The sequence below is a fragment of the Calidris pugnax genome, unplaced genomic scaffold (genome assembly GCF_001431845.1).
Source record: "Calidris pugnax isolate Ruff unplaced genomic scaffold, ASM143184v1 scaffold111, whole genome shotgun sequence".
Taxonomy (NCBI): Eukaryota; Metazoa; Chordata; class Aves; order Charadriiformes; family Scolopacidae; genus Calidris; species Calidris pugnax.
The window spans coordinates 5027496-5097144 of record NW_015090872.1 but is presented as its reverse complement, the minus strand read 5'-3'; the positions used below and the strand labels follow the sequence as shown (position 1 = coordinate 5097144).

General features: G+C 43.5%; 4 protein-coding genes across 20 annotated transcripts in view; 3 read left to right on the top strand and 1 right to left on the bottom strand.

Moving 5' to 3' along the window:
* LRCH3 (leucine-rich repeats and calponin homology (CH) domain containing 3) overlaps window positions 1-32104 on the top strand; it is a 69150-nt gene extending 37046 nt beyond the window's left edge. The window contains exons 8-23 of one of the 15 annotated variants that reach the window (XM_014945957.1): window positions 261-381; window positions 2922-3070; window positions 5822-5898; window positions 8599-8694; window positions 9130-9181; window positions 9841-9981; window positions 11243-11290; window positions 12410-12463; window positions 15853-15933; window positions 17250-17321; window positions 18205-18253; window positions 18752-18865; window positions 19508-19626; window positions 20424-20561; window positions 22817-22894; window positions 28437-32104. In XM_014945957.1, the coding sequence (XP_014801443.1) occupies window positions 261-381; window positions 2922-3070; window positions 5822-5898; window positions 8599-8694; window positions 9130-9181; window positions 9841-9981; window positions 11243-11290; window positions 12410-12463; window positions 15853-15933; window positions 17250-17321; window positions 18205-18253; window positions 18752-18865; window positions 19508-19626; window positions 20424-20561; window positions 22817-22894; window positions 28437-28565 (1518 nt within the window). In that variant the 3' untranslated portion in view covers window positions 28566-32104. Of the gene's footprint in view, window positions 1-260; window positions 382-2921; window positions 3071-5821; window positions 5899-8598; window positions 8695-9129; window positions 9182-9840; window positions 9982-11242; window positions 11291-12409; window positions 12464-15852; window positions 15934-17249; window positions 17322-18204; window positions 18254-18751; window positions 18866-19507; window positions 19627-20423; window positions 20562-22816; window positions 22895-25135; window positions 27485-28436 lie in introns of those variants that run through there. The other 14 variants (XM_014945959.1, XM_014945955.1, XM_014945966.1 and 11 more) reach the window with 14 other exon arrangements.
* Window positions 32105-33813: 1709 nt separating this feature from the next.
* Window positions 33814-57485, bottom strand: IQCG (IQ motif containing G). Its single transcript, XM_014945971.1, has 10 exons — window positions 57374-57485; window positions 52374-52521; window positions 48687-48922; window positions 47369-47497; window positions 45165-45246; window positions 38462-38623; window positions 37790-37864; window positions 36015-36146; window positions 34750-34851; window positions 33814-34248 (listed from the first exon to the last, which is right to left on the bottom strand). Exons 1-10 carry the CDS (start codon window positions 57415-57417, stop codon window positions 34105-34107), a joined length of 1254 nt encoding a protein of 417 aa, XP_014801457.1. The 5' UTR covers window positions 57418-57485; the 3' UTR covers window positions 33814-34104.
* A 304-nt stretch (window positions 57486-57789) lies between these two features.
* On the top strand, window positions 57790-61397 carry LOC106890184 (60S ribosomal protein L35a-like). 2 transcript variants are annotated; one of them, XM_014945813.1, is made up of 5 exons: window positions 57790-57949; window positions 58365-58407; window positions 59546-59698; window positions 60328-60472; window positions 61331-61397. In XM_014945813.1, exons 1-5 carry the CDS (start codon window positions 57805-57807, stop codon window positions 61352-61354), a joined length of 510 nt encoding a protein of 169 aa, XP_014801299.1. In that variant the 5' UTR covers window positions 57790-57804; the 3' UTR covers window positions 61355-61397. The 2 variants fall into 2 exon arrangements, with proteins under 2 accessions (XP_014801299.1, XP_014801298.1); XM_014945812.1 differs by lacking the exon at window positions 61331-61397 and having other exon boundaries at window positions 60328-60556.
* Window positions 61398-67999: 6602 nt separating this feature from the next.
* The window catches only part of RPL35A (ribosomal protein L35a), a 3551-nt gene continuing 1901 nt past the window's right edge, over window positions 68000-69649 (top strand). For both annotated transcript variants that reach the window (XM_014946043.1, XM_014946042.1), the window contains exons 1-2: window positions 68000-68102; window positions 68518-68560. In XM_014946043.1, the coding sequence (XP_014801529.1) occupies window positions 68550-68560 (11 nt within the window). In that variant the 5' untranslated portion in view covers window positions 68000-68102; window positions 68518-68549. The remainder of the gene's footprint in view (window positions 68103-68517; window positions 68561-69649) is intronic.

Here is a 69649-nt window from a genome sequence, read left to right as displayed (position 1 = left end):
TTCAGGAGTTTTCCATCCTAGGAAGTTTTCAGGCACTTGTATATACTGCAGGCAAAACTGTAGGCAAGCTGGTTTTTTTAGGAAAGCTTAAATAGATGGGTTTTTAAAAACAATACTCAATAGCCATATTTTGCTTTAACTTACGTGTTTTGTTGTTGCAAAACAGGACGGTTGAAGTAAAAACACAAATCAAGAGGTAGTAGCTTACAAGATGATGTTTCCAAAAAGCGTTTCTTGACTTCACTGTTTGTTTTCTAAAGCCAACAGATGAGTTCTCAGATCTCCCTTTACGTGTGGCAGAGATCACTAAAGAACAGAGACTGCGAAGAGAAAGTCAGTATCAAGAAAACCGAGGGAGCACAGTCTTAACTAATGGTGGAGGTAAATACTGATCTTTGGCTAAGAATATTTATTGTCATCATCACTAAAGTTCCAGAATATTTGTTATAAATAGTAGGTTGTCTAAAGAGGAAAAAGAGAATGATCTAGGTGTAATTTCACCAAACCACAGTTGTGTAAACAATATAAAAACACTGTTGTATTAAGGATGTTACAAAACAAAATCAAATAGCAAATGGAATAAGGATTAGCTGGGAAACACTGTCAGTCTCTGCATACATGCTATGTTAAAGTCTCCAAATGCTTCAAACAGTATTTTTGAATCCTGAAGTTCGGTGTTTTGCTGCTTGAGCTACTGGGGAAAATTTATAGCGGTAGTGAATTGTCGGTGCTCTTGCCAACTGCTGTCAGAAGGGGATGAGCAATTTTGTCAGAGAATTTTGTATTTCCAAGCAGCAAAAGCACCTCATTCAGCAGTTTTGGGTTTTAATCCAAATGTGGAAGCCATCTAGGAGGGACTGGTATTTCTGAGTGATGTTACCCTTTTGCACCTTCTCAATTTGTTGTCCTGCAGTCTTACAAGTAGCACCCTCATATTTATTCAAGAGGTGATAGCACTTCCCATGTTTCTTGTTCTCCACACTCCTTCTCAATTTTAACTTCCATTAATCTGCTGCTACCACTGGTTTGCAGTTCAGTCCTCTTCTTATTTAGATGTCGAATTTTAGCATTCTCCCAGATTTGATTTTTTTCAGTCATTCCCTCTTCTTCATTTTTTTGCACTACTGGTTATTAGATCTCATCCCCACACACTTTGATGAATTTTTCTTTTTTGTCAGCTGCTCCCTGTTTTCAATTTCCCCTAATGGCTTCAGTTCATATTCCCTCCCTGAGTATCACTCTTCACAGCTAGTTTTAATCTTCTGTGCCCAACTCCCACTTTTTCTTCCTTCCTTCCTCATCCCACTCTTCATCTTTTGCCATCTTCTTTTCTTGGTCTTACTCTTCTCTGTCACAATGTTTTGCTTTCTTTGCCAGCTTCTAGAAACACCTGAAACTTTCTGGTTGCCTCACACTCTTTTATGTATTAGCAGCCAAAAAGAATCAGTTCAGACAGTTAAATTCTGGCAAAGTTAGAAGAATTGAAGACGTGGTGTTATGGGAAGATGTGGGCAGCCTTAATAACAGGTAGCGCTGCCAGCTCCACCTCTAAGACTAACTTTATTTTGTTCTTTGGGATTTGTACACCAGGGATTTCAAAATGCCTCGCTAGTCTTTAAGATGGAGCACAGTCAGTTCATGAGTAGAAGTATCCGAGAGGGGCACAAGCCGTAGCGTGTGGCTGTCAGTGATGCAGGAGATCCTTTCCAATTTTGTGTTCCTAACACAGATAGGAAGGTCTTTTACCCTCTACTGTATTATTATGATGATTTAAGTTTAATAAGGAAGTCTAGAAAGAAGGGGGGCTTAGTTTGATTTGTTTTGTTGTGGGGTTTTTTTTCAGATTTGAAACTGAGTTGGAGATTTAATGAAGCCAAAGTATATAGGAATGCTGTTTTGGATGGTTGTAGTAGCAGAGGAGGTGGCTTTGGCAGTAACAGTTGCTAGATTGTGTGGTGAGGCAAAGAGAAGTCTGTTTTAGACAAGCAGGAAAGGGGCGGGGGAGTAGAAAAAGAATGTCTGCAAGGGAGTCTGGAGCAAGTTTGGGGAGAATTTGAAGAAAAAGAAAGCTCTAGTGCTCAGAAAGGGAGCTTATGCTTTCCCCTGCATCCCCAGCACAGTATTTTTCTCCAGGGTAGTTTGCTCAGTGTCATGACTCTCAGAATCCTGGGCACAATGTGTAAAAGCAGTGACAAGTGAAAAAATTGACCTACATAGTATAACCCACACAAGGTTATACAATGCTAGCCAAACTGTGCTGGTTCTTGCTCTCGTTTCAGTGCTTCCTAATTTCTTTTTTCATTCCTCTTTTCAAAATAAAACTGCAAATGCTTTTATATTCTTTTAGAAGGATTTTGTTGTTCTCTGTATGCTGTCCTTCATTATTTCCAAATACACTTTCTATATTTATTGCATTTGCATCCAGATAACTTGGAATTGCTGACCTGTGGTTTGTTGTTGTAGTAATAAAAAATCGCAGAAGTACCTATCATATCCATTCTAATTTTTTGACAGAGATTAAGTAGAACCAAGAGAAATTATTCAAAATGTACACAACTCATTGTACAGTCTTGCTGTTGTTAGATTTTGATAGATAGTTTTCGGTATTGAAAAACAAAAAATCACAGTATTACTTTACTTTTTCAGTCACTGCAAAAGTATCTGCGGCCAGCAATTTAAAGCTATGTGCTGGATACATGTTTCTCATTGCTTTTTCTAAACTGTTACTTTCATCATTATTTCAAAATCTGACATTTAACAAATGTTAGTGGCCAGGCAAAATTCAAGAGCTTTCAGGCTGAGCTTTCCCAGATGGAAGAAAAACAGCAGGGCCTTATTTTCTGACATTGCTTTTCTGTTGGGTTTTTCCTCTCCTGTTGATTATCTAATTATGGCTCTTTTCTTTGTGTATGTATGTCAAGTGGAACATGATCTCGATCAGATCGACTATATTGACAGCTGTGCCACAGAAGAGGAGGAGGAAGAGGTGAGGCAACCCAAGTGCATGGACGCAGACAGCCTCAGCTCACAATTCATGGCATATATTGACCAGCGGCGAATCTCTAATGAGGTGGTGCTTTTACTTAAATTAGATAAATTCATATGCCCCAGGAAAGCCTTTGTGATGGTACTAATGCTTCTTATCCTCAGAGATTTTTTTCTTTTCTTTTTTTTTTTTTTTTTTTAAAACCAAGGAAAAAGAAATAATTAAGCCTAATACAGGGGAAGAGCACAGTGTTTGCTTTTTGGAGGGTCAGAGCTGAAGTGTTAAGCTGCTCCCAGGTGCCCTTTGGGATATGTGGAATAAGTCTAAGGCAGCCACACTGTTTTCCTGTCATGTGGGTTCTTGCAAATTTGTGCTTTAGGCACAAATCTGTGAAGTAAATGTTTTTTCCAGAGGAGGTCTCTCTTCATGAAGATGATGCTTCCAACTGGTGATTGTTGATATCTAGAAAATTGTTAACCTCTACTTGGTTGTACTGAATATATACCAGCTTTCTCAATGGAAAGATGTTGATTATTATAAGTGTAAAAATTCACTACAAGAATTTTGGAACTTCATTAATTTGGCTGTTCATGTTGATTATAAGTTATTTGCCAGGAAACTCACTGCCTTGAGCATCCATTTTAAGTTTAGACTAACTTATATATTCAGACTTTTCAGAAAGTCTGCTATTTGCAGCAAGCAATTTCTTTCTCTCTTGCAATGGAGCAAGGCTTGAACCTCCAGGTACAGACTTGGTTATGTACATGGTCATCTTTCTGAACAAAGGCCATCATCTGTAGTTTAAGATAAACCTGATGCGACACTGTTCTTAGTCAGTAAATGTATACAATTAAATGAACAATAAGTGAAATTATTGCTAGACAGGTTAGAAACTTTTCCAGACAGCTTTTTACAAACATCTAGAAACAGACATGACTAGCTCTGGATATTGCCCTATTTTCTCCTCTCACACTAAAAGAGGAAGAAGAAGAAAAGAAAAAAAAAAAAAAGAGGGCAAAGTAGCCTCTATGTTCTTTTTTCCCAACAAGTCTAAACAGTATCTTTTTAATTTTTAGTCTGGAGTATCTTTCTGTTTGAGCTGGTATGTAACACTTGAACTGGAATGCGGCGTTTCAGAAATCTCAGTAACAGTAACTGCAATGTAATGCCTGAGAGCCAGGATCTGTGCACCCATTTCCCCACAACATAGGGATGAAGTTTGTTTCCACGTATTTTTTGACAGCCTCCACAATAATAGCTGCTTTAATTGATTGCTTACTGTATCCAAATGATGTCCTGGTGCAGACGAGGGCAATGGTTCCAGTAAAGCTACTGTCACTTTTCTTTAGCTCATGTAATTTCATTGCTTTCTAGCTACACCAGGATTAGTGTGCACTTTAATAAAATCCACTGGAGTTGCTTTGAAATTACGAAAGCGAAAACTGAAAATGCCTTTGCTCCAGTTGTAGTAGCCACTGCTGTGAACACACAGAGAAAACTCTTCCCAGTTAAGCCATTTGGGTGGTACACTTTTGGAAAGTGTCCTCAGAAATCGAACCTATAGAAACAAATTTTCAGCCACATAATGTTTCCTTCTGTGTTCTGTCAGTCTTAATTAATACCTGTGTACTCAGCTACACAGCTCAGTGGCTCATTGTGCGTACTACATGAATAACCTGTCTGAGAAAATCTTGTGGTTGACATGCTTAAATGGTACCTATTGTGTTGCGGTTCAAATGTGTCCTTTCAAAGGTTTTTTTGTGTTTTGAAGCAGAAAGATACTTGCTCTTTGAGGAAAGGAAAAAAGAGGAAACCAAACATGGATCTTTGATGTTCACGTAGGAGCCTCCTCCCTATTTTGTCCACTTTCTATTACTGTTTACTGTGTTTAAAATCAGTGATACAGACATCTGAGAGTTGCATTAATTTTACAAATCTTATAAATGCAGTATCAGATCACAAAAGCCAATGCCACCTGAAGCACAGACACAAAAGCAACACTCAGAAAAGGCAGCTATTGGCAATACAACCTAAGGGCTCATTCCTGTAGGTAGTGAAAAACATTGGTCAACATCAAAAAAGCTATTCATAGGAATCTGTCCACAGAAATTAAACTGCTTATAACTGGTATTATTTTCTCTAAAAAGACAATCCAAAATACTCTACCACTTAGGAAAGCTAACTGTATGCAATATAGCAACATACATAGAGGCATAAATGAAAATTGGCAAGTTAATCTCAGGAAAGTTTACATTTTCCTAGATTAATGGGTATCAGTAGAAATTTTAAAATAATGCCGAGGGCATTGTGTCTTTGTTTCCAGTGGGATAAACTCTTTCATAACTCAAATTGAGCCTAAGATGTTCTCATTCATGCTATGTTTTGCTTTCCTATTCCCTCTGTGACCTCTCTTGAGGGCATCATAAGAGAACATCACTGTTGTATCCAACAACAGTTGGTTTCTGAGAGTCCAGACTGCATTGCTGTACACTTGTACATATATTCTTCAGACCTTAACTCTACATTTCTTCTAAGTGACGTTAATTATTTCTTACCTACATTTACTTCTCTGCATGATTCTTAATAGTGGAGGTTTTTAAAGTCTTAAATGTATCAGTAGGTGTGTTTAATCTTGAAACTAAAATTTCTTTAAATTGCAGGAAAAAGTAGGCAAGCTTGCCTAGTGGGAAATGAACATCCCTGAGTTCTGTTTTGTGGTTCATTGAATTTATGAATACCAGCAGTTACAAACATTGCTCTAAAAAAAGATTCTTTGACATTAATGTGCAGTATTCTGAACAAGTTGCTAATAGTCTTCTGTGTTATTTTGCTTAGGGCTCACCAGGAAAGCCTGTCTCCGTCAGAGAATTTCAGAGAACAGAGGATACAAGACGATATTTACATCAAAACAGGTAAGAATGTGTGGTAACAGTAATTTTCTCCAAAGTTCCATGATGAATGCAGAGCGCTAATTTACTGAGTGTGTTTAGAAAATGACACTGTTTTCTGTTGCCTCACCCGAGATGTGTGTGGCACTTACAAGTTATTGCTCCAGATTAGGAATTTGTATTCTAATAATGGCAGTGACCAAAAGGTTTGGCTGTTCTAGGGCAGGTCTCAGCTTTAAATTGGTTAAAGCATATACTTTTAAACTTATTTAATACCTACTTTTCATGATTTAATTTGTGCTTTGATTAAATAGTTGATTTAAGACGGATTATTCAGAGGACAGAAGGGATAAAGTTACTGCAGGTTTAGGGGAAGCAGAGAGTTGCTGTGGAGTGTCTGATGTGCTATGAGGTTATGTTCTTGGTGGACTCTTGGTACCTGTAGTACTGTAGGGGGTTAGTTTAATATAAAACGTGCTTTTCTGTGCCGTAATCATTAGCTTACATCAGGGAAAGAAGAGTTAGAATGGGAGTCAATGCTGAAAACAGGTCACTTAGTTTAATGACGTAGACTTTTTGAATTATGTCCGTACTCTTTAATGATTACTTGGCTTGTTGGAGGGAATGCTTATCTGTATAATATGGGTCAGAGTTAGACAGGATATAAATCAGGTGGTTGGGTTTGAGAAGAGGGTTTTGGGTGTCTAGTTAAAAGAACAGAAGATAAGCAAATGTATAGCTTCTTGCTAATGGAACTAGAATTAAAATTGATAGCACCTTTAATATGCCTTTGAAGTATTTCAGTATTCTGTGGAGTGAAAGTGAATGTGCAAGGACTCAGCAGAAAACCATTTGTACTAGGAATGTTAAAAAAAACCACAACAGACAACTGCTAGCCATAAGTATGTCATTACTTACACTGTCAGTAGAAATTAATTTATAGTGGCGTCTTAAAATGGTATTGAAAGAGAAAATGAAATCAAGAATAGTGTGTAAATTTTTCCCAGAGTTATGACAACACTTTAGTAGGCATTTCAAAATGTGCAGTAGATGTGCAGATAGAGTAGCTATACCAATAAAAAGAAGGGTAACTCCCTCAGCATATACTGGCATTCATTAATCCTGTAGTGTCTGCAGGTAAGGCATAAGATCATTAAGCAGTCTCATGTGTTCTCCCCAAACAAAGTGGTTGCTCTTTGTTTGAAAGACTGATTATTTTTTGTTGTTGTTTATTTATTTATTTTTCTAGTTAAACATTTGTGGTCAACATGGAAATAATTAGACTTTACAAACACTGGATTCCATGACATATCTGAAGGAAATAAGAGAAGGCTTGTTAGCTGGGAGGGAGCTGCTGTTTACATAGGCAGATTTTAATGATAAAGGAAATTGTAGTTCACTAGGGTATCCAGTGTTTTCAGAATTCAACTTCAGGATGGCAGCAGATCTTCATGCAGAATTAGTTAATCAAAGATCTAAATAAATCGTAACTTACTTATATTATGCTGAATCAAAGTGAAATTCGTAATGAGGCACTAAGACCAGGTCATATTGTTGTTGTCTTCAAAATTGTGTAAAATCAGCCAGATGACAATGAGTAACTTTTTATATTTTAAGCTTGTATTAGTCAAATATTTCATTTGTGGCGGCCACAAGCTGTAATCTGCTTCCACAGTAATTCTGTGCAAATGCCTTGGCAGGCAGCCTCTTTTTTTTTTTTTTTTTTCCTTTCTTCTTCACCATGCTGGAGCCATTAAAACTCTTTAACAGTTGGATGTAGAGCAGACTTCATCTCAAGAGTACTTACATTAGTTGATTCAATTCTGTAAATACAGTTTGTGCCTATGGCCAGACTGTGGTGCTTTTCTGATGCAGCAAAGCTGTGTGCGCTCTGGTCTGAATATGCTTCTTGGCACCGAGTTGAACCCAGTCGTGTCCACTCAAAACAGCTCAGTAATGCATTTGTCATGTGCATCAGTGCTAATTTAAGTAACAGAGGAGACCTGTAGCATATGGATCTTCTACATCTCTTAAGCTTCTCTGTGCAGAATAGGTAATAAATCTATACGCAGGCAGCATGAGTGACAGTCTTTGGAAATGAACTGGTGTCTCTCCATTCCTTAGCTGTCCCTGGAGAGAAGGTTGCAGACTGTAGGCTGTCAAGAGTAAGCTACTTGATTTCCATCTACTTTCTTTGGAGGAAGCAACATGGCAGGGAACATGCTGTAGACTGTGGACCTTGGGAATTGTTTCAGTGCTAGCAGCTGCCTTCTAGCAAAGAATCAACTGCAAATTTTCTCTTTTATTCTTGGTATGACATAGAAGAGATCAGTTATTGTTTACCTTGTGACTTTGATGGCTTGTATCACTGACAGAAAGTCACCTCTTGATTGGTGAAGTGAGCAGATTAGCATCCTCTGATGTTTTCAGAACCAGTGTTTAAAATTAATTCTGCTCTTTCCAGAGCTGAATAAGGGTCACAATAACCAAAACATAGTCTTGAGAGAGTTATATTTATTTGGTTATGAACCGTAGTATTTGTGATCTGACTTGGTATCGCAGCATGATTTCTTTAGTCCTCCTAAGTTTCACCTTTGTTATCTGAAGCTAATTGTCTAGGCAATTACTCTCACTAAAACAGTTGTAACATAGAGAATAATTCATCTGACAGTAGATGCCATGCATCAGTGGCCAATCCCCCTTCCACCTGGTGTTTACCCACAGGGATACTGATGAATTACGAAGACCTGAAACTCTAAATTTGATGCAGGACAGAGAGCATCACCAAGTACTAAGGAGTTATGTGGACAGGACAGAGAGGTAGGGAAAAGAAACATATCGTTTCTACTGATGAATTTTATTTCATTTTTCCCCCCTAAATGACCCTCATTTAGAGGATGTGGTTACTATGGTTATCTGAAAAGTTCATGGGTTCGTTACTTAACCAGCTTTTAGAGAATGGGTATAAAGTACTGTTTATCTCAATGTAATAGGCCAAACCTACAATCCCATTGATACATCTTGAGCTGCAGAAAAATGTTATTGCAATTCAGGAGGAGAGATAGAAATGACAGCACGAAATCTGCCATGCACAATGAGTTAAATCATTACTGCAGCAGCTGGTTTAACAGCTTAGCTTGGTAAACAGTTGCTTTTTAGATTTGATGAAATGTTTGTGTGTTGCTGACAAATCATGTATGAAAAATTGTATTTAAGATAGAAAGTATATTTACTCTCTTTTCTTCCATTCATCAGACCCCCGGCTGATTCGCCTTACTTTCTCTCGTTGTCAAGTCACCACAGCCAGGTAACTCTACTATTTTATTCTTATCATAGAATCATTTAAGTTGGAAAAGACCTTTAAGATCATCGAGTCCAACTGTAAACCTAACGCTGCCAAGTTACCACTAAACCATGTCCCTCAGCACGATGGCTACATGTCTTTTAAATACTTCCAGGAATAAATACTCAACCACTTTCCTGGGCAGCCTGTTCCAATGTTTGACAACCCTTTCAGTGAAGAAATTTTTCCTAATACCCATCCTAAACCTCCTCTGGTGCAACTTCAGGCCATTTCCCCATGCCCTGTTGCTTGTTACTTGGGAGATTAGACCAGCCTCCATCTCGCTACAACCTCCTTCCAGCTAGTTGTAGAGCCTGATAAGGTCTCCTCCCCTCAGCCTCCTTTTCTTCAGGCTGAACAACCACAGTTCCCTCAGCTGCTCCTGGTTGGGGTTGTTCTCTGGACCCTTCACCAGCTTCTCTGCTCTTGTCCAAAGGGACACGCTCCAGCACCCCAATGTTTTTCCTGTAGCAAGGGGCCCAAAACTGAACACGGTATTCAAGGTGATGCAAAACCAAGCTTATGTAAGCCATAAGGCATGGACTGTTCCTCTGTAACCCAGCTGTTGTACCCTGTGTAACTCTGTCCTTACAGCCTGATGCAGCTGTGCTGTTTTGTTCCAGGTGACTAACACAGACCCCGAGCAGCACCGCAGGCACATAGAGCGTACGCGCCGGGAGGCCCAGCTGGCAGCGCTTCAGTACGAGGAGGAGAGGATGAGAACTAAGCAGATCCAGAGAGAAGCTGTCCTTGACTTCGTTAAGGTGCCTACTTGACACTTTACCTTTTCTAAATCCCTTTTTTGAAAATTAATTGCCAAGGTCATTAATACTTACACATTTCGCTCTTAGGCATGCACGGCACTTTATAAAGAAAATGAAAAATAGGATTTAATTCCATTCAGTTTTGGTGCTGCAGCTTAATAGAGAAAACTAGAACTGGGGAGGAAGACAGAAGAGATTTACCCAAAATGTGGTTGTTGTAAAGAATTCTGTTTTTATATAGTCTGCCTCATTTTTTCAATTTTTCATTTGCATAGATGTGACAGGATTGGTGTAAGGAGGAAGGGGACTTTATTTTAGAAGGCATAGAGGCAATTTAATTTTTAAGGTGAATTTAGCAGAGAAGCAAAGCAGTCATACACACAAGAAGATAACGTTGCCTGATTTATTTTGGCATTTTACAATGCATAAATAAGTTACCTCCAGGTAAATAAAGCATTGGTGCAAATTTCTGGTACATCAGATACTCTGTGTGCACCGTGTCTTCACTTTCTTTTTCCCTGCAGTCAATATGAGGTATTCTGCTGCTTAATGCACAAACTTGTTTGTGTTCTACTTGTCTTAAATTTATTTTACTGTTTGCTGCTCTAGTGACCTACCCAAATCTCACCATCACAAATTTAATAAATGTTACAGTTAATACCATGGGCTTAGGGTGGTCTGCAGAGAGGAAAAGAATGTTACATTGCATTTATGTAATGCATGAAGTTAATTCAGAGAAGGGTTTTTAGCTGCCTGAAACTCGGCTTTTCATTAGCACCAACTAATCTCAGGCCCCTGGCAATGTTTTCTAGAAAAGCTGCTTTTATTAAAGATTCAGCTCAGTCTTTCAGTTAGAGACTTTAGATATTCAGGATGCATTTTGTCCATTGATAAGCCTTTGGGGTTTTTTGATTTTGGTTGGGTTTTTTTTCTTCTGTTGCCTTTGTTATTCATGAGCACTTTATTCTCAGCAATTAAATTCCTCCCCTGGGTTATATTTTGGGTTTATTATGCATCTTTAATAGGCAAAAACAATTTGGGTTTTTTGGTTTTGTATGGAATAAAGGCTGGTTTTTTAGTAATAATATCAGCGAAGTTTCAGCTCAGTGGAAACTTGAAATTTCCCCAATGTGTGTTTTATCTAACAACTAAGATTTCTTGTGTTTTAAAACACTTCTAAATTATGCTGGTTTGTTCTGAGCTTTTGATTCTCTGTCGCATTCTTTTAAATTGGTCTTTAATTTTTCCTTTTTCTCTATAGCAAAAAGCATCCTTAAGTCCTCAGAAGCAAAGTCCTCTGGATAGTGAGGTAAGAATCCAATAAGAGTATTACTCGGGATGTCAGCACCTGAATTCTTAATTCCATCAGAGATATTTTCCTGATTGTGGAGAGCTTTTCAGGACTGGGTTATAGCATAGTTTTTTCACACTTACTATTAAGCCTTAGTTGGTTAGGTTTTTTTGCTCATGGAACCATTCCTTCTGTTCATGCAGATTGCCTGTCTAGGTGTGCTGCTTTATTAGTTCTTGTATGGTTTTTATGTTCTGTAGAGAAAATACATTTCATATGCTATTTTAAGATGCTCCTTTTGAGCAGTGAGTTTACTTTCTAACAGGAGTATTCAGACAACTTACTGCATTGACGTCATCCTTCACTGATCTGTTTTCTCCCAGTTTACAATTGTTAGATCACCAGTTATCACAGAAAGATTAAGCATTAGAATTTTGAGGGCTATCAGAAGAAGAAATAAATAAATTTTTTGAAAGTTTTATTCTAGTCTAGTTTTATAATCAAAACCAGTAAGTTAATAGGGAACACAAATCATACAAGGCTCAGACTTCTGGAATATACAGAGCTGAGCTGGTGACATCTGTTCACTCTGCATCAGATTTCTGCATAGTAATAGCTCTTCCACTGCTTGATGTCCCCACTTTCCTCCAGGGGAAGATAATTCACTTGGCAGTGTTAATCAGATCAAAACTTTTAATAATATAATGAATATAAATAGTTCTTTAGCAGTATTTTCCAACAAACTCTTTTTTGTTAGAAAATTACCGAAACATGGGGTAATTGAAATAGTTTTTTGCTCCTTTTCCTTCTTAATGTTCTTCTGTTCTTAATTTATTCTTTTAAAGGCTCCTTTGTTCTACCACAGTAAGAACTGTGAATACATAGTTGTCTTTATTTGCTTGAGACTACACAGAAACCAGAATAATTGATTCCTTAAGTAATACGAATGCACTGTAATTCATGCATCATGTGACTGTATATTCCTACAGAGTTACATATATTTTCTGGCTTTTTAAAAAAAGCCTCACAATGCTATAAACAAGCAGTATGTGTTCCAAAATGTCTGTCTGTTCACATACCGTGTGTTTCTGACATTCTGTGTGTTTCTGACATTACTCCATCTCTCCCACCTCCCAGTGTCCCTTTCCATCCAGAAGGTCTCAGCATACTGATGATAGTGCCTTGTTAGTGGTAAGATCATGCACGCAATGGCCTTTTTACGTGGCAGATTCTAGAGCCTAGAAATAACAACGTGTTACAATTATCTCAGATTAGACCAACTATTTTAGAGCTAATCTAAATAGCATAAAACATGACCGTCTTCTTTGAAAAGTAGCTTAGCTGTGAACTTTAATATTATGAATATGTTGATACTAGTATTGTCAGCCATTTGTTAATAATAGAGTGGGTTTTTTCCACAAAATAATTAATGCTTATCTTTTGCTGAGAGCAGAAGAAAATTACTGATAGTAGAGAACAGCTTCTAAAAATAAAACTTCACCTATAGGTGTTCAGGTTTGATTTCTTCTCCATTTAGCTTGCTTCCTAATTCATGTGCTCTTCAGTGTCAAGTAAGCAGTTTTAATGCTTCGAGTATAGCCTTCTACTTAAGTTGTCTGCATCCTGCACATGGTGGCTAGAAATACATAGCATCTTGGTAACCATATCATATCACAGGGAAAAACTGCTCTCCATAAAATTCTACAAATCATGAAATGTTCCTCATACCTTTTTATTAGTTATTGATGAAAATGTCTTAAAAATAATCCATTTTGAACACTTACAAAAAATAAAAACATTTATGTACTTAATTCATGTTTTATGCTATTTCTTCCTTTATGGCATCTTAGCGATGTAGCATAATTAAAGACTATAATTAATGCCATAATCCATGTCTATGAAAGAAAAATACATCTGATTTGCTTGTTGTTGCATGACTGCATGCCTGCCTGGGATTTGTTTTCTTAATTCATGTGCCTCCATTATCTGCCTAAATTTTCTTTAGGCAGTGCTCTTGGTTAGAATATCTTGCTCCAGAATGTGTTCATCAAGATATTTACTGTCTCTTTATTCCTGCTTTCACATGACTAGCACTTTGTGGGAGAGAAAGCAAGTTTGTAATAATAGAAAGAGATCTAGTGATCATGCATGTGCCTGTTCAGAGAAATCACAATCAATTAGCGAATTAAAATGTGCTTTCATACTTTAATAACAAGAAACACTGGTTTGGTTTAAGTGTTGATACCCTGTTGTCAGTGAATTCATCTTTGGAATGTATTGTAAAGATACCTTCAAGGACCCCGTGTGATCCCATGACTTTTGTTTGTTTCCTTCGTGTCTTTAACCAAGTTACATCCCTACTCTTCACAAAAAAGCAGACAGGCTGGTAGGGAGAGATTAAACTAGATTTGAAAGCAATCATTTCTGTGATCTTTTTTCTTTTGATTCTTTGTTCTTTCAGCAGCACTGAACTATAATAATATATGAAATAGTGGGTTTTCTGACCTGCTGAAGGATGATCTGCAGCTCTGTTTTGTAGTGGAAATACACACTGTGTCAAATGATGACATATGCCAGGGCAGCTGTTTCTGGCAATTATTGTAACTGGAACATTAAGCCCATGCCAGCTTATGAATTTGTAGCATTTTTGTTTCTACAAATGTATTTTTTATGGTAAAAACTTGTTCAACAACAAGGAAATGTTCATTAGTTTGCCTTTAAAAAAAAAAAAAAGTTGTCATAAGAGTTGAAATTGCTTTTACCTTTTTATATTCTATTGCATTTCATTTGACATTTTTCCTGTCCTTATGGATTTGAAGTTTAACTGCTTCTAATGTCTGAGAATGGTTTTTGTGTGGGTTTTTTTTTTTCCTCCACCAAAATATAGAGACATTTCATATCAAAATTCTATTCACTAATGGCAGTTTCCAGTACGTATTTTCCATTTACATAGTTTCCTCTCTGCCTTTTTTTTTTCTCTGCATAAACACTGCATGCAGTAGTGTAAACTTTTCCTTACAAAACTTTTGGACATTGAAACTTGCAGAAGGGCTAGTTTAAAATAAAATAAAATGTTCTGCTACGTTTTCCACTGATTGTTCTAGCTTTATGGTTTGGGAATAACACTTTGTGGCAAAAGAGGAGAATATTACCTAGAGGCAGAATAAAAGATCTTTTGTTCAACATTTCCCTCGTTACATCAGAGCTCTAAACTGAGCAGTTGCTTTTCTTTTACTCCAAACAATGTTTTCAACTCAGATGTAAGGAAAAGATTGCAAAAGTAATAAGTCTAATATGTGGTTAGAAAGCTATTGAGCTTTCTTTTATTTTACTACGTCCCTTTTCTGGTATTGTTGACTGCTCTATCAAAAATTTTCTGAAAACCAGAATTTAAGTTGTTAATCTGCTTTGTGAATCTTACATCATGTTTCTTTTGGTGTTCTCCTTGTTGTCTTTTATCACTAATTAAAATGTGTTCACATTGAACAGCTTATTCTGACCATTTCCTTCTGTTTGTAAGCAATTTCAGGACAGTCTGTTTGAACTCACAAAATCGCTACCCAAACATTCTATGAATGTTAATAGTTCAGTTTAGTTGTGTGGTTTTTTTGTGTGCTTGTGATCAGAAGTGAAGTGGAGTTTGTAGCGCTTCATTGCACACTGATGGGTTTCTTCATGTTGACTTGAAATAGCCAGACTAACTAAAATGTTGCTGAAGAAATGTAGTCACTGGCCTCTCTGAAAAAATGGGCTGTATACCTCAAAGTTTTACATTAGTCATATCCTGCTTGCTGTTCTCACAAGGGTAGTCCCATTCCTTACATTTGAGATTACTTGTTGAGATAGTATGATTTCAGCCTTGTTTGCTTATGAATCTCATTTTTCCCCAAATATCTTCTTGTTTTCTCCCAAACTGTCCCTTATAAAGTGAGTACTATGGAAGGAAAAAAAAACAAACCAACCAGAAGAACCTCTCAAACTGCTGCTCAGTTTCTCTGTTAAGAAGCCTGTGAAACAGTTGATAAGCATCAGGCAGCTGGTGTGACCTCTTCCTTTTGTAACCTTTGTGTCATTGCTGCCTTGTGCTCCCCGCACTGCGCTTTGTTTTCTTGCTGTGGTCTCAAACGTGGCCTGGCCGTCGTGTTGCTGTTAGCGTGTGGGATTTTAAGCTAAGGCTTTTAGGCAACGCTGTGTTGCACGAAATGGTGGTATGAGTAAAGTAAGCAGGACTTGAGTTATGCTAACTTGTGCCCTGGAGTTTTCTCTCAGACCGTTGGCATCCATTTGCGTATTCAAATGTTTAATAATCATATTCCCTTAAAATATCCTTATTTGGTTGGTGCAGAGTTCTGGTTGGGCTCTGCTTTGGCAGTCCCACTATCTACAGTTGTTTCTGGCGCAGGGAGATTTCTCTGACTTCAGTGCTAGACCTAGAGGCCACGTGCGGCATGTGCAGTGGAGTGTTTTAAGTCTGAATTGCAGCATCCTGGTCCCTTCTGCGTTGTGGCTGCCTGCTCTCACAGTTGTTCTCTGCCTCACTTCTTCCTTTCTTTCCTCCCTTTCTTCCCTCGCTGTGACAGAATGGCTTTGAGCCTCTCTTTGTGTTTGAGATTGACAATAACACCAATACCATTAAACGAAGGCCAGGGACTCGCAAACAGGTGAAGAGCATGCCGTGTGTTGCTGTTGTGATTGTCCTTCCCCGTGCTGTGCCGTGTTCCCCCTCCCTTCGCCCACTGCTGGGTACGTGGATCGTGATGACTTCTTGTTAGTCTGCGTCAAGGTTCTCTTGCTCTTTTAATACAGGAATAAACAGTTAATGTTACAGACCACCTACTTCTGTTTTGTTTTACTGTTCTCGTACACTAGCTAATGTTTTGCCTAAGACAAGTGATACTTTGAAATTTTTTAAATAAAAAAAAGAAATCCACAGTTTTTGCTCTGCATTGCTGTGGAGAAAGAGGCTGTTTTGTGGATCAGCTGTTAAGTCTGTGCAGGGCCCGAAGATGTTTGTGTTCTAAGGCTTGCCCTGAGTATAACCTCTCCTTCTCGTCCTTCCTGGCCATGCTGTGCTGAAGTGGCAGAATAGTTGTGAATTGTTTAAAATGCAAACAATCTCAAGTGTGTTGCTCACATCTGTAGAGTTTCTAGGTGTCATTTGGTGTTCTTTTCCTGTGCTGAACTGCCGCTTTGCTATTTGAATGCTGCTTAAGAAAGTATGGTTTCATTCTTGAGCCATTCAGCCCGTGAGCATTAACATTTTGGTTGTGCTTTCAATAAGACAGAATTTGGCCTTCTAGATCCACCTGTCAGTTGGAGCTCCCGGTCTGGAAACATGAAATTGCTGTTTATTTTGTTGGGTTTGCTAATGGTTATAATTGAAATTTGGCAGCATTTTTGTCTGTGATAACACTGTAAATCTTCACACTGATGTCTTCTCCAAGAGCTAGATTCCACCCACGGAACTTTAATTTACTTTGTATATAATTCACAAGGATCAGCATTGAGTATTTGTGGCAGACACAAAGCGTATGTTCTTCAGCTCGTTAGATGTGGGTTTCTGCGATTTTCCAAAGTTGATAGGAAAATAAATTGCTAAAACATTAAAAAGAAAGCTATTTATTTTTAATAGTGGTTCACAATGAGCTGTTGTAGGGTAAGATTTTCTTTTGGCTGATGTCATAGGTGTTACTGAAGAAGTTTTTACCTCTCATATTGTTCTTGGTTTTGTGTTTGATGTCACTGTGTTGTGTGTAAAAGAAACATCGCACCTCTCAAGCTTATTAACCAGTAAGTTCAGGAGTGCAGGAAGGCTTTACCTGTGGCTCAGCAAGCGTGTATCTGTTGCCTGTTGAATGTTTCTGAGAATGTGATTGTGATTACCTCTTCCTTTTTGTCTGCTCCGTTCCCTCTTTGTGTGTGACTCGTCAGCCCTTTGCTAACCCTGCTGCTGCCTTTTCTTTCTCTCTGCATTCAGTCATTCTCAGGGCTGAGTCAAGAAAGCTGTGCCACTGCCCTGCCTAATGCCTCTGCCTTCACTCCTGTCAAGGTATCTCTTGCTATTATCATTCACCACTAAAGCCAACAAAAAATCTCTTGGATCCACACATCTGTTTTAACAGGTGTTAGTCTGTCAGCTGCTAATCAAAAGTTCAGGTAGGGTATGAATCCTATTTACCTGATTAAACTGTAGTAGATATTACCTCATCTTAGCTTTAGGCTGTATCTCCAGGAGGCCTAAGCTATCAAAACGTGGCAACCAGTCTCTGCTCCCAGGGGTTCTTGGTTTTCTTTGATGTTACTTTTTATGATTTTCTCTTGACCAAGCTGAGTTCATCGAAAGTACTTTTGTTGTATTCTTTACCAGCTTACTTTCACAACTGAATACAGATATCCTATATTTCTTTTTCTTCTGTGGATACTGCTATACCAAATCATCACCAGAAATCATTAGTCTGTGTAAGCTCTGTAATAAAACCGTACCGGGAGAGTGATGTTCAGTAAATAGCAGTTTTGCATTAGCAAAAGTGTCAGAGAGGTTTGTCCTTATTGGTGCTGCTGTATTATCAGTTCTGCATTTAATTTAATTATCTGGTTTTCTGTATCCCCTTTGCAAATACTTTGGAATTTTTGATTGAAAGGAAGAGTAAACAAAGATCTATCATTGCACAGTCAGTGCTGTTTCGTCATTCTTTTTCCTCAGGAAAATAAAAGCAATTGTGTCTTTTGTACAAAAGAAAAAACTGTCACTTTCTGCAGAGATGAGACTTGGGGAACAACATACTCTGTTTTATCACATTTCTGGTTTGTTTTTTTTTTCTCTGAAACACCTTTAGATGGGTGGAGACTATTTTAAAACACAGCAAAATAAAATGAGCCACAGCTTTTCCAGATTAGGACCATTTATACTCTTCTGCTTTTTTTGTCCACAGAGTGATGACAGATCTACCATCTCCCCCGGCTCACCTAACACTCAGACAGGTAACAGGGAAGGGAAGAAAAGTCTCTGAAATATAAGATCAAAATGCCTGCTTGCTTATTTGTACTGTGAAGAGAAGGGGGCGTATGTTCCTGTCTCTGGACACGGCACTGCTGTGCTTTAGAATTTACCCAGTTATTTGGGTCTCCTGCGAAACACATGAGGGAAGAGGCAAGGGGTGAAGCCTGTCCTCGGGCAGGGTAGGGTTCGGCTGTTTCAGGCCCCTGTACAGGCTTTGGCACACAGATGCATTCAGCAGCAGGCAGAACAGTTGTTGGAATTGGTATGTGGAATGTGCTTTGCATGCAACTGCCCTTGGAAGTGCCTTTTCCTGCCCTGCGCTTTTACCATGCATGGCTGTATTTCATTTTGTCATTATTATATTAAAATTTTTGTTTTGTTCTTTTTAATTACCACATTGCTGAACCCATTTCCTATTTAAACTCTAACCATTTCCTTCTTCCTCCTTTCCTTTCCTGTGCCTTTCCACATTTGTTTAGTCCACCTTTCCCCTCCATATCCTGGTCATGCAGCCCCGCCTTCCTATAGAAACCCTTCCCAGCGACCTGAGAGTTTCCTTTTCCGAGCAGCTGTCAGGGATGAAGCAAACAAAGGTAGGTTACGTAGCTCAGAAATTAGCTAGTTTTGCTACGTTATATTAACATCAGAATTACCTGGTTTTGCACTGTTCTGTTACTTCAGGTCATTATCCTCAAACTGCTTTTAGGGTTCCATTTGTAAACACATGACATTAAATACTTGGTGGATAAGCAATTTTTTATTTAGAGCTGTCAAATATTCTTTTGTCATATTTGTGGAAATGTGGGAATTTGTTCTTCCTGGTCTGTGCTTACACCTAAAAAGATACCAAGGAAATGCCACAAAAGCCTCCAACAGCTGTTGAAAGCAGCTTGATAAATTTTGCATTGCACAGTCACATGTAACAAAATTGCAATTTTTGTAGAAAGACCGAACTGTTTCAACGTCCTTCAACCAGCAAAACCTTGGCCTCTTTTTGGGAATGAGTATCAGCCAACAGAAAGAACAGAATCTAAACAGAAAGGAAAATGTGTTATAAATGACCTCATTTAGATTAGTTGACCATTTGCTTGATTAATAATCAAATTAAAGAGGTTTGTGAAAAGGAAAGTGCTGCACCCATTCTGGAACCTTGTGTGTGGTGTATAGCACAGCAGTGAAGGACAGTCAGCCACACCATGCTTAGTGATTTCCTTTCCTTCGTGCTGCTTTTTCAGTTGTTACTTCATCTTCTGCCCGTGCCTTGTCTCCTGCTAATGATTCTGCAGACCCCAGAGTAAGACAGAACTCCAAACAGCGAGAGGAGGAGCTGGAGCTCATAGAGCAGCTACGTAAGGTAAGTGCTGTCAGGAGCCAGGAGGTAGTATCGTGGTAAATGCATTACATGCACCCTGCTAACGCTGTCCTCGTGCCTTGGACTGGTTTCACTGAACTGATATGGTGCTCAGCTGATCAAAATAAAATGGCACTGTACAGTCTGGTTCTTTCAGATGGATGCAGTGGTGTTCACTTAGGCTTTTGCGGTGGAGAAGGTCAGCTTCACGTTCTCTAAAATAAACTGTGCTGACTCCTGCTTCTGAGTATCCCGTGATCTCTACTTTTTAAATGAATGTGTGCTTGCTTTCTTCCTTATCAGCCTTCACACTTGTAAGGAACTCCCCGGAAAGTTGCCTCACTGCCTTCTTTTAATCTCTTTATTAAAACTCCTCTTTACTGTAAAGATGAGCAGATGAGTGCAGGGTCTCCTGCCAGTCATGCTGGCCGCGTTGTTTCCTTGTATGCTCTGGATTTATCTATTGATTCTTGCCTTATCCTTAGTTAAGTGCAGAACGTCCGAGTCACAAATATACTTGTGCTTTTTATCTGTTCACCCTCCTCTTTTGTGCCCAGGTACAATGACAGTACACATGAATATATAAAATCCCACATGGCATTAAGGTGCTGATCTGCTTTGCCCCAGACTTGATTCTGGAGAGCACAAAAGGATTTTTTGAGGTGCTCTAATTAATTGTTTGAACTATCACAAAAAACAAGAATTTCTACTCATTGCAGAGTAGAAATGCTCTGCAGAATTGAGGTGTTGGAGGAAACAGGCTCTTACCTTTTTCTGTCTTCGTGTTCGCTTTTCTGCAGAATATAGAATCACGGTTGAAAGTGTCTTTGCCCAGTGATCTCGGAGCAGCTCTCACCGACGGTGTTGTTCTGTGCCATTTAGCTAATCACGTGCGTCCCCGATCTGTTCCCAGCATCCATGTCCCCTCACCTGCTGTTGTAAGTATGTAATAATGATAGTATTTTGTAGGTGTCCAGAATAACATCCAACAAAGTTCTGTAATCCAGACAAATGCTAAATTCAGCATTCTCCTCTGTGAACACGTGTGACAAAAAATAACTATCTGTTCTGTCTAAAAAGGGTCTATAACTTCATTAAAATAAATTCTATTTGGATTTGTGTCATTTAAATGAAGTTACTTCTAACACAGATTCTAAGAAAATGTTAACGCTTTTGAGTCCTCCCTATGTTAACTTGAAAGCTCATGAAATAAGAGACAGTTCAGCATGAAAACTCAAATAGGGTATTTCAAAAGATCAAAAGGTCCAAGAAGTTCAGGAAAACAGATAGTAGGGAAATGCAACATTTTCTACAACACTTAGGATCCCACTACACAAGACAGTGACAACAGGCAGAGAAGCCAAGTTGATTCCAGTGTCCACTTTACAGGACTACAAATTCCTCTGTTAGGAATTTGAGCATAGCACACTCGAGCTACTTGGAGAACAACATCTCCTGGAACAAAACAAATCCAGTTGTAGGTTTGTGATAACAGGAAAAAAGGTGATTGTATCTGGGGTCTGTTCAGAGCAAGGAAGAAAGTGAACAGAGAAGACTGAAATTTTCTGGAGTTGTTTCTCTGCCCAGCTACAGTGTTTCTGGAAACTGACAAAGATGATCTGTTTCTGGGTGCATTAACTGTGTATTGTGACAGGAAAGCACAGAATTAGAGAAAGGTCAAGAACTGTAAAATAACAACAGATTACTTACCTAACCTGTATTTGTGGAGCCAGAAAGTTCAGTGAAAATATTTAGGGTCAGCTACTTAAGAGTGGTATGGATGGGCAGATTGTTTGTTATGCACCTTTAAATTGTATATTGAATAAGGAAAAAAACCTGAAGATTGTTCCTGGGAGAAGAAGTTGAAACACTCATGTTGTGTTTGCTTTTCCTTATTTTGGAGTCTGTCTTTGTGCTGGTTGGAATTTGAACTGGCACTTAACAGGGCTGCCTGCTCTGTCATTGTGGTTCCTCTCCCTTGGACTTCATCTGAACGAGCAGATGTCTTCGTTATTTTGAGAACGATTGAACTGGACACGCCAACATTTTAGGCAGATTGTGGCATCATTAAGAGCAGAGGGATACAGCCGCTATTCAGCAGACTTGCGTCATTGAGAACAGCTTTTCAATGGCCTGGTTTTATGTGGTGTTGAATATTCTGTGTGAGGAATTAAATCATGGCTTTGTCATATAAATCCCAAGGAAGAGGCAGCCTTCACGGCTGCAGGAGCAGAAGAGGCATCATGTCATTCCTCAGTCACAATGTGATCTTTGTATTCCCTTCATCCTTTGGGGAAAAAGGAGCCAGCACCAGCCTTTAACCTGGTTTCTCAGTGGGGAAATGTAGCACATTGAGGGCACAGCCCAGAAACCCTGCCACTTATGGAAAGTATAGAACCCTCAGAGGCTGCTGCCACATAGGCTGTGGGCAGCTTGTTCAAAGGAGCAGGAAGCTTGAGTCTCTTCAACCAGAAAAGAATAAGCTTCAAGAATAGAAACAAGACGGTGCCCGTGCTGCGGTGTGTCTGTGTAGAGGTGTGAAAGCCAACTGCAGAAAAAAAGCTTGCTTGAAAAAGTGCCATGAGTGCAATTCAAACAGCTCCATCAAACACATAAGCCAGCCTCTGCAAGAGGCTTACGAGCAGCAAGCTTCAATTCTGCTTTTCTTCCATTATTTTCTGGTTTCATCTAGCCTTTTATTTTTTTTTTCTCTCTCCTTGTTAATTGCAATATGGTTTGATATTTATATGGTTTTGTATTGTAGTAATCCAGAACAGACTCCAGATTGCTTCATATCATGAAATTACTCTGAAATTGCAGCATGGAAGCCATTCATCCGTGTTTCATTCAAAAAACATTTTTAAAATGATCATACTGTAGTCACTAAAAGTGTTAGCTAGCTTTATATAGCACCTTGTGTATAAATATTGCACAGCTTAGAATTGTCTTTTTTTAAAAACATCGAGCATTCATAGATTAGCTTTTCATAAAATAGCTTTGAAATTTGGGCTTGCTCTTCTAAAGAAGAGCAAGGTTCCACAGAGCCTGCTTTGAGTTAGACAAGCTTATGTCAGTGCAGTATGTTTTTTGGCAAAGAGGTTGATTAAGAGTTTTATTTAAGTAAATAATTAAGACCTTTTAAAATCCTGCCAATTAAGGACACTGTCCGTCTGCCTCCTTTACTTCTTTGCAGCCTAAACTTACAATGGCGAAATGCAGAAGAAACGTGGAGAATTTCTTGGAAGCCTGCAGGAGGATCGGAGTGCCTCAGGTACGTATTTCTGCTGACCTGACGTCATGTTTCAGGTGCAGTTTTGTATGAGGCTTGAGAAAATAAAACTCCTTTGAAAGATTTGATGAAAACAAACTGATTAAAAGTACAGGTATAAGCTGTGCCTTGCAGTATAGATCAGACTTCTCTTGCATTGCCTTCCAAAGTCAAGTCAGATACAGGTTATCAGAGATCTCATTCACTTACAGCTCTGCCTCAAATTCATAATAGCTGATGCAGTTCAAGTCTGCCTTTAGAATTTCAAGATGTTTGTATAAAAGCCATTACATTTTCTCGATATTAGATACCTGACAGCTTAAAAGTGGGGAAAAATTTGGATGATGCTTTGTATGTGTTTTTATCGCAAGGCTTTTCATGTTCCTTCAGAGTTATTCTCTTGCGTGCAGGTCTTTACTGTCTTTGCAACAACTCACAGTATTATTGGCCTTTCTCTAATGGTACCTATCTTTGCATAGATCCTGATTCTTTTGTTATGTACCAGTGGTAGAAGTCTATCTTCTGGTATTCCTTGTCCCCTTCTGGAACTCAGAAGATCTAGGGGGTGGGAACATGTAAAATAGTCCCTCTGAGTCCAGTTACCCTGTTTTATGCTGTCCTGTCCTTTCCACTTTGTCTTATGCAGCAGCTGTCTCAGTAAAACTAGTTTTGATATGTCATGTTTTTCTAAATTTTTCTTCTAGTGTATTAACTGATTTGTTTTCTTATACTGCTGAGCATTGGTGTTTCTCTTGTAGATGCTGGTTTCTTTCTTTTGTATTGTGAAAGGGAAAAGTAGACCCAGTGACTCATTTTCCAGCTATTTCTAAAAGCAGTGTTCTCAAGTCAGTCATGCAGGATTTTCTGGTGTTTTCAGATAGCTTCACTTGCAGGCACTTGAGCCATTGGGATTTTGGGGTAGCATATTTATGAAGCTGCCTGGCCATTTCACATGACTTGGTGGTGAATCGCGCTGGAACGTGGTAGGGAGTTGCAAGTGATCCATAGTACTTTGAGAAGCCTGCGCTATTTTGGTCCCCTAAGAAACTTCAGACTTTTACTCCCAGCAGAACTCCATGATATAAACTCGTCTGGGGCAAAGTTGTTCAATTCCATCCCAGCTTCCCTATTTATAGTCCCTCCAAAGATGAAGATGTAATTTTTATGGGATTGCAGTACAGAGCAGAAGTGACCCACATTGAAAAACAAATGAAAAAGCCACTCAAGAAAAGTCCCCTATAGCCCCAATCTGCTACATCTGCCACACCTACTCCCTAGGACCCTCCTGGGTTTCTCATGTTTCTTGCTTTAATGTGCAAGAGTTCAAGGAGAGTGTCTCTGGGGAAACTCACTGAAATACCCCGACCTGAACACTCAAGTTGCTCTCACATGTCTACATTACATATCTGCTGAGATGTGAACCTCAGATAGCCCTATGCAAGAATGGCGTGGCAGCCTAATACATTTTTCTTGAAAAGATGCCTGCAGGTATTTCCTTTCATTTAAATTCTAATTACAAAAATAAAAGGCTTTCTGAAAGTATGGATCTATGTAGAAATACTTACCTTCTAAGAGGGAGGCTACTTTAAGTAAATGCTAATTACAGGCACCACAGTGGAGCAGCTATTTCTGTAGGACTTTGCTGGCTAAAGCCCTTGCATCAAAAGAAACCGAGAGTTGCACAGATTGATACGTGTGTCTAGATTTCACTGATTTACAGCAGTCACCTGTGTGAAAGGGAGGGAATAGTTACAGAACGCTAAAACTCTAATTAGTAATAGATATTTCTGCAGGATGCTGCATTCAAGCATCGGTTACATGTAAATAATCCCTTGTCCTACCGTTTTCATTAACTAAGACAGATGTGGGGACTTAGCTGTGGTGAGTGCTCAGTGCCAACAGCATCTCAGAAACCTGTAGCCTCTTCATTTCCCCCAGAGACAAATGGTTTCCGCTGAGGCATGTGTGAACTGCTGTGTTGTTAACATCAAAGAATAGTTACGTGTTTAAGCTGTGCAGGTGACAGGCACCTCACTGAACACTAAATATTTGCACTGAGTGAGTTCTTTGCAATGGGAGTCTTGCAGATTCCTTTGGGAGAACTAACCAGCTGTGATAGGCTTCTCGAACACGGTTGTATCTGAGATGTCTGATGACTGACTGCTTGGTGGATGTTGCTATGGCTAACTGACTGACCTTTTTTTTTCTGTCTGTTTTCCCTTCCTGCTCACACACTCTGGACAGGACAATCTTTGTTCCCCTTCTGACATTCTTCAGCTAAACCTCAGCGTTAAAAGAACAGTTGAGACTCTTCTTTCCCTGGGGACAGATTCAGAAGAATCCAGTCTTGTCTCCCTTTCCGTTCAGCTCTGGGGCTTTGTGGTGTTTTACTGTACTCTAATGCTAACGCTCTGTATGTTCTATCGCTGGGTCTTTTTTCTCTAGCTGAGGGGTAGTGGTGCTGCTTCCTCCCTCCGTCACCCCGCTGCTCGGGAAAGGATTTTGGTTTTTCTCAAGACTGTGTGTATGAAGTGCTTTCTTTCCCACTGCTGGGACAGAGGTGACGAGTACGGTGTGTAAACACATGGGTGCACCCACACGACCATCTGTGACATAACTCACGTTTGTATTTGCTGTGTCATATTTAGCAGATATAACGCTTTTACGAGGGAGGAGGTGCTGTCCCGGGGCTAGAGAGAGGGACTGAGCCCAGGGCGCCTGCCCTGGTCTGCTGACGAGTGATGTAGTTCTGGGAAAACTGTGGTGTCAGTTTGTGCCTCAGTTTCCCCATCTGTATCATGGGAATTGCACCCACTTTGGTTAAATTGCTTCAAGATTATCTGATGAAAAATGTTAAAGAATGCAAAGTATTTTTTTTTTCAACATCAGTGTTCTTGATCAGATCTCACATTCTTAGGAGACATGGTCTAGTAAGTTTTGGCCACGGGACTTTGTTACTGATTTTTCTTTTCTTACCCCTCTGTCCCTTATCCTGCCTCTGAGAGCATTTGATGTCTCGTATTTGTAGACTCTGGTGTATTACTTTGAGTCAGGATTTTTGAAATAATTGTCAATGAATCCTGAGCTACTTGAGCTTTATAACAGATCAAGCAGAAAATTTTCCAAAAATTAAACTCTTCAACAGCTTTGAGAGAAACGTTTTCTGGCACAGAAGAAAAAAACCTTTAAGATTCTATCAGGTGCCACAGAGTGTCATAGCATTTTACTGTGCTCTGGATAAAACTTAACAAAAACATCTTGAGTTGCTATTTAATTGTGGGTGCCCCAACCCAGGCTTGTGTCCTGCTTATTCCCTTCTTCCTCTTACCCTGTCATTTTTGGAAACCTTTGAACCATGCAGTTGCAGAAATATAAGTCCGGGCTGCAGGGTCACTTTTCACTGTTTTACCAAACTCAGGTAGTCTTCCGTAAAGCTTTTCCCTCCCCAGGAAAAGCATCCTGGTGCTTTAACACTTTAATGTCTCAGGGACACCTCCGAACTTCAGGACACTCCCCATGGGATGTGTAAAAGACCATGTCTCCTCTGAGTGTAGATTGATTCAGGGACTGGTGACAGGTAAGTGTTAAGTCAAACGGCTCTTCCAAATGTGTTTTCAATACATGTCTGTTACAGTTGAAAATACAGTTTGTAATCCCGGGTTCGGTGGTGTCAGCATTCCCATGGTAACCTGGCAACAGCTCTGGAGCACAGTTTAAGATAACACAGGAGTTCAGTTGCAAATGTGGTCGCTACCAGTAAGGATGTGTTATGTGTATATGGGTCTCACAGGCTCTTGTAAAATAAAGCGATGAGAACTTCACGGAGGAGCGAGTAGAGGAGCTGATGCCCTCTTTCCAAATCACACACAGTGTTCTGTCCAAGCAAAACATTTTTGAGGAAAGAGGGGACCTTTGACAGGGGGAGATTGTTGTGGGTTTTTTTAAATAAGCTATTTTTGCACTGCTTACTGGTATGAACTAAACTGAACTCGGTTCCTATGTTTCTTAACTTCTTCTAATGAACACTGTGATAAAAGCTGCAAGGGGTTTTACACTAACAGTGCCTTCCAGTTTTTAAATTTTGTTTGTCGTGACTGTCTGTGGTATGGAGTCATTCCAAAGCTTTTACCCTTATCTCTTTGCATACGTGAGAAAAAAGATAAGGCATATTTGCTCAAGTTTACAAGTATTTTCTCAAAAAGCACACTTTTTTCACAATAACACAAATTTGCTGGAAGAAAAAAATGTATTTCAGCCTGATCTTACTGTGAGAATTTCATTGTTTTCTGTCCTCTCTGAGCTTTGCGGGAGGAGTGTTGGCTCTAACTGTTTATATGCTGTAGGATTTCTTACTCGTCAAAAATCAGTAAAGATTCAAAAAGTGGAGAAATGCAGGTTGCTGTGGAAATAACACACGAGAAACAATCTCTGTAGCTCTGTAGGAAGGACAGACACAGAGAAGTGTTGGACACATCTCCTGGCTGGTGTGGAGGGAGGGTGGCCAGGATGTGCCAAGAACTTAACGTAGCGTGAGGCTTTAAATCCATCTTAGACTGAGAATAGTACAATGATTAATAAACACTTTGAAACCTCTTTTTTGCATTTTGCGTATTACTCTTATTCCTCAGAAGGATTTTGGAGGTAACCTGCCAAGCAGGGCTACTTCTGGCAGACAAATAAGCGGTAGTGACTCGCACAGAACAGGGGATTGATATTTGCCTGTAAATGCGCTGTCAATTTCTCATTGCCTTCAACAGGAGAAAAGGGCATTTTCTACCTTCATGGTCAAGGTTATTTCAGTCATGTATAGAAGCAAGTCTTTTTTTTTTTTTTTCCTTTCTTCCATAAAACAACCTGTGCTTTCTGCTTTTCCATGCCTTCCAAGGAATTTTTGTGATCAGCACATAAAGACAGACAGAAGGACTTCACAAGGGCAGTGTGTCTCATGAGACGAGGATTACTTTCAGTATTTAAGTAAAACATTTCCTTTTGGACTTGTTGCAGTGTCTCTGTAGCACACACTCACATTTCATTCTCTGCCCTGAAGCAGGTCCTTCCTCACATTTGACAGCTCAACAGATTCCCTGTGTGAGGACTCCCTCCAAAAGGCAGTTGTGGTGTGGAAAGGAGGACATGGTTCCTTTCCCGCTCTGTGTTGTAGCAGGTTCATCATGTCAAAATGAAACTTTCCCCTCCTTAAGTTCATCAACTTCTGTTTTCATAAACTGCTGCCATTTCAGCATGGGCAGAGATAGAGGACAGTTTGCTCTTCCCCACTTCTCCCACCCCCCTTTTCCAAATTCCTATTTGTGCAGTTTTCTGGTAAACAAACAGAAGGGTGACCCCGGGGCTTCCTCCTTCCTGCAGTTGAGTTCACAGTTCGTTAGTCACAAGCAGAAGTTTCATTCCATACCTGTGTGTGTGCTGCCTGTCCAGAACATTTCATATTTCAGTCACCTTTTGCTTAATTTATTTTATTTTTTTTTTTTTCAGTTGAGTGTTTTTCATCCATTTTGTTTTTGTCTTTGTTTTGTTCCCCATTCAGGAGCAATTATGTTTGCCTCTACATATTTTAGAAGAGAAGGGTTTGACACAGGTAGCTGTGACTGTCCAGGCGCTCCTGGAGCTGGCACCCCCAAAGCAGCAGCAGCTTCACCACTTGTCTGCTGTGTAGAGACCTGCGGGACCTTTTGGGTTACCTTGGCTAAGCAGAAGGACGTGAAGACCTTGCTGCCCGTGCAGTGCATCCAAACACACAGAGCTCTGTTCTAAGGAAATGAGTTTCCGTGATTCCTGACAGGAATGTTTTACTTCGTTGCTCCATTTTTTTTGGAGATCGCAACAGTTTCCAGTAACATTTTTATTATCAGTATTTTTGCCCCTTATTTAAAAAAAAAAATAAAAATAAATAGAGTTCATTGGGAGGAGGGCAGGGAATTCCAGTGGCTGCCTGTCGGAGCCAGCTCTAGAAACTGAACTTGTGGACCGAAGATTTGGGTGTAGAGTTGGGAGAGCGATTCCACGGGGAATTCGTTTGTGAAAACATTGGGCACATGGGAAATGAAATTTCTTTCCTTCCCCCCAGGGTTCAAAGAAAGGGAAATTTCTTTGCCTCCAAAGAGCAACAGCTATTTCTATTATATATTTAAAAACTTGCAACACACAATCTTAACCTGCAGCGTCTGGTAACAGGGTCCAAACTCACGCAGCTGTAACTTGTGTTGGTGTGTTCTCAGTACTTAGTATTTGAAGGGAAAAAGGATAATTTTCTTTTCCCCAAGGGAAAAAAAACCCTGCATGTTTTCTCCACAAGAAACAGCTTAGTAAAAGATACTAAAGCAGAACTGTTCAATTTGTATTAATCACATTAGGATTCTTATTGGGTTCACTTTTGGGGGGGATTTTCACATGTCTTTATCTGAACATTTTTCCAGCATCAGTGAGGGGCCATCTCCTGCCTCCTCTCGCCTCCCCCTCTGTAGGGATGCCTTTGGTCACTTGGTTTTTTCAAATGGTGACCAGTGTCATCAAGAACCGTGTATGTATTTTACTGTGGCGTGAAGAATCACAGCCTGCCACGCTGATCATTGGAAACCCATTCTCGAATAATATGTTTATTAGGGGCTGAAGTGTCCCGAGCAGACGTGCCGACACTTGTCGGAATGTCCCGGCCACTGAGAAATTTACCACTTAACGAATGCAATTACTGAATTTCCCCGGGTGGGCTGCACGTTCCCGCAGCAGCAGTCTCTTGCAAAAGGGTGGCTTCCATTTGTGGGCTTAACAAGGCTTTGATACATAGAGCCTTTTAGCATTGGAGTTCATATAGAGATGCACTGGTTTTACAGAACTGCCGTGGCTTGCTTCCTCTTCCCTTACCATAAAGATGGAAATTCAATACACAGGAATGGGAGAGGCAGCCAACAAGTCTTGTGCTTTGCTGGGAAGTTGACCTGCCAGAGGAAGAGGAGCTCTGTGCGTGCTGGTCCCAGTGATGAGGCCAAGCTCACTACCAGATTGGGTACAATAATTTTTTATTTATTTTTCCCCCAAAAGCCCTTGCGAAGTCCAGTTCTCCACCCGGGCAGTTCCCTTGTTATGTATTGACCATTTTAAAGCATCCCAGAACATTGTGCCACTGATACTGAGGGTGCACGAGGTCTGAGGCCAACCTCGGGGATCGGAGATACTGCATCTGGGGGCGTGTTTGGAGCAGAACACACCAGGAGGATTTCATGGGGATAAAGGAGGGAGAAGAAACGGGGAGAGGTGAGCTAGAAGTCATTTTTGCTGAATTAAAGCTGCCATGGGAACACCAGCAAGGACTGCTCTTAGTTACATTTTTCCCCTTTTGATTTGCGGTTTTGTTTCCACTCTGTTTTGCTTCATGTATTTCTGTCAAGGTCCGTTGTGGTGATTGTTGAATCCCTTGTTTCACATAATTATTCCAAGTGCTGCTTATTGGCACTGGCTAATTGCATTGCAAGTGGAGGGAAAAAAAAAAGCAACACCTGAAGGGTATTTAAAAGCTGCAAAGAGAGACCTTTTCCTACCGGGTGAGTGTGTTGCCCCGAGCCCTGTGAGAAATGGAAGTGCTGTTAATGGCGATACACGTAGGAAGGGAGCAGCTCCTCACGGACTTACTTTCCTCCTTAAGCACCTCCTGTGCTTCCCTTAATTTCTCTTGCAAGGGGTGTGGGTCATTACAGGATTTCATACAGGTGTCTGCACACTCGCAGCCAACAGGACAGACCACGGGTGTTTCTTCCCTGTTTGTCTCTGCACATCATTTGAAAGAGGGGGGCCACAGATTTCATCTTCGTTTCCAACATTAGGTCACTTGCATTGTTACAGGGGCACCTTCTTTTTTTAATAGGGCACCCTTTTTGGACTATTTAAAAATATTCCCATTTTAAGAAAACCGTTCCCTTCATGGAATTGTGAGGGTGTGCTGTTCCCTCCAGCCCAGCTTCCAGCACTTGGGGAAGATGAACCTTACCAGTGTTCAGGTTGGTGGAAGTTTGACTAATTTCATTCATACCAGTTTTTTAGGAATTAATGTGGTGGGGGCTTGAGCCTGAACTGCCAGAAATGGCCGTTTCCTGTCGGTGCCTGGTTCTGGGTGAGCTCCTGCGGGGCTGGGCAGGCGTCATCTCCCGCGGTCACTTACTGTGTCCTGAGCAATGGTTCACTCTGGCAGTTTCCAGTGTCTGTTGTCGTGTCAGTTTGACATTTATAATCCTGCATTTTCATGCTGGCAAACACTAAATGGCGAGCAGGTGCCTAGGGCAGCAATCCAAACCTGAAGTTTCACCATAGGGTTTATTTAATGTATTATACCAAAACCAGCTGCAGTTCTGTTTTGTAAAATGGGTTGGGATTTCTGGGTGTATTCATGTGCAATTTTTGTCGTATCCCATGAAAAGAATATTTAAGAAAAAAAGTAAAAAAAAAAAAAAATTCTATTTTGTGTGTTAAAGCAAAGAGGCGATTGTCTTTCCTCTCTGGGGCATTTGCGTGGGAGGGTGCGGGAGGAATCCCAGTGTTTGTTCTACACTGACTCCCTGTGTCACCACCTGTGGAGCACTGAGCAGGGTTTGAGGCTCAGCGAGGTGACACGCTTGCCATGGAGTGACACGGGTGCCTGGGAGTCCCTGGTGGCATCACCTGGTCGGGGCTAAAACAGCCAGGTTTGGGTCTTCCCCCTTGTGAAGGGGGAGATTTTCATAAAGGCCCCGACCTCGGCGACCCGCCTAAAATAAATCAGAGAGAACTTTTTACAGCAGCTGAGAACACCTCTGGGTGTGACACAATGGCAAATGGGATTTTTACCCTTTTACAGCTATAAATGGTTCTTTGGGGAAAAAAAAAAAAAGTTTTAGAAACAGAGGACTTTAAGGGTGAATTTGGACATCTGAAAAATTCTTTTGTATAGATATTGTGGTGTTTTACAAAGCGATCTAATTTTGTTATTTCTGAAAGGCGTGTAAACGTGTAATTAATAGAGAAAAGGATTTTAAAGCTTCATCCCATGCTGTATGTCTGTAAATACATTCCATAATTTCTAAGTCTGTTACATATAAATGTGTCTGAATATTGTATACTTTATTTGAAATTGCCTGTATTCTGCCAGTAGCGTGAACTTCCCAGCACATTGATAATATAAAAAGAAACTGTGGGTAATTTGAAATAAAGTTTTAAAACTTACATGAATTACTGTGTTTTTCCTGCTGTTTTTGTGTTGCATCGGTGAGTGTCACATCCAGCCTCTGGCGGGTGTTTATTCTGCATCCTCACAGTTTGTTTGGACCTGGTTTGTTTCTCTTGTTTTTATAGTTCACCAGGATAGGAAAATTCCAGCGTTTTACACACGTTCTGCAGCCGCATCAGAAGCTTTTTCCTGGGGATATTTTTAGCTTTCCCCAGACAGTGAGCAGCAGTGATTTTGTACAGAATCCTTTGCTCCTCCCTCCCCACACCCCCTTTTTTTTTTTTCATTCTCCAAGTAAGATGCACGTTGCGGGTGTGGGCCCTTTGCTGCTGCTCCTCACCATTCTCATCTTTTTGCTTGGTTTTATCCTGCCTTGGGTTTGGTCTGTAAAACTTGTGGCCCTGCTCCGTGCCCCTGCAGAATTTGAAAGGTTTCTTCTTATTAACCAAACCATTCGCTCCTCTTGTCTCCCCTCCTTAGAGCTCGTTTTTATTATTAAAACAAACAACCCAATAACTCAAGGCCTAGAAGTTGCCGGAGATCCACAAACCCTCCCTCCATCCTACGCGCTGCAAACCCCTGTGGGGCCTTTTGTGACCTCCCGGTGCCTCCAGCAGTCACCTGGGACAACTCCATTCCTGCCACCATCAGGGCCGCCCAGCTCTCTCCCAGTTGCTGCCCCTCTGTCTAAAACCTCCTCCTGATCAGCTTCTCACTCTCCAGCCTTCCTTCTCCAGTTACCTCCCTGGAAACCAGTTTCTCCAAAGGGCTTGCGATTTCTGGTTTTCCCTGCAGAAAATTCCATGGAGGTGCAGTTCTGATCCCATCTCTCCACAGCTGGAAAAGACGAGCGGTTGCCAACGCTGGCAAAATTCCTCAAAACTGCTGGGTTTTGGGACACTTCTCTCCTCCCAAGGCTGGTTTCTGAGGGAGCGCGGTGGGGCTGGTGAGGAGAGCGGTGCCGGGGGGAGCTGGGCGGGTGGGTGGGTGTCAGTGGGGCCGAGGTCCCCAGGGAAGAGCTGCTGGGTCCCACCTGGGAGGCGTGAGCTCACGGGGGTTTGGTTGGGTTAAAAACCTTTGTCCCCATCCAGTGGCCAGGGCGCTCACGCTGGGACTCGAGATTTCAGCACCCCCCATCTTACAGGGAGAGCAAACCCAATTCTACTGTTAATTTTTATTATCGTTCATTTCATTTTTGAAATAAAAAGCACCCTGTTCCCTGCATGCTCAGACACAGAGCTTCCCAGTTTTGGAAGCAGACTTTGCTGTGCCCGTGCAATTTATGGGTTTGGGGTTTTGTTGTTTTTTTTTCTTTTTTTGAGAGACCAGTCACTGAAATGGAAGTTTTTCATTATTTCCTGATCCAGCGCAGTGTGTTACCTTCCTGCGGGTTTGTTCACCGCGGCTGCAGGGACCTGACGTACCGTGAAATGGAGCGCTCTCAGGCCGGCGTCAGGAGCCGGGGCGTGAAGGGGGGCCAGGCCTCAGCAGGGACCCTGGTGCTGCGCGGGGCGGTGGGAATGGAGCCCTGGCTGTCCCCGTGTCACACTGCAAACTGGTGGCAGCTTCCTCCCTGCCCACCTGGCGCCAGCTCTGACCAGCAGGGATGGCGCTGCCTGAGCCCAGCTGTGGTGACGTGGCCTCCTGCCTCACTTAGAGCCACAGCACTTTGGGCTTTTGGTCCTCAGTGCAGAGCGTCCCACAGAGGTGAGTTACGGGGCTGTTACCAGGATCACCTCCTGCTAAGCTCTCCTGTTTCTAGAAAATACTTTGGGGGATTAGTGTTTCTCACCGCTTTCGTGCAAATGCCCTTTCTATGGGAGAAAGGGTATATGCCCTGCTATACAAGGGCAGCTTCAAGATCTTAAAGAGTTCCTGCAGCGTCACCTTAACTGTGTTCTCCAGAGTAGCCCGAGCTCTGTGACATGGTTTATTTTGTCCTGTCAGACAGACAGACCACAGCGCCCTGCCCAGCAACAGCCCTGGAGCCAGGTTTCTTTACTCATCGTTTCTTTTTCTTTGTTTCGTATTTTGCCACCTTCCCTTTTTCTTTCTGCTTTGCTAGCTGTTTCTCCAAATTCTTCTTGAGGTTCTGGTAGGGGCCCAGGTTTCTGCGGACCATTGTCCCTTTCCACCAGGCCTGCAGCTGGAAGAGGAAGAGAGAGCGACGTCTTAGGGGACATCACTTACTGAAGTACCTGGTGCAGCTCAACTGCCAGAGCCTCCCTCCTGCGCTCCCTGGCTGCAGAAGGGCACCTCTGGCCCCCCAGCAGCAGCTGGGCCTGTGGTGGTGACACTGAAGGTACCCACGTCTGGGCTGAGGACACTGCTGGTGGCAAGGGGATGAGCAGGGCAACTGCCCCGTGACCGTCCCTGTGTCACCCAGGCAGCGGGGCTGGTGTGACGAGCACAGCCCCAAGTCATTGGAGGAGACTGGCTTCTCCCCTCTGATCTCCTCTCAAACACCTGCAGCTGGCTTTGTGTCTGCCCCAGAAGAAAGGGACAGGCTTCATCTGTCCTTTCCTTGGGCCACCCCACACCGGCCAACTCTCTCAGGCCATTCTCTGCCCAAACAAAGCCTGTGGAGCAAATGGTGAACTCCAGGCTGCTGATGGAACGGCACGGCCGCAGCTTGGCTCCCCTTTACCTTCAGGATGCTCTTCAGCTCCAGGGCCTCCTGCTCTCGTCGGCGTTTCTCAGCCTCCCTTTCTGCCCGGTCTCTGATGATGGTTTCCTCAAACATCTGGCACTGCAGGAGAGCACAGGGGAACAACAGCCGCGTGAAAAACACATCCCCTGCACTGTAGGGCAAACCTTCTAGGCTCGCTCTGCCCAGCAGCTTGGCAGGGCAGGGCTCACCTGCTGCAAGGAGTCTTCTCCTCTGGCCCCATCCTTGCCACACTCTTTTCACAGCCCCCCAGGGGCTGCTCTGGCCCGTGGGTCCCACCCTCTGCACCAAGGAGCTCCCTGGCAGCCCAAGGGTAATGTGTAAGCGTGGACCTTCCTCCCCCACCTCCTTTTTTTGATCTTTGCTGAATCCAGATGGCCAATGTTGCTCATTACCAGCCTCGGTCCTACGGCACCGAGAGCTGCTGCCAAAGCGAAACCTCTCACGGCCTGGCTGCAATTAACCCTCTGGTCCTGTGCTGTGAAATGGCTCTCTGATGGCGTCTCGGGCAACAGATGGTGGTGGGAAGGAGGCGTGCTCCCCCAGGCCAGGCAGCAGATGATCCACAAACACACTGGGGACACCGAGATGACAGTGTACAGAGTGAAAAATGAGCCCACAAGCAGGGAAACATCTAACTCGGTCCCATCATCTCAGAGCCAGTGACAGTAAGGAACGATTACAAGTTCATTCCTTCTGGCTTTAAAACACCCATTTTTGTAGACAATTCTTTCTGCCCTGTGCTGCCTGCTCCGCTGTGCCTGCGTAGCTGTGATTACAGCCCAGCAATTAACCAAAGTGGAGCAGGAATGGTTTTAACTGGACTCAGTTCCCTCGTAGCAGCGCTGTGCGTCTGCAGGAGGGGATGCAGCTGCCATTTCCAGTCCCAGCCTGGTGTACCCAGTGTTGTTAGAAGGAGCAGATTTGGTCAGACTGAGGCAGTTTCTGTACTGCTGGGGTGGAACAGTGTCTTTGCCCTTCACAAAGGCTGTCAGTAGCTCTCTGAGCACTTGCTGCTCTTTGAAAATAGCTGTAGGGGAAACACCATCATCCCTCCTTGATGTCACAGGAGGCAAACCGAAGATGACTACTCGGTCCCTGCCTTCCCAGCACCACTGCTTATAATCGCAGCCTACACCTCAGGATTACTGATATTTTTCTTCCATGGTTCCCTATCTGAGGGTAGGAAAAAGCTGGGATGCAGGTTTGCACGGCTGAGCACCGAGATGCTGCTGATGTCTTACCTCTGTGGCAATTTGTCGCAGCGTTTCCAAGTTGTTTGCCTTTAATGCTTTTAGGGCATCCAGTTCTTCTTCTTTAGCATCTGCATCGTTTTCAAATTTGTCCACCCAGTGTTCCAGCTTCTCTTCCACCTTCTGCATGGGGATAGAATGGTGCTCAGCAGAGTACAGAGTGCAGAGGGGAAAGATTTGCTACTATGACATGTCCTGCTCTCAGGATGGTGGTAAGTGTCCCGTAAATTTGGCATAGTCAGTGTTTCCTTCTCATCTTGAAAGGCCGAGACCCCTAGGACTAGTGATAAATTGCTGGTGGCCTGCAGACCCCTCGCTGGGGATTCACCATGGAAGCCACAGCACTGTGCTGAGCTTTTAGCCCAGAAGAAAGATCAGGTTGGACTTTCAGAGGTCTCCATTCAGAAGAACGGAGAAGCACTGGAGGTTAGTTTTGTGCATGGTCAGTCCTAGTGACATAAGTGACAACCAGAAGCCATCCTTTTTGTGTACACAGAGGGAGGGGGGGTTAAGAAACAGAATCTGACGGTAAGAAAGCTTTTATCCTCTGCCCAACTCCCTGCCTGCTGCCTGAATTAAGCACAGTGCACAGGAATAAGGTCCCAAGGGACAGCACTTTACGCTGTTTCAGGTTGTGAACTTGGCTTTGTCTCGCTCGTGAATAGGAGGGCAGGTGTCGCCGCAACAGTCACCCTGATGACTTCCTCCCATTCACCAATAACTTCTCCATAGTAACAACCATGAGTGCTTGCATGGAAAAATAATCTGAGGAAAAGCATCAATCTCATTACAGCCCCACAGCTGGACACACAAGGGAGATGGGGGCCATGGCCATCCTCTTCTCTGCGGGCCCCTGTAAAGCCACCAGCTGCTGTCTGAGCGCAGGGGGCTTGTACTTTGCCTTCTGGTAGAGGTCAAACAGGCTGCAGCTTGTGCTGGGACAGTCCCCTCACTGTGAAGTGTTGATGAGACTAAGGCTCAGGGATACAGAGGACACTAATTAATTGTGCACAAGATACAGCGGATTTTTTTCATTCTAATTACATTTTTTACATTTTATTATCATCTATTAAGTTTTGTACTGGCAGTGATGTGAGGTACCCTGTGGTAGCAAGGTTTTCTTCCAGTCATACGGTTTGTGAGATGTTTTCCAGTGTTATTCACTGTAACGGGCACTGCTGTTGATGACACAAAAGCTCTGAACCTTTGGATCAACAGCACAAGGACATTCTTGGATGTTTGCTGCTGAAAATGGGCACAATAATTGTGAGTTAGCAATTATCCAGCCCAGATTCTCGCTCAGATTAAGATAAGGCAAAACTGGGCTGGCAGTTTCTGTCATTTCCTTCTTAGTGACCCCTCTGTGCAACACCTGGGTGTGTGAAAGTGTTGCCCTCCCTTTGAGCAGCAGCAGCCGCGCTCCTTCACTCAGTCCCTGGGAGCCCCAGCTACTGCCAAGGGAGGTCTAAATAAAATTCAAATTAGCTGAATAGCTAACAACTACCTGAGGGAGGAAAAAGATGTAATGCCTGAATAAACAATGCCAATCATTACATGAACTCTAATTTTAAGGAAATGTATCCAAATGAAGCAAATCCCAAGTCTGGGAGAGCTGGGTTAATTAAGACTTGCGGGTTAGTGTTCATTCAAACAGCAAAAATCATGAACCTGGGTAGTTTGAAGGAGAAATAACTCATTTTCTTTTGGCACTAATTGATAATGTTTCCCAGTTGCTATTGGCAGCATTAGCAGAAAGTGCCACATACCTGATGGAGTCGCCTGAGGAAATTATCAATCTCCACGTGGACTCGAATCTCCTCATCACTTTTGCTCTTCAGCTTCTGTGACCAGTGCAGACAGAAAATGGGAGAGACCATGTTAGAGCACGTGAAGGAGCTCTCTGCATAGTCCACACAGGTTTTTCCCAGTGACAAAACCAACCGAGGCAGCCCTTGCCCCTGGGCCATCCATGAGAAAGGGACAACTAGATCAGACCTTGGTCAGTCAAAATAATAAAAAAAAAAAGCTTGCAAAACCGGAACACTTTTCTAGTCCAGTTCACCTCGTGGCCACACAAACAGCTCTATCAGCATGATGTGCTGTGGGCCATGCTGGGAGCTCGGGCTGCTTATGTTGCTAAATGGCCTCATAACTGCAGCCTTTGGACATAGTTATGGGCACGTTCCTCTGACAATGGCATCAGTTTAAGCAGTCTCTGCCTCCAGCCACTGTCCCCTGCAGCCATGGCACCCCTGCTGTTGCTGTTTGCAGGACCATACAGAGAAGCAGTGGAAGTCTGGTGAGTTTCCCGATCCAGTTCAAACAGTTCTGTTGAGGACTTTGATGGAGAACAGAAAGGGCATCTGGGGAGAAGAGGGAGGACTCTTCCCTTACTAGCTGGAGATGCCTTCCAGTAGGGGCTGTGGGGAAGGGCTTACCTTAATTTCCTCATCCAGGGCATTCTCTGCATTGCTGCACTTCTTCTGGGTTTGGTGGACCTGGAGGTCTGTGCTTTTCTTCATGTAGCAGCTCTCCATGTTCGTTTTGGCCTTCACCTCTAGGAGCTGATCTTTGAGGAAGGCAATCACAGCGTCTCGGTTCTAGTGGAGGAGAGACAAGCACAAAAGCAAGCCTGGAGACTGAGGTCAGCCCACTGTTTCTTCATCTCTCCACTCCCCAATAAACTCAGAAGAGACAGGATTATAGGCTTCACACGTTCCCTGAATGTTGCCCCATTTCAGCCTCTGCTTCAAAGGGAAGTTTGGTTTTTACCCCATACAGAAGGCAGTAAACCTATCAGTGAGGAGTGATTACTTCTGGAGAGGGCAGAGTGATGAAGAGAGGGGGGCAAGAAGCCAGGCCTCTGGCCTCTGGTCCAGGAACGGATTCAGGCCTGCTTATTATAAACACAAGAGAAGCCAAATAATTTCACCTGCTTAGAGTTAGGCTTTAGTAACCTCTGGGATTAGGCCATCTCAATCAGTGAGCATCTGTTAAGAGGAAGATGATGCCTCAGCCCCACGTAAGCCAAAGTTTGATTTCCTAAAATATACTGTATTCCTTGGAATAGTTATGCTAGTTATGCAGCAACTGTATAAACACAACCTTAGGACCAGGTAAAAATCTCATCTTGACTCGCTCATATGTTTAGACAGTTGTTTCTTGAAATCTTACCAGGGAGATGGTGCCCACTTTTTATTATAAAAGCGTACACTGAGGGCAAGTAAGAAGTGCCAAGGAAAAGCTGGCTCAGAGCTCCCAGCCTCTCCCTGTGCCCTGTTTTGCAATGGAACTGAGCTTTCCTGGGGGAATTCTGTCCCCAGGAGCTCCCCTATGGGCAAGAATCCTGAGCCAACGTGCCCCGTCTGCCCACATTTTGGGGCGTGCTCAGGAAGCGAAAAGCGCATTTGCTTGATCTGGAATTGTGGTTTTGTTTACTCCTTTTTAATGAATTTCTTTGAGTAACAGATAAAAATTTATTAATCTGGGGTTGGAACGTGGAAGAACCGTCTGTAAAATTAAAAACTCTAGACTGTTAAGAGTTAAAAAGGTCATCAGAGTCTCCTGTGCAATTATGCAAGATCAATCTTAATGCCTCTGGTTTGGCGCCGGGTTGCTCCATTACAGCCGTTCTCGTTGCTTCCCTGCCATGCCATGACAGGTCTGACATTCATCAGCCAGACCTTGCAGCTGAAGATGAAATACCAAAGTGCTGGCATTTCAATGTTTTGAAGCCCACGTATCTTGTCTCTGAAGCACCCTTGCATTCCTTAGCTCTGTAAACATGGAAAAATGCCACGGGAAGAAGCCAGCTCAACAGTGCTGTGTTTCAAAGCCTCTGCAGCGTGACTCATTTGGAAAAGGTTTCCTTATAAGAAGAGTTTGGAGCAGTTAAAAGGAAAATCCTTCCCTCTGCACCCCTTGTCGGACATAGTTAGGAAGAGTAAAGTATATTTATAAGGCTCAAGACAATTAGGGGCCTTGGCTGATGCTGTTTTGTGGGTTTAGAAGTCATGCATTCAAATTTTTTTGAAGGTTTCCAACATCAGATATTACTTTACAGACATATCATCATATGACTGCAGACAGCTACAGACATGACCTATTTGTGCCCTGTTAAGGTTTCTGGTAATGGCCTTTGTTTTCCCCGGTGTGAAATTTTGGTGGGTGTTGGGAGAGGTTGTGTGGGGTCAGTAGACACGGGAGGTGACCACACCACTTTATTTTGAGATTGTCTTCCTGTCTCATGGTGGAATCATGTCTAAATTGAGGGGCTGGCAGAGAGACTGGGGAGATCCTAATGAAGAACACTGACTTTTTGGGGTACTGAGGCTCAGCAAAGCCAAGTGCTGCTGATGGCAGCGTGTTACTGCTCTCTGCTAAGGATCTGCAAATAGGTCAGAAAAAAAAGGGCTCAGCCTGGTTTACAAAGTACTTGGCTATTAGAGAGGTGGGGCAGAGCATGAACACTTCACCAAGTTATTTTCTTTTTCATTTCATATTTTAGTAAAGTAGAGGAAAAGTGCTTTTGATGCCAGCGCCCCAGGCCTGAGCCGGGATGGGGGCCCATCTGCTCTGTTTGTTTTCTTTGTTGTACGGCGTGTTTGCGGTTTGGATTTGGGCTGTGGTGTTGTAAAACATCTTCGTTAGAGGTGGGGAGTCTGGGGGCTTTGGTTACACAATCCAAAGCAGACAGGAAGTGAAATGCAAAACCCCAGTGGTGGTTTTACAGCAACCCCTCGGCTCGGAGAGGGAAAGTGGGCTGCGGGCGTGTGGGCAGCTACTGCGGCCCAGCCCATGGCCCTGGCCCTGCTGCACTGGGACACGTTTGGTGTGGGGCTGCAGGTAGTCAATGCAGCAATGAATTCCCACAAGCTGTGGGCACCATCTGTAGAGCGTGCTGTTTCCTGAACTTCAGGGACAGGCACTGGGAAAATGAGTTAATATTTACTCGTTCTGGTTTATCACAGCAGAGGTCCCAGCCAAGACATGGAGCACTTTCATGGTTACTGCAGTAAACCTCTGGGCTGCTTATTTGGGATGTGACTTCAGCGCTGAATCTGCCAAACCAAAGATGCAAAATCATACCTCCTGTGTCCAAAACTATCACAAAACGGGCAGAGACCAAGATCAAACCCCAGGAAATAGCTGTCAAGAGCCAGTCTGCTTCGCAAGCAGGTAAACAAGCTGCTTTTCTCTGATCTCTCAGCTGGCAGACATCAGCTCAGAGGCCTGGCTGCTGCTGTTATCCGGTGCCATAGGAGCCTGCCCCACAGATGCTGTTTGGCTGCAAAAGCCACTGCTCTGAGCTGGAAAGGGCATGCACGCTCCTGCGTTTTCATTTACTTTGATTTATCTCTCTTGCAAGTGCCACCTAGATCTCTCAGCTCTCCCACAGCAATTAGTATTTACAGCCACTTACAATATGGCTAGTGACAAAAACAGCAAACAGGAGCCAACAGTTTGAGGAATTCCTCCAGCAGTGGGACAAACCCCTTCTGCACACCCAATGCAGCCTCTGCGAGCTCACCTCCGTCCCAACATCCGTGGGAGCGAGCTGTGTGAGGGGCACTTTGTTGGCCAAGGGAGCAGAGCTGTTGGCAGCAGTGCTCTTGTGGAAAGTCCCGTCCCTCTGGAGCCAGGTTTGGATCTAGTGCACCAGCTCCAGGTCCCACTGAGCTGCCTTGGGGCAGTGAAGTCACCCAGGAGCTGAGGACCATCACACGCCTTGTGCCTTCTACTGTAATCGCCTGGTGCACTTCCTCAGTAGAAACACGCACCAGCAGGTGTGTATATGTGTTTAAAACCCACCTGGATGCAGTCCTGAGTAACATGCTCTAGCTCTAGGCAATCCTGCTTCAGCAGGGGAGTTGGACTAGATGATCTCTATGGTCCCTTCCAACTCTAGAAATTCAGTGAAATTCCCCCAGCACACTTCATTGATGTATTCATCCTCCTGGGAGAGGATGAGGGAAGAAACATGATGGATTTCAGTCACACTAAAAGCACTGGGAGAGTGGAGCTGAGTGTGTTATGAGAGCCCACATGGAATAAAAGTTACGGACTTGTTTTCACTGGTACCCTGGTGCAGTGTCGTGGGTTTCTGTCTGGTAGGTAGCCTGCAGTATTACTGCTTGTTATAAAATTGTACTATGTCTTGGACACACATATAGCATGAGTATACCACAAAACCCACAGGACATAAAAAGCCCTGTAGGTGAATGGCAAGGCAGGAATTATAAAGTTTCCTAAATTATTTTGTTAAACTATGTAATCCTATATGATATTAACTTGTTTTAAATCTGTACAGACTGCCATCACTTGTCCAGGAAACTAGAGGAAGTATTTTTGTACAAGCTAGAAAATGAAGACTGCAGCAGCAAACAGAACTCCTGCAGCCAAACTAGAGCTCTCGGTGATGCTCCTGCACCGAGGGGCACGAGCAAAACCAGACCAGTCATTTCAGCTCCTTTAGAGACATCACTCCTTTCCAAGAGGAATGAAAACAAAGTAAATAAGAATATTTAGCATTTGATTTGTGCTCCATTAGGAAGAAAAATGAGCTGAGCGGAGTAATGCAGCATTAATTAGCATCTCATTAAGAGGCAGCAAGGCTGAAAATACAAACATACAGGCAACATGCGTGAAGCAAAGACCGTGTTTTTCTGGTTCCGTGATTAGATTTGCTCGCTTTTGTTTTCTCATCCACTAGACTGGAGACAACCATGTTGTCTTTTGTCTACAGGTCTGTTCGTTATTACTGTTCAAAGTACTCCAAATCAGCAAGCTGTATTTTTGTTTTTAATTAGTTGGCAAGGTGACAAATCATGCAAGTGTCTGTAACACTGCCTATGGGAAAATCCCATATGAAGCGAATAGAAATTATTCTCCCTTGGGAGACACAGTGAGACACCATTTTTTTTGGCACAGGAGGAAAGCAATACTTGAAAGTAGTCTGGTCTTTGATTTGTTATCAAAGCTGAAACTATAAGGAAGCTCAGAAAATTACTCTTAAGCTGGAAATAAAAAACAAAATCCCAGATGAATGGAGATCCCACTTGATGAGGCAAAAAGCAAGAACTAAATTAGCAGAAGGTACTGAAAGAACATGGAGAAGAGCACCCTCTCAGCATGGGAGCTACACACCTTCTTATGACTGCAAGAGGCAGGAGAGGAGCAGGGCAGGACACAGGGACACAGTGCCAGGGCCATGCTGTCAGTGTGAGGTGGGATGATTAGAGCCCCCTACATGCCAGTGTCTGGGAAGGCATTAAACAAGATGTATATTGTGTGCACAAACACTGAGGTCTGAGGAGCACTACACAGAAGGAGAACTACCTCATCATATTCACTAGCCTGGGGAGTGGAAGAAGAGGAGCTTCCCAGGAGCCATCTGACTGAGAAGGGGCAATGTGCAGAAGAAAACAGACAACGTACAGTCCCTGAGCCTGACAAACCATCCAGCTTATTTCATTTAACTGCCACAAGAGTCAAGAGACTTTTAGATCGTCTCATAGGGCCTGGAAATGGGCTCCCATACCATTTCCAGTGGCAGTAACTATATACTGGGGTATATAGCTCCCCTTTTCAGTCCTGGCTCTCACCTCTACATCCTTTAGATTTTCTGTCCAAACTGTAGGGAAAAAAAGTTCATCCTGCATTTCTCTTTTAGTTCCCACAACTGTTCCTTCTTGATGTGTCTCCTAAGATTCTAACTTTTCCATTTCCTTCAGTGACTCCTCTTCTTTCTCCTCTCTGTTATGTCCACAGTTTTTTTTCCAGTGTCCTTTTCATCCTGTTACACTTCCCAGTATATGTTACACATTTCCAGGATTCCTGCTGGTAGGTGAGTACTGACCTACATGAATTTTCCCATCTTCTACCTTCCTGCTTTCTTCTCTGAAGTTCTAATATCTTCCCAGACTTCTGCTCTTCAGTCAGTTATAGATAGCTGCATACACTGCCAGCGCCAATAGAACTTTCATGTTGTTACAACCATCCTGTATTTACAATTAAACTTTCTACTGCACATGCATCCAGGTTTCAAAAACCTCCTTGTTCCATAAACTGTACTTCACCAGCATGTCAGTGGCTTAAAATTCCTCTCTGTAGCCAACTAGACCCTGGCTTGATTACTGTCCACGCTTTGTCCAAAGACAAAATTCAGTGACGCCGATTCTTTCCTCAGATGCCTTTGCTGTCCTCTTGCTCAACACTGAACCAAGCATCAGAGTGTTGTTCCTTCTCCCAGGCCCTGTATAGCTCTGAACCTGCCTGCCTTTTGCTTGTTTTCTGTCACACACTCTTTCCTGCCTCAGCAGGGCCAGGCAACGTTTCCCTGTTTCTGCACAGAACTGTGTGTGCTTTTGCTCTAACGCACGCACGAGCATCAAGTCTGAGCTGCCTGGTGAGCATCACAGTGACCTGTGATATGCCATTCAATTGATCTGCACTTGTGTAGCAAGCCTGACATTTCCAGAATGTCCCAGGTTTGCTTTGCACGCACACACTATTTGCACACTGCAGACAGAAGGGCTGAAGCTTTCCAGAAAGATAAAGTTGACAGCATACATGCAATAACATTAATCTGCCCTTGTATAGGACTCCCATGTTTGGGATTTTCTAGTATCTGGAAGACTAGAAAAAGATATTAAAATCATGACATTTTCCCCAAACAAAATTGTATGTAGAAAAATGACATGCCCTTATGGCAAGTGTCTGTCTTTCTCACTCCCTCATCGTCACACTTTCTTCTGTGCCAGGTGTCACGTCTGCATCAGTGAGCATGAATCTTAGATACTGCTATCTGCAGATAACCTCATCCTTACTGATTGCAGATGTCCATGCTTTGCCACTCCGAACAGTGGTTTTGGGGTATTCTAATTTGATCATGGTCTCTCAGGATTAATGAGTATTTTAAGCTCCCATTTGAAACCCATTGGACGCTGCTCTTAAACTCATTAGCAGGCTTTTTTCGGAATACAAATTTTTATTGCAGTTATTCTGCTTCTATATTCCTAAATGATGGATCACTATATATGCCACACGTCCTCTCATCTGAGTGCTAGTTCCTGGGCAGCAGGGGCCAGCTTGCTAACAGGCTTCCCCCCTGGCATGATGCCCACTGCTAAGTGATCTCACCTGAAGTTCTATTTCAGTTTCTTTCTTGACATCTTGCAGCTGTTCCCCAAGTGACTTTATCTCTTTCTTTCCTTCCTCCTCCCTGAAGAAAAATGGATAAACACAATCACTTGAATAAATCAAGAAAGACAAGAGCTGTTTACCTAGAAGGGGGACTTCCTGTCTCCTGATACATTTTGGCACCTCGCTGAGCACTGCTCCACTTATCCTGCTCAATGAATGACTTTCTAACAGCTGAACTTAAAGAATTGCACACAAAAGCTTGGCCTGCTTCTTCAGACCAGCAGAAGGCAAGCTGCTTCCCATGGCTAAATAGCAAGAAAGGCATCTATCTCTTCACTCTGAGCCTCGGGGAGCAGCACATCTGCAAGTCCCAGAGACTTCTCACCAAGCCTAGTGACTTGGTAAGTAAATCCTGAAAGAAGAGGTGCACAGACTGAGCAAGGAGGATGGGAATGGAAGGGAGAATGAGCCAAATAACAGGGGATGCTCTTGTTGAAAGCCTGGAGTGGAATTAAGGACGATGCAATTCCTACAGCAGAGAGGGAAGATGCTTATGGTTGAGTCACTGTTTCTGCATTTCAAGCAAAAATCTCCCTGATTCTGTGCAGAAGCAGACCTGAGCAGCAGACAGTGCCAGATTGTCTAAGTTTCATTATATGTATGGAGAATTTTTTATATCAGACTTAAAATCTTTCAAAAGACACTGCCTCAGGTTCTGAGATCCATGAAGGGATATGAGTGAAGGCCAAAAGCTAGAGAAGTGTTTACCTGTCTAAAAAAAATCCAGCTAATGTTTTGTTCTAGGTCTTATCTTATTTCACTCAAAGTGCTTTTCTAATTTAATCTAATAATGCACATGATTTGATTTAAAGCCAGTAAATACTACAGTTGGTACTTGAGACTTTGTACCCCATCACAACCTTACAATCAAACATGCATTTCATTTTCAGAGTCTTTAGCTGAGTGATTGTGATGAACAAAAGCTCCTGATAAGGAGTTCCAGTCTTACCGCAGACTGCTTTCAGACTAGTATATTGACACAAAACCAGGCAAGTGTGTATTATATTGAAAGACGGATCAAGTTCATTCCATGAAAAGAATGTGTAGTAGAACAGACAACATAGTGGCTAGATATGATTGACAGAATGGAATTAAAAGGATTGTGTCCTTTCTGATTATAATTTGTCTGCTCCTTTTTGCCTTCTAGTATTGGACAGTTATTCTACAAGCAATTGCTGCTTTCATTTTTGCTTTCTGTCTCTTCCATAGATAAACAATAAATCCTTTGGGTTTAGATAGTGGAAGAGTTGGGTTTCATGCTTGAAATCACACTTTTCACTGGAAGCTGGAGACTCGTCCTGGAGGCAGACCCATGAGCCACCACTGGAGCTGTTCCAGTACATTGGACTCAGGACAAATCATGACTTCCAGCAACTTTGCTGTCTGCCCTAAATGATGGGCCTGAGCTGCTACACAGAACAAAGTAGCTTTAAAATGGTCACATAGTTCTCTGATGACTGCTCTGACAGGCTTGGGGTTGAACCAGAGCTTCCCGTGCCAAAAAGCTCCAAACCTCTAGTGCACAGAAGTTTGAACTAAGGAATCCCCAGTTTGAGCTGAGATGATAACAAATCTGAAATTTAGAAGATTTGGGGCAGAAGAGGTTCTATAGCACAGTGGTTGATGGATTAGCCTTAAATAAGACAACTGCCTCTGCCACCATCTGTGCTAGCCCCTCGCTGCTACTGGGAAAAGGGAGCATATTTGCATATAGGTCAGAGCAGATTCTCCTGGGCATCACATAACCTAAAGACCATATGTTGTTGGCCCTGATTTGAACAGATTCTCTGCTGCTCTGGCTTTCACTGGGGACAAGAGTTAAAAGATCTGGGAGCTCCTACATCACATTATGTTTTAATTGATATAGGGCAGCATTTGCGTTAATGCAGACACTGGTGTCCACTGTGGTCAAAGCTCAGACAATTCCTAGCTCAGATCAGTATCAGAACCACCAGATATTTCTTTCTGAAGGGGAAAGAAGTGAAGTTTGTAAAGCAGACAGAATAATTCAAGTTGGAAAAGCAGAATCCTTTCTGTATTTTGGGGGCTTGCTTTTTTTTTTCCCTTTTTAGCATGTACAGAGCAGAAATGGCCTTTGGGTTTCATCAGTTAAGCAGGGAAGTACTGAACACAACACTGACCTGATAAGGATGTCATGAAACTTGCTCTTTTTTTCCTTTTCTCTCTCATTAGCTTCTGTTAGGCTATTAAATGTTCCTGATTCCTGCAGCTCTTTCATAGTGACTGTAATTACATCATTTGCATACTGCCTGCCAGGGAGAAAAGGAACACAACAGTAATTTATAGGTGCTGGTACTAAAGTGTCTGGCACCTTTACAGTTCAAGGAAATATAAGATCACATTTATGTGCTTATGTCCTATCAAACTCACGCTTCTGCCATGGTACCTGCTTCTTGTACGTCTGAAGAACTCTGTATTTGGAGTTGGTTGAAGTATATAATTTAAAAATGCTGCCCTGAATGCTATTCTAGGAAGTAGCAAAGAAGCAAAACCATATTCATGCTGTGCCAGACTGTGCTGCCATTAGGAAGAAGGCTGCTGGCCTTGCAGTAGTGGTGACAGACAAGTGGATCTTGGAAAATGAGACCTGGGGATGCAGACAAGTGTGTCTATGAAGGGGTATCTGGGTGCCAAAAATACCCCAGTACAGCCCTAAGCTGATCTTAATAAACACATGTGCTTATCCAGTTTACTGAATTTCATGGTGCATATGGTAGTTATATTTTAGCTGCGTTTTTCTCTTTTGTGTTAGGATCTTCTTTAAGCCCTTTGCTGAAATAATATTAAAGGACAGAAGCCAGGATGCAGAAAAATGAATACTGAATGCTCAGCTCTCCAGTCTGTCTTTTAAACCAAAGGCTGCTGGTATTTCTGCAAATCAATGCACTGGATTAGGTGCAGGAATAACATTTATTTTTAAAAAGGAATTATTTGGTCTTTATACCTGTATATATCTTTATATATACCTTTATACCTATATATCTGTTCTATAAAGGAGAATGGCTGTAGCTGCCATAGAGGCTCTGTGTGCCCTGCAGAATAAGTGAGCTCACGAGACAATGCTGAGATCCCACTTTGCCTGTACATATCTGCTAGAGGAACCTGACTCCTGATACCAGAATATCAGCATGGGCTGATGAATTCCATGGCATGGAATCACCTGGCATGCATTCCACCCAAGCAGCTGTTATTAACTGGGTAATATTTTGCAACTCCATTCAAAATTAACTGATTGTCATTACTTGGCATCCAGAAGCAAGCAAAGGCCAAAACTAAATGGCCTGTGAAGCTAGACATCACTGCTTTTCTTCTGGACCAAGACTGAGGTACATCAACAGTGGGAGAGCAGGAAGCTTGTATTTTTGCTGTCAAAAGATAGACTGAGAACTTTACGGCTCTAAGCATCCCCCACAGTCATTGTATTTGTGCTTCACTCACCTGTCAGCCTGAATTTTTCTGAGATTCTCTATGGACAGAGCACTGTGTTTTGTGGCCCTTTTGGAAAGACGATGGGTACTTTTTAGATCTTCAGTTTTCTCCAGTTGCTGCTTGTGTTCGACACTTTTCGGCGATGTGGAGGTAACTGTTTCCCCACTCCCTTCCCTTGCTGACATAAGCTCTTTGTCCAGCTCCTTCTGGGTCTCTATGATTTCTTTAATTTCGTGGCTGCCAGTCTAAAAGGGAATAAGAGACACCTGCTTGCACATTGGGCAGTAGAACTAAACCCTTTGTAACGTTATGTAAGAGGAAGAAAAATGAATAATGAACTAGAATGAAGGTATACTAAGAGCAGCTGATAGTGTATGTTAGATTCTGCAAGAGTAGAAGAATAGAAACGTTTACCTTGGTTAGCTCTGAGCACACAATATAGGCCTATTAGAGTTTACAGGATCAAAAGTCCTGAAGTGACAGGACTAGAAAAGGCCTCAAAAAGTGAATTCATCTGCCCCAGCAGATGATGGTTCAGACTGTGTTGTTCCTGACATGTTCTTGATGACCTCCAGCAATGGAGACTACACACCCTCCTGCCAGTACCAGCACATCACAACAATCTTCACCATAAGAAAGTTTTTTCTCCTCAACTGCAGTTGAGCCCCTGGCTTCTTGTCCTGCTTTCTGTAGGCACAGAGAACAAATCATTCCTTCCTTCTTTGCAGCTGCTCTTATGTACTAGAAGACTATTAGTCTGTTTCTTCTCTGTCTTCTCTCTTCTCTCCATCTTTGCCATTTCCCACTGCCTGTGACCACCATCTTTCCCTACAGTATTATTGTTATAACAAAAGCAGAGCTGTGTGGAAATTAAAAGTGATAGACATCAGCTATCTGCTTAGCTGTTTTTCTGAGAGAGTGACAGCAAAGGAAGTATAACATGAATTCAAGATGAAATTCAAAATATTGGCAGCTCTCTTCTACATGGAAAGGTATCTTGTGGCTGTGCACAATTTTCTTAAAATAAAAAAAGCCCCAGAAAAAAAAAGGATACTATATAATCTGCTGAGGCCTTGTTTCGAGGAACTTCTCTGCTTTATGTGCTATGAGTAAGAATGCTGGTATATACAATGGGACATTAAAAAAGAAAATTTTCTTGCCCCCCTACTGGCATCTCTGTGGCTGAACACTTAACAGCAGTACTACTGAAGCCAGCTGACACAGGCACTGCCAGCCCCATCCTGTCCATAGCTGCCTACTCCCCACCCTGGCTGCTCAGGGAAATGGAACAGAGAACTCATTGGGCTGAGACATTTTCCAGCAGAAAGGGGAAAAAAGAAAAGTTTATTTTTAGCAGCACCAGTTCTCAGTCCAGGTCCCTCCACAGCCACATACACATTTGTCCCAACACAGCACAGAGGGCAGAGTGAAAACAAGGGGTCAGGGCAGCAACTGTGTACACCAGTTACTTCTCCAAGAAGCTACTTGTCGAGCGAGGCTCCGTTAGTGGTCTGCAATGGTGCTGTAGTCCCTGAGGGCGATGCGCTGGGCACTACTTCATTCTGAATATCTTGGACACTTCCAGATGGGATTAATCAGCCTCTGGCAGTGCCTGACTCACCACTGACTACGGAAGGAGTCTAGGTGACTACATGCTTAGTTTTTCGACAGCTCAATTGACGTGAAATGAATCGCATGCAAAGTACACACAGGCCAATGAAAATTACATAGTTGATTAGAAAAAAAGGGTTTAAATAGTTTGCTGGTGATGGCTGTACTTCAGAAAGAACTCGTTTTGGCAAACTCCTGTAATATGATGTAAATTTTATGAATGTTCTGATAGATGTTTTTTAATGTCTGGGAAAGTTCAAGCCAGGCTATAACTGGATTGTCTGTAAATAGCAAGGAGTTACAAACTAATAATTACCAAATAACTATGTAAGAACAAGGAGTTTGTAAACTGTATCTGTGTAGTCTCCTAGCTGTTTATCTTTTTCTAGTCTTTTGCCCAAAATTCAGCCAATAGAAAGGCTGCCTTCCTCTGGTGGACACACTGTGCAAAGCAAAGCACAAGAGTCCCCGATCTGGAAAATCAAGGAGGTGCTGGCCAACACTGCAATTAATCCTCTCAAAAATGTCATCAATGGAAATTCAGATGTCAATTTCTGAAAATGTCATTGATTTGTTTAACTGACAGAGCTCCAGGGTGCTTTGCAAATACAGGTTGTCTACAAATCCAAGGATAACAGCCAAATGTAAACTAAGAAACAGGGAGGAGCAGCAAATTACAGAGCACCAAAGTTAGCAAGTAGCTTCTCTAAGACATTTTCTTGTCTCTAAATTGTTTGTGTCTCGATTTCTTTTGGCATCTTCAGGAGCACAAGTAGGGTTTATAGTCTGGGAGAAAATTTGTGTTTTAAGAAGTGACTTGGAAAAAATGAACATTTGTGATTGAAGAGAAAAGCTAAGGTGTTTCCTCTATAATTAATGTCTACCTTTAGCATGTCTATCAGCCTGAGTCTGTGTGTCTGAAGAACAAGTGCTACTGTCCTGGCGATACACTCTTTTTTCTGTGCTTGTGCTGCTGGCACATGGGAGGTTACCCAGCTGTGTGAAGAAGCAGCCGCCTCTGGAAGGAGGTGAGGTTGGTTGGCAGGGCTCTTTTAAAGGGAGGAGTGCCCTCTGTTGCACAGTCTAAGTATCGTTCAGGCCCTGAAATTTGCTGTAAACAGCAGCTTCTGCTGCTTTACAATGGATTTTCTGAAAAGCACGTAGTATTGAAAGGAAGCACGTAGGAAACAACATATTGACTTACCTTCCTCTCGCATTTTTAAGTGGTACAATAGGCAGAGTGAACAGCATTAGATCTGAAAACTCGGATTCCTGTTTTTATTTCCATCCTGATCACATACTCTTTTTCTTCTTTTGAGTTCCTCTTATAAAAGAGTTTCAAACCTGCTTAAACTGGAAACAGCCTGCTATGCCACTTAAAATACATGACAACAGAACTTAGAAGCATTTACCCCTCGGGGTGGTCCCATCCTGTTTCTTATTTCTATCAGCCACCAGAAATACTACACCACCTTCCTCCACAGCAATAAACCTCTGCCTGAGCATTAGGGCTGCTGCTCTGTTCTTTGTATCTCTACCCAAGCCTTCTTAGTTAGGAAGTTTATTAGAAATGAACAAATTATAATTTTCAGGGAGAATGGGGTGTTACTAACATATTTTGAAGTGGAATCTTTCTTAATTCATTGTCTGTGGGGACTCAAGGATCTTTAGCGTGAATTTAGAGATGAACAGAAATACCCTGCATCTGAGCACTTTCAAATAACCTATTCTTTTGCGTTTTTAAAATTGCTGCCTATCTGTATAAGAACCTAGATCCTTTTCTCTAATCTTTTGCTTGTCATCCTACTGCTGTGATTTAAAATTACAAGCCCAGGAACCTCAACTTGTGTCAGTAGGGTCCTTTTCTCAAAGTCTTGACAAAAGTTTCTCAGAGATGCTGCAGTATAAATATTAAAATGGTCATCCACGCACTTTTATTGTGTTTCTTCACCCAAGGGTCATGGAGGACTTTGAAGAAAAAATATCTCAGTTGATTTTAAAAAAGATGCTGCTAGAAAACGTAAAACCAAGACAAGAAGAAAACAAGGAGAGATTACTTTAAAGAACAAGGATAGGGGCACGTACATGGCTGATGTCTGTCTGGCCCTCATATGAAACTGGCATGATATACCCAAGAATTGAGAGCTGATCAACACAATTCTCCAGCACAGCAGCAAACAGCAGAGCTTCCAGATGAGTGAATTTTTCCATTTCTTTGGCCTCTGGGCTTTTGCTAAGAGGAATAAAGACAAAAGATACCAATGAGAAAGACTGTATGGTGTTAGTAACAGTAGTTTAAACTAAAGGTAGACCTGAAATGACCTTATTTGCAGCTTTTCATACACTGCCCTAGCTTTGTTTATAGCCTTTCATACACTGTTTATAAGAGGAGCCCTGCTCCGCTGATGGCTGCATTCAGGCACAGTGGGAATGTTTAACTTTCACTAAACAAAGTAGGTCTTGGTCCCTCCTACAGCAGATCTGGGTAGACAGGCTGAGAAGGGAATGAACTCAGTGAGGTGGTCTCACTCTTCAGTTCAAGGGGGACCAGTGCTTCAAGACAGACTTTGTTCTTTGAGATACAATAGAATGAAGATGCCTTTTTAAAATTTAAAAAAATAATAATATTCCACACTTCTTTTAAAATCGCAGGTGGTGAACCTTCATGCTCTAATCATTCCTCATTATGACTGCATAGCTTTGATATTCTTATGATCCCAATTCCATCAGTAGGAACTGTTACCACCTTAAGATGTTAAATGTCAAACAAGAACCAGTATCTAGACTAATAAAACTATCTTTAATGTTCTGTGTTTATTTTAAATTGCATTTCAAAAGTGAAACTGCTCTGATGTACACTTAAGCATCCCTTTGCCTTGCTTACAGATGGAATATTGTGAAAGCGCATCTAGGGAATGGTGGAAATTCACTATAAATCCAAGTGAAACTGGTCCATTTAGAAAAATGCATAAGAAAACACCTGCATAACAATGGAGAAATTCTACAAGATTTTTAATGTTTTGGTAAGCTGTTAGACAATCCCTCCAAACCGTATACTTACAAAACAGATATTTCTTGTATAACACTTAGAACAACTGGAGTCTGAGATAACTGGGATCCTGAATGTCATTGCAATGGCAGCATCAACATCCACTAACAAAATCTTCATTTGGCTGCTATCCCTACAACTGGATTTGTGCCATCTGTTAAACCCTTGAATAAACATATTCTAGGTCTGCAGAATATTACAGTCCAATCTGTAAGTGTGCTAAGGAAATACATCAGACAATGCTGTTAGCATGATTAACAGGATAAGCCATGGCCACATTCTATGAAAATTAAAGAGGTTTAAATGCAGGTATGTTCTGGATCACTGGAAATCCATGATTTTCATAAGCAGCTTTAGAAGTGTTAAAAAAAAAAAAAGCATACTGTATCCTCTCTGAAACTGTTACCATTTGTCCGCATTATTTTTTGTTGTTTTTGTTGAAGAAACTATAGTCATTTACGGTAGGAAGATTAAATTAATTTCACTTGGGCAGAAAAATAAGAGTCACTTTTCAGTGCAGGTTTATTAGGTGTCTATTAGTATCAGAATAGGTAAAACAAAAATAACTTAGATTTTATGTATTTGTTTCTTGATGTCCCTGTCTCTTGCAGTAAGTTGTTTAATGCAACATGTATTGAAATGTGCTGTTCTTTGTAACAGGACTTGGATTTCCTTCTGGATAAGACTAGAAAGCCTAGTGTGCGAGTGGCAGTCTGTTTCATGACAGCTACATGGATGGTCAATGAGACTGGAACATTGCTCCTTTCAGCCTGGACTCTTTTCTTTGATTAACTGAATAACAACTCAAAATGCAAGACTACCTGGTGAGGTGCACACACTTGGATTAAGAATTTACACAAGCATTTCTGCCATGCTGCCAGGAACTCAGGGTGGCAAAGAAGGTTCAGGGGTGGCATCACTCCAGTCTTAACAAGCCATGAATAATGCAAAGTGCTATGATGTAGCAGGAGTGGTATTTTCAGCAGATATGAAGAAGTATTAGTGCTGCCGCATATAAGGCATTAGTAAACATCAGATAAGGCCTGGTGCATGTTTCTAGTCATTTATGTTAAAAAGCATGCACAGGTACAGAAGACAACTAGTTGGATGATCATGGAAATAGAAATTCTGTTTTACAAGAGGTTAAAAGAATTGAGGACTGTGATTACTCTCTATAAATACATATAAAGAGTAGATACCAGGGAGAGACACAGCTCTATAAATACATATAAAGAGTAGATACCAGGAAGAGACACAGCTATTTAATTAAGTTAAAGGATGATACTGGTCCATGGTCAAAGGAGTGTAATTTCTCCTAAGACAGGCAATTATGATAAGGTTTCTAACTTCTGGGTGGATGAAGACATCGAGCAGCCTTCCAGACAAGATAATGGCAGAGGCATCCTGAATTAGTTCAAGAAGAAGCTTGCTTAAACCATGGCAGGAAAAGATAACAGCAAAGGAGTGATTCTGAATATCGTCAATGTGTTTGCTGTCCTCCTTCTACTATTTATACCGACTTACCTTATTAATCCCACTGTTCAGGGCTTTTGCTGGTCACCTGTAACTAAGAAGGAACTGATTTCCTCCCTTCTGAGACTTTTTCTCTGCTTTCTCTTAATTATTAAAAAAAGAAATTGCTACAGCTTGAGATAGGAATCTGGTAATATCATTAACAAATAAATAACTAATAATCTGTATAATAAACTAAAAGCATTGCTTTTCATTTCTTTTCAAACTTGGAATCAGTGATAGAAGTGGAGATGCACAAATTAAGTACTATTACCTAAAGTTGGATGATGTCTCTTTCCAGTCAACAGGCATTATTAAATACTTTTAAAATGTTTTACTCATTTTTAGCTTTTAAGAAAAAATCTACATTCTGTATTTTGAGTCTAAACAACATGAGAATAATCTATTACATGTGGAGTCCTAATGCTAAAAATATGGTGAAAAAAGATTTGCTGTGGGAGAGCTGTGACAGATGATTACGACAGCATTCTTGAAAGAAGAAATAACACTTGCAGCTCTCATAGGAAAAAGTGACTTATTTGGAAACAAAGGAGGATGCAATTGCTTTTCCTCTATCCCATCAGTAGCTTCTGTCCAAGACAGAATTAATTCAAGACATTGATGCATGTTAAGAAAGCTCACAGCTGGAATGTTTCTCTAAAGCCTGCTGGTTTGTTCCTCCTATATATCTCCTCTTATAATCGTATACTCACTCAGCATGTGCATGTGCCAAGCCAGTACGCTCTGGGCTTATGCTGACTTGGAAGTGAGAAGGAAACCGCTGTCTGGGGCATTAAGAAACACTACAAATACTGAGTTGCTCTCCCTCGATTTTAGCATTAACTCAGAGCCCACAAACCATCCTGATTCAGCCATAGACATCGAGCTTAATCACTGCACTTTGCTCAACTCCCTCATTAAACTCTATTAATAAAAACAACCAAAAAAAAAAAAAAAAAAAGAGGTATGTGAAGGATTGAGCTTCCCCCAAGAGTTTAGGTTAACATTCTTTCCCCACTGATCTAAAGGGAAAGAAAAACATATCAAGAAATAATTTTTAAAACAACTGTATAAGAGGTCTGGCCTCCCGTTCCTTTGGGGATTGCAACTCCCTCTGCTGTGTGAGAGTCCTGGATGCACATTTCTCCCATCCTGCTGCCTGCTATTATAAAAGGGCTTCAAAGCCAGCACTTTTTGCAGCATTCCTTTTAGTCAATTAAGGAGATACCAATTAATTGCAGTGAGAAAATTCAAAGCTGAGAATGTCACATCTCTTTTAGCTCTTTTTTGCAAATGATTGGCAAAAAGAGATTCTGAACATCCCCGGTAGCTGTGGCTAGGCCATAAATCAGAAATGCCTTAGTTTTTACCAAAAAAAAGTCTCTTAGGCAAGCAAAATAGTTGTGGCCTTACAAAACTCTGCCTACCACTACAGATGTTAGAACATAAGTTGCTCATTTGGAAAAAAAAAAAATAGAAAGAAATGAAATAAACCTTGAAAAGCTGAAGTAATCTTGGTTTTGGCTTAGAGATGCAATTTAGTTTTCATCCGGATTGTAGAGAAAGATTTGCTGCTCTCTGAGGCTGTACTGATGAAAACTGGCTGCAGGAATAAAAGACGTGGTGCTACTTTCAGCTGTATGTCCCATACTAAATCTGTACAGGGCAGGAAAAGGTAAGATTTAGGGAGCATTGACTGTGGCATCTCTACTGCTAGAAAACAGAGTATTTTAACAGATGGTTTATTCTCTTCAAAGTAGGGATTGTGTCCTTTCTCTGAGCAGAGGTTCCTAGCACACGTTTGATACTGTTCACTGGGTAGATTAATGAGTGTTGCTTTGCTTTCTTGCAGAAGCCAGCAGAATAATTTGGAGAATTCATAATATTCCATCCTTTCTCTGCTCCTACTTCCTAATAATTTTATCTCTCTAAGAAAACCCTCTGCTTATACATACTTACAAGGCATTGAGTGCCCTGGCCCAGCAAAGTACAGATGGGCTTAATTCTCCTTCTGGATTGGGATCTAATTCCTTAGTCCAGGTTCAAACTCTCCAAGCCTAGCTGGTGACGACAGTAAATTTCATTCCAGAGATACAAGTTTTCATAAAACTTGTAAAAACACTCTAGACACACATTCAAATACAGTTTAAGACACTTAGGAACCAAGCTAGGGCATGTTTCATATTGGAGTAAGTTCCTAAATCACTTAACGTGCTCTGGAAATGCACCTGAACTTTTGGCTGTGTGAGGGAGGTGACAAAAGTCAGGAGTGAATGACCCTGACTTGGGAAAACGGGTAAGTATGTGCTTCCACCTATTCTTATTTAGGAAAACACAGGGATGTGAGACTTTGTAACAGGGATTTGAGCATAGTTTTGTGTCAGCGAGGTGATACCAGGAGTAAAATAAATATCGAGATGATTCACTAATTCAAGGTGAGAGCGGAGGAAGGCTCAGAGAGCCGCCATCAGAAGGGGGCCCCGGAGCCCTGGCCACCCCAGAAGCACCAAGCGCTGCCCTTTACCTCCCCGCTGCCCCCTCGTAGGTCTCCTCGCCTTGTTCCACCATCGCAGCCGGTTCTGGCCGCTGGGCCGCGGCTCCGCTCGCCCTTCGAGGCCTCCCCTCAACCTCCGCGCCGGGATTTGTCCCCCCCGCTCCCACCCCAAGCTGCCGCAAGGGCCTGCCCACAGCGGCTGGGCCGGCGGTACCGGCCCGTCCCCCCCTGCCCGCCTAGTGCAGGTCCCGGTGCCGGGCCCGGTCTCGTCCCGCTGCAGCGCTCACCGCGACGCGGAGGCGTTGGCGCCCGTCTCCATGGCAACCACCACGCTCCGGGGGCTTCGCGGGGCTGCCCAGGCGGGTGCCTGCCCAGCGGGGCAGTGCCCGCCCTTGCCCGGATAGCCACCCGGAGGAGAAAGGGGACGCGAGGAACGGGGCGAGGAATGGTGCTGGGGGCAGATGTACCCACCCCGCCGGGGCCGCTGTGATGCTGCCCGTTCAGGCGGTGCTCGCCCGCCGCGGGTGGGGTCCTTCGCGGCCCATATCCCGGAAGGCAGCGCGGCCGCTCTCTCTTTCGCCGCCATCTTGGTTCGCAGCCGTGGGGGTGAGTCGGGGATGGCGGCGGCGGGTGAAGGGATGGAGGGGAGCTCCCCCCGCCATGGCACCGCCGGCAGGCGCGGGGCTCCCGGGGCGTTGCGGCTGGCGCCGTGCGGAGCGGGTAGAGGGCGGGATGGCGCCGATGTGCGGCAGATGGTCCTGGCCGCCCCTTGAGGCCTGTGGCTGAAGTGGTGTTGAGGCGCCCGGAGCGTCCCGTTCCGCGGGGAAGCGGAGGGGTCCCCTTCCCTCTCCCTTCAGGCAGAGCATGGCCTAGGGAGGCTGGCGGCGGTTGTCGCCGTGCTGTGGGTGGCCCCCGGCCGGTGGGATGTTCTGGCCCCCGGACCGGGCCTGATGCAGCTCCCGGTGGCTCGGCTGGACAGAGCTGCCGGCCTGGGAGGCTCACGGTTGTGTGTCGTTTCTAGGCCTGCTGGGACCAGGGCTTCAGGAGGACACCATGACCGGGAGGTGAGTGACTTGTCCCAGGATGGCTCTTGGTTCGCTGTTATAGTGTATTCTTGATAGAAAAGCTCAGTTTGGAAGATTTGAGAGCGTTTTGTTAAAACTACGAAGAGTGATCCCTTTTCCTGTGGCTGCTGTCATTTTCCAGGACAGCTCCTTTACCCAGTATCCGACTGTTAAACGCCCACAGTTGTGTCTCCCTGCTCTGAAGCCTCTATGTAAAGCTGTTTTAGCTGTTCTTAAGTTGTGTTGTGCTGTCAGCAAATGTGGGATGGTGTTTTCGTGAGCATGGTTTGTGACCCTTCAGTGCACAGTAGAGGCTTTCCATGTTATCTCTTTGAGTAATGGCTACTATACCATTGGGGTTTTCTTACGGATATAGGGGTTGAGGTTGTAAACAGTGGAGGGATTGAATCTGAATCACAGCTTTTTGTCTTAATATTATTTTTTGGCGTTTATCTTCTGCTGTGCATGTGTGGAAGGTAGAACTGGTGTCTTTGTTTAATACTGCTGTATTATGGGACAGTTGTTGGGTGCAGTTGAGACAGTCATGATGTGCATGTGATGTGTGGAATGAGCCTTATAATCGCTTTGCCTGGGTAGTACAGACAGGTCTTTGCCATGAAGAATTGTTGAGAAGTTTGTGTAATGTCACTTGTCCAGTGCATGTGGGGCTGTCGCTCTGAAAGTCCCCATAGACTGCAGTTAATTCCTTTGAGGCTACAAATTAACAGCAGTTAATATCTTCTCCTATAGTAGTTGCTGCAACACAGGAGACTTCAATTTATGATGTATATAAATAAAATAATGTTTACTTATTGCAGAGTGTAGACATTTGGAAACATAACACCTACTAATGTTGAAGTATTTTGGTTTTAGTATGAACCCTGTAGTGCCAGAAGCGCATTACAAGCAGAAGGATACAAAGTTCTCATAAATACTTCATGTCCCAGTTATTTAGCTTTCCTTTGTTGACTGAAGCAAGGATTTGCAGTAATCTGTAAAAGCAAAAGCAGTGGGGTTTTTCCTCAGCTAAATTTCTACTGGTGTAGAAATACTTTCTGCTGAAACAGGACATGATTTGTTTTTTAAATTTGATACTTTGGAGTAAATCATAACTGGTAAATGTTTTCAATGTCTTCAGGCTGTGGTGCAAGGCCACTTTTGCTGGCTACAAACGTGGCCTCCGAAACCAGCGGGAGCACACTGCCCTTCTGAAAATTGAAGGTGTCTATGCACGTCAGGAGACAGACTTCTACTTGGGCAAGAAGTGTGCCTATGTATACAAAGCTAAAAAGTAAGTAACTTTCATTCTAAATTAGCCAGCTCTTGTATCAGCTTTTGCAAATGCCAGGGTGCGAGCTGTCTGTTTATAGAGCTTTTGTTAGAGCAAAAATATATTTCACTTAATTTATCAATAGACTGTCCATGGAGTACTGTGTAGACCAGTTTCCTGGGTTGGTTTCGTTTTTAAAGTCCCTGGTTATTTTTGCTTTAGTTGGCCTTTATGTTCTTAATTCAGATCAGAACATTATGTGAAATAATCATTTGCTGGTTTAAGAGAGCAAATGGGATGAGAACCAAACTTTTGCCTGAGACTGGCAAAAACTGAAGGTTTCTTGATAAATTGAAGTGAGGTGAATTTGTGCCAAGTGCTACGAGCTGTTGAGTTAGCTCAGGCTAACTCAACTTAGCAGTGACTTAGGTCTTCCCCACCCTTGGTGTGGCTGGAAAACACTTACAAACAAGATACTCCATTACCTTTGGAATTGAAATCTATGTGTTTTCTGAAGTGCCTTAACTTACTCCTTGCTGTGGAATAAAGGAATGGCCTTAGAGAGTCTGTGTTGTCTGCCCCATGGCTGGTCAGTCCTGTACAGAGCTGTGACTGGTGTGCTCAGCAGGTCTTTTCTTCTCTTTCCTCAGCAACACCGTAACCCCCGGTGGCAAACCCAACAGGACACGAGTGATCTGGGGGAAGGTAACGCGTGCCCATGGGAACAGTGGCATGGTTCGTGCCAAGTTCCGTTCCAACCTTCCTGCCAAGGCCATTGGACACAGAATCCGGGTGGTAAGTGGATTTATTTTAGCAGTAAGGTATTTATTGACAGTTTTCGGGGTGCATTTTAATTCTACATAGTATGAAGGAAGAGCTGAACTATGGTTTTGGTCTGTTGCTGTTGTGTATTCAGCATGGCTCTTTGCGAAGTGCTCCTTCTGGCTGCTCGTGCTGAGTGGGGGTTGTTGCATTGTCAGGGGTTTTGTATGTTTGCTCAGGTTGTCTAGAAAGGCTCTTTTGAGTTTTGGGGCTCTTACTCAGCTCCCTTCTAAAGCTATCTTGATTTCTTTTCCCCTGGATATTGTACGTGTGCTTTTGCATCCTTCTACTGCAGTTCCTACCACTGATACATGTTTGGGTTTTGGGAAGAAGAACATTCTTCTTCCCAAATGTTCTGAGGGCTGTGCTGTCCTGATGTGTCTGCTGGTACCTGCTGCACAGTCAGTGTTTTAGCCACAAGGCTTCAGTGAGACTGTCCCTTGTGGTCCCTCACCCAGAGTTTTGATGCAGTATCTTCCTAGTGATGTTGCCAAAAGGAGTATCAGAGGGGTGTAGTCCTTCCTTTCTGTGTTTTCTCCTGTGCCTTAGAAAAAGAAAAAGGCAGTTAAATCCTGAAACTACTCATGTTCCTGTCAGTGAGCAGGAGGGCTGGCTGCTGGGGGAGCCAGTGCACCAGCACAGTCTACGTCAAGTCACTGAACTAGTTACATTTCTTTATTCTTACAACTCTTCTGTGTAAACCAGGGGATCACTTCTGTAGTAGTTGAAAAGATGGATGATCTAGATTGTAACTGCAAAACTTGTGTTTAAAATAGTACAGTTCAGTAACAAGATTTCTAACATGATTCTCTCTAATCTTGTCTTTTACAGATGCTGTATCCATCTAGGATCTAAATTTTTATTGGAAATAAAATGGAGAACCTGTTTCATTTTTGTACACTTCTGATTTTTATCCCTTGTGCCTATTTTGAGGGTTCGTTTTCAGTAGCCTGTCAGAGTTCAGAGTGCAGGGATGGAGCAGTGACTCCAAGATAGACAACATGGAGAATTGACTTGTGCCTGGCAAGGTGTTGGTAGAATAGACCACATTCTGAAGGCAAATACCTGGCAGCCTTTACTGCGACCAGTCTGTGCCTCCCATCGTGGAATCTGAATGGTTTGCAGGGCTAAACAATAAACGTTTGCAACCTGATAAACTGTGCACACAAGCTTTATATAGAACATGAGAAATACTTCCTTGCCTACCTGCTCAAGGGAAACTTCTTGTTCCTGATTCTCTTGAACTTGGTGATGAGTGTAGAGATAAAACTGTGATGGGACACTAAATCCTGGCAGGTGTAAGTTCTAACTTGAGTCTAAAACCAGTGGTTCTAGTGGAATCACAAAGATGAGACTATAAGTACCTGGGCAGTACCTATACAGCATCTGCTCTGTGAAATTTACTTAGGCAGGTTTTCAGCACACAACTCTGTAGTGTCTGAGTGTTGGTACTTGCTGGTTTCCTGGCTGGCCTTAGCACAGTGTGCAGTAGATCTTTCCATGAGGCTAGAGGATCACTTTCATGAGCTGTTCAAGGTGTGTTGCATAATAAGGTGGTGAAAAACGTATTTAAGGTGCGAGTCTCAGAGTTTCTTAGCACATACCTCAAAAATACTGGGTAGTTTTAAGGGAGGTTTCAAGCAGCTGCAGATGGTGGTCACTGCTGATGTCACAGTCCCAAAATGGCCCCTCAGTACGCCAGGTGGGTGATACCACTGACTCCATGTGGTTGTTCCCTCATTTGGAAGGTGTCCCCAGTTGGTGACCCTCTCCTGCAACAGGCTGGTATTTCTTAATCCTTCTGAAGGAGGCGGAGTAGTTGTGTGTCAGAGTACGGTGTGGGGTAAATTTAAGACTTCCTTCTGAATGGCAAGTCAAATAAAGACTGGACCTGGCAAGTCAGCTCTGATACAGAAATTATTTCACTGTCCCGAGCCAGGCATACAGTGGTCCTCAACCACAGGTGTCCAACTCGGTGGAGTGTAGAGTAACTTTTTAAGAGGTTCTGCAAAAGGTAAGCACACAAAAAGCTGGATGCTGGTGTCAAAGACATGTGCATACAGGAGAAAAACTGAGGCTGGTGACGGTGAAGAGCAAGTTTGGGGTCCTGTTGTCAAACCAAAGGCATGGGTCAAGTTGAGACTCTGGCAGGACAGCTGGGAAAAGGCCAGAAGAGGCAGCCAGGTCCTTGGGTCTGATATCACCAGCCATTTTTTTAATATCTTCCCAATGGGGAAGCAAGGAGTGGAGCAGGCTGAGGGGCAGCTTCCATTGCTGTCTAAGGAGACAGGCAGAGACCTCTCTTCTACCCTGTGATCAGGACTGTCCCAACATCAGAGGATCTCCACGCATGACCCTGTGCCAGGGTCCTTTTCTTAGAAATACCTTCTTATGCCCCTCTGCCACCCAGAAAGTGACTCAAGGAAACATAAGAAAACTTAGGACAACTGCAGAGATGGACAGGATGAGTCGTGGTTTTCAAAGGGAATGGGATTTTGTAGAAGAGAGGTAGGGAAAGGTTTGGGGTTCCCCATCAGGAAGCCAGGTTGTGCCCAAGCGGTTGGGCAGCCGGGGACTTCCCAGCTTTATTTGCTGAGCTGAGCTCAAAGGGATGTAATGACTTGGATGGATCCAGGCCAGAGCTGAGTCAGCACAGGCTGCCAGGGGACCAAAACTGGGGCTGCCTCAGTGGTCCCTGGAGGTGGCTGGGTCAGGGGTGTGGGGAACTGGGACAGAACAAAGTGATCAATCTGGATTCAGTTGTGACTGAACTTGTCAGAGGAAGGGCCCATGTCTGCTTTGATACGGTTCAAGCTGCAGTGGGTGAAAAGTGGGGAGGTGTCCGGGTTTAGGGGGCTAGAAAGGTTGAATGGAGTTTTGGGGAAGGCCAGTGGAGGAGAACCACCACGGAGGAGTGAACTGGAGACAGGGGCTGGAAGGGGATCACTGGGATGGTCAGGGCAAGGGGATACACGGGGCTTGGGGTATTTTCTTCACTCACAGTTCTCATAATGACGGTGTGTTTTTTCCAAAGCAGTAAGTGGAAGCCAGTTTGGAGAACAGGTCTGGAGAAGAGCACTTGCACAAGCGTTTGCTAAGGTCCAGCTTTGTCAGCAGCCAGTTCCTGCTCCTGCCTGGCTCCTCAGAGGCTCTTCCAAGCGCTCCTGTGAGCACTGAGGCTGCTGAGGGGAAGAGTTTAAGGAGCTGGGCTGGGTCATTGGACACAGGGGCTCGGTGCTGCTCCCACTGATACCTTCTTGCTCAGTTAACTTCTCTGCACTCCTATCATCAAAACTGGCATGAGAATAATTTTTTTCATGTCCTCTTTCTACTCTCTTCAGAAGAGAGGTTAATCTTGGTAAATGCATCTCTTAGCGGGACTAACCTAATGGATCTTTGATTTTGTTTAGACTTGAAGGCACTACTAATACACATGATTGAATTTATTTTTCTGAACGAAGCATCTTCTCTTCCTCCTTTGAAGTCCAAAATGAGCAGATGTGTTTGCTCTGAACAGCCATGGGCATATGTAAGAGATGCAATTACCCTCATTTAGGGCTATCTGTAAAATTTTTGACAAATGTGGCTGTCAGATGGATGTTTGAAGGAGTGTCAGGCCTTGTAAATACATCTGTGTTTGTGTTCTGATGCCTGCCAGAGCTCTGCAGGCACTTTATCAGGGCTTACAAATGCTGCTGAGCTCATGACTGTCTCTGAACTGTTTAAGCTGTACCTCTTTAAGTAACACAAAGGAAGATAAAGTTGTATTTGCCATTAGATCTTACCTCTGTTAATGAATACAGAAATGTAAACAAGGTTGTTTGGGTATTGTGGGTGATATTCCCCTTTCCAACCAGTCTCTGCTGGCAATGGTACATGTATACCCAAAACTAACTAGAGAATTGCAGTGAGCACAAAGAACAGCTCTGTCTGGTCCTAAATATGAGTTTTTAGAGGCTGTGCAGGCAGTTTAAACATCGGGGCCACTGTAGAGAAATAACCAGTGGTTCATTCAATGGATCATTTCTGTTTTTTCTGTACCTTCTCTGCAGGAATCATCTTAAAAATCTGGAGAATCCCCTGCTTGAAAGCCCACCCCAAGGCACTCACCGGCACGGCGCTGCTTGAAAAGAGCCCTGTGAGACCCACGCTGCAGTGGTCTTTGCACGTCAGACAGGGTATAACTGGCACCATCACACCACAGGCTGTGCTGGCAGCTTGTGTGGAGTTTAAACATGCTGTGAGTCTTGTTGTGGCAGTTTACATGGAGCATCCTGCCTCCTTAGAGCCAACTTCAAGAGGTCTGGACTTCCCCAGTCAAGCTGGCTGAAGGAAGTGTCTGTCTTTGGCTTGTTCCTTGCAGGGAGCAGCTGAAGCTGCTGGTTCCTCTTCCCAGAAACCTTCTGCTTGTGACTGGCTCATGAACAAATTTGTGGGAGGGCTGTACCTGAAATTCTGTAGTGGGGGAAAGTACGAGCAGAGAAATCCTAAGGTGAAGGCTCTTGGGGACCAGCACCCACTCCTGTCCCCTCCTGCTGGTACGGCTCATGGTGCTGATTACACCCAGGGCTTTTCTCCATGGGATCATGAACAGGATTCTGAACAGATGAGAAAAAAACCCTTGCAATACAAAATCTGGGCAACGCTAAGGCCAGACCTGGCTATTGAATTACGTCTGACTGTGTAGCTCTGCCACGTTGACATGGAAGCGTGGGCTCTTGCAACAATAGACCCTGATCTTTGGAAGAGGAGCCTAATCCTTCTGTTTCATCTCCCCCTGATGTGCTAATCAGCATTTGTCAATGAGTAAGTCACTTCTGCTAGGACCTAGGGCAGAAAGTCTCTCTGAAACCCTTGCCTGGGCTGTCCGGCCCTGGCGATGCGGCCGTGGGGCAGTGTTTGCTAAGCCTGTCACAGCTGGGGCAAATGTTTTCCTGGCTTAAAACTGGTGGCACACAGTGACCTTCCTGAGCTGCCACACCTCCGGTGTGCCTGGGGACCAGCCTGTGGCACATCCCTTCCCTGTCATTGGCTACTGATCTGCTGGGCTCTGGGGATGGGTGACCGCAAGGATGGGCAGGGAGCAGGCACGCTGGCTCAGCCACCTTCATGGCACGAGTGTGCCCCACTGCACAAACTGGGAATGATGATCTGGGGCAGACACGTGGATTTTGGTTCTGCTTTCGCTCCTGGTGCTCTTGGAGCCACCGCCGCCCGCCGTCGTGGGAGTCCTCCTTCCCGGCGGGGACGGGGAGGACGCGGCGGTGCTGGACGCCACGTTGCGGCGGCACTTCCCGGTGTCCGGTACGGTGCAAGCGGCCCGGTATAGCCCCGGTAGCCCCGCCGCCCTCCGCGACTGCCGCGCCGCCGCCTGCCGCGCCCTGCGGGCCGCCCTGCAACATCCCGCAGGTACCGGGGGAGGGGGGCACACACCGGCCGGGGGTGGGGGGCAGCGGGTGGCCGGGCCGCTCCATCCATCACCAGGGACCGGGGGCTTTGGCAATGGGATTTGCTCCGGTTTCCTGTGGGATCTTCTCCTCGAGGGGGTCTGCTCCATCCCAGTGGGATCTTCCCCATCCCGATAGAATCTGGCTTTTCCCGTTGGAATCTGGCCACTCCTGATGGGATCTTTCTCCCATCCCAATGGGATCTGGCTTTTCCTGTTGGAATCTGACCACTCCTGATGGGATCTCTCCCCCACCCCAATGGGATCTGGCTTTTTCCCAATGGGATCTGGCCACTCCTGATGGGATCTCTCCCCCACCTGATTGGGATCTGGCTTTTCCTGATGGGATCTCTCCCCCACCCCAATGGGATCTGGCTTTTCCCGATGGGATCTCTGGGGTATCAAAGCCTTCCCAATGGGATCTGCCTCTTTCTAGTGGGGTTCCCAGCCCTAGCAGCCGGGGAGGACAAACTTCCCAGCGAGTTGGGAAGCACTGGAGCAGCTCGTGGATAGTAGGGAAAAAAAAAAAAATAGAAAGAAATGAAATAAACCTTGAAAAGCTGAAGTAATCTTGGTTTTGGCTTAGAGATGCAATTTAGTTTTCATCCGGATTGTAGAGAAAGATTTGCTGCTCTCTGAGGCTGTACTGATGAAAACTGGCTGCAGGAATAAAAGACGTGGTGCTACTTTCAGCTGTATGTCCCATACTAAATCTGTACAGGGCAGGAAAAGGTAAGATTTAGGGAGCATTGACTGTGGCATCTCTACTGCTAGAAAACAGAGTATTTTAACAGATGGTTTATTCTCTTCAAAGTAGGGATTGTGTCCTTTCTCTGAGCAGAGGTTCCTAGCACACGTTTGATACTGTTCACTGGGTAGATTAATGAGTGTTGCTTTGCTTTCTTGCAGAAGCCAGCAGAATAATTTGGAGAATTCATAATATTCCATCCTTTCTCTGCTCCTACTTCCTAATAATTTTATCTCTCTAAGAAAACCCTCTGCTTATACATACTTACAAGGCATTGAGTGCCCTGGCCCAGCAAAGTACAGATGGGCTTAATTCTCCTTCTGGATTGGGATCTAATTCCTTAGTCCAGGTTCAAACTCTCCAAGCCTAGCTGGTGACGACAGTAAATTTCATTCCAGAGATACAAGTTTTCATAAAACTTGTAAAAACACTCTAGACACACATTCAAATACAGTTTAAGACACTTAGGAACCAAGCTAGGGCATGTTTCATATTGGAGTAAGTTCCTAAATCACTTAACGTGCTCTGGAAATGCACCTGAACTTTTGGCTGTGTGAGGGAGGTGACAAAAGTCAGGAGTGAATGACCCTGACTTGGGAAAACGGGTAAGTATGTGCTTCCACCTATTCTTATTTAGGAAAACACAGGGATGTGAGACTTTGTAACAGGGATTTGAGCATAGTTTTGTGTCAGCGAGGTGATACCAGGAGTAAAATAAATATCGAGATGATTCACTAATTCAAGGTGAGAGCGGAGGAAGGCTCAGAGAGCCGCCATCAGAAGGGGGCCCCGGAGCCCTGGCCACCCCAGAAGCACCAAGCGCTGCCCTTTACCTCCCCGCTGCCCCCTCGTAGGTCTCCTCGCCTTGTTCCACCATCGCAGCCGGTTCTGGCCGCTGGGCCGCGGCTCCGCTCGCCCTTCGAGGCCTCCCCTCAACCTCCGCGCCGGGATTTGTCCCCCCCGCTCCCACCCCAAGCTGCCGCAAGGGCCTGCCCACAGCGGCTGGGCCGGCGGTACCGGCCCGTCCCCCCCTGCCCGCCTAGTGCAGGTCCCGGTGCCGGGCCCGGTCTCGTCCCGCTGCAGCGCTCACCGCGACGCGGAGGCGTTGGCGCCCGTCTCCATGGCAACCACCACGCTCCGGGGGCTTCGCGGGGCTGCCCAGGCGGGTGCCTGCCCAGCGGGGCAGTGCCCGCCCTTGCCCGGATAGCCACCCGGAGGAGAAAGGGGACGCGAGGAACGGGGCGAGGAATGGTGCTGGGGGCAGATGTACCCACCCCGCCGGGGCCGCTGTGATGCTGCCCGTTCAGGCGGTGCTCGCCCGCCGCGGGTGGGGTCCTTCGCGGCCCATATCCCGGAAGGCAGCGCGGCCGCTCTCTCTTTCGCCGCCATCTTGGTTCGCAGCCGTGGGGGTGAGTCGGGGATGGCGGCGGCGGGTGAAGGGATGGAGGGGAGCTCCCCCCGCCATGGCACCGCCGGCAGGCGCGGGGCTCCCGGGGCGTTGCGGCTGGCGCCGTGCGGAGCGGGTAGAGGGCGGGATGGCGCCGATGTGCGGCAGATGGTCCTGGCCGCCCCTTGAGGCCTGTGGCTGAAGTGGTGTTGAGGCGCCCGGAGCGTCCCGTTCCGCGGGGAAGCGGAGGGGTCCCCTTCCCTCTCCCTTCAGGCAGAGCATGGCCTAGGGAGGCTGGCGGCGGTTGTCGCCGTGCTGTGGGTGGCCCCCGGCCGGTGGGATGTTCTGGCCCCCGGACCGGGCCTGATGCAGCTCCCGGTGGCTCGGCTGGACAGAGCTGCCGGCCTGGGAGGCTCACGGTTGTGTGTCGTTTCTAGGCCTGCTGGGACCAGGGCTTCAGGAGGACACCATGACCGGGAGGTGAGTGACTTGTCCCAGGATGGCTCTTGGTTCGCTGTTATAGTGTATTCTTGATAGAAAAGCTCAGTTTGGAAGATTTGAGAGCGTTTTGTTAAAACTACGAAGAGTGATCCCTTTTCCTGTGGCTGCTGTCATTTTCCAGGACAGCTCCTTTACCCAGTATCCGACTGTTAAACGCCCACAGTTGTGTCTCCCTGCTCTGAAGCCTCTATGTAAAGCTGTTGTAGCTGTTCTTAAGTTGTGTTGTGCTGTCAGCAAATGTGGGATGGTGTTTTCGTGAGCATGGTTTGTGACCCTTCAGTGCACAGTAGAGGCTTTCCATGTTATCTCTTTGAGTAATGGCTACTATACCATTGGGGTTTTCTTACGGATATAGGGGTTGAGGTTGTAAACAGTGGAGGGATTGAATCTGAATCACAGCTTTTTGTCTTAATATTATTTTTTGGCGTTTATCTTCTGCTGTGCATGTGTGGAAGGTAGAACTGGTGTCTTTGTTTAATACTGCTGTATTATGGGACAGTTGTTGGGTGCAGTTGAGACAGTCATGATGTGCATGTGATGTGTGGAATGAGCCTTATAATCGCTTTGCCTGGGTAGTACAGACAGGTCTTTGCCATGAAGAATTGTTGAGAAGTTTGTGTAATGTCACTTGTCCAGTGCATGTGGGGCTGTCGCTCTGAAAGTCCCCATAGACTGCAGTTAATTCCTTTGAGGCTACAAATTAACAGCAGTTAATATCTTCTCCTATAGTAGTTGCTGCAACACAGGAGACTTCAATTTATGATGTATATAAATAAAATAATGTTTACTTATTGCAGAGTGTAGACATTTGGAAACATAACACCTACTAATGTTGAAGTATTTTGGTTTTAGTATGAACCCTGTAGTGCCAGAAGCGCATTACAAGCAGAAGGATACAAAGTTCTCATAAATACTTCATGTCCCAGTTATTTAGCTTTCCTTTGTTGACTGAAGCAAGGATTTGCAGTAATCTGTAAAAGCAAAAGCAGTGGGGTTTTTCCTCAGCTAAATTTCTACTGGTGTAGAAATACTTTCTGCTGAAACAGGACATGATTTGTTTTTTAAATT

Coding starts and splice junctions, on each gene's coding strand:
- IQCG (XM_014945971.1), bottom strand. CDS start 57,417: ATGGTGGAACAAGGCGAGGAGACCTACGAGGGGGCAGCGGGGAG. Junction 47,498..48,686: donor AGAAAAATTCAGGCTGACAG/GTGAGTGAAGCA, acceptor TCTCCCTGGCAG/GCAGTATGCAAATGATGTAA. Junction 34,852..36,014: donor TGCGACAAATTGCCACAGAG/GTAAGACATCAG, acceptor GCTCTCCTGCAG/TGCCAGATGTTTGAGGAAAC.
- LOC106890184 (XM_014945812.1), top strand. CDS start 57,805: ATGTACCCACCCCGCCGGGGCCGCTGTGATGCTGCCCGTTCAGGCGGT. Junction 57,950..58,364: donor CTTGGTTCGCAGCCGTGGGG/GTGAGTCGGGGA, acceptor TGTCGTTTCTAG/GCCTGCTGGGACCAGGGCTT. Junction 58,408..59,545: donor GAGGACACCATGACCGGGAG/GTGAGTGACTTG, acceptor CAATGTCTTCAG/GCTGTGGTGCAAGGCCACTT.